General features: G+C 37.0%; 2 pseudogenes; both read left to right on the forward strand.

Annotated features, from left to right (window-relative positions):
* Positions 1 to 25648: 25648 nt before the first annotated feature.
* LOC142181992 (histone-lysine N-methyltransferase, H3 lysine-9 specific SUVH5-like) lies at positions 25649 to 55317 on the forward strand (annotated as a pseudogene).
* A 9088-nt stretch (positions 55318 to 64405) lies between these two features.
* LOC142181485 (histone-lysine N-methyltransferase, H3 lysine-9 specific SUVH6-like) overlaps positions 64406 to 72089 on the forward strand; it is a 13838-nt pseudogene continuing 6154 nt past the window's right edge.

The following is a 72089-nucleotide window of genomic DNA, read 5'->3' on the forward strand; positions in this document are numbered from 1 at the left end:
GACGGCAAGGGAATCGAGTCGGTTGATACTGGTTCCCAAAAGCAATTGGTTGAGTAGGACAATGGGTTGGTTGAATAGGTAAGGATGTTAAGACAACACATGGAGGACATGTATCAGGCTTGGATGACTGGGAAGGCACCACCCTCGTCACCACCTAGCTTCTTAGATGCTATCCTTACCCAAACTCCGGTCATAGTTCCAGATGATCCCCCATACTCTCCAGATCCACCCGCTTATCACAGTTTTCCCAACCACCCTAGTAGCTCCATCACTCGTCCTCCAATTACCTTCCCCAAAATTGCCCTCCTGTCATATCCACTATTCCCAACAATGAACACCCACTCAAAGCTCATGAGGCCCAATATTACCCCTCAGAGGTTGCCCACAAGGTTCCTGACTCATACAATCAGAACCCTCGAAATGAGCCTCATGTTGAAAATGAAATGGTCACAGGAAAAGAAGGGCGAGATAAGATATCCAGGAAGCTGAAAGGTATAGAATAGTCCTTAAGGAGCATGCAAGGGATGGGAAATTAGATTAACATGTCTCACAACGACTTGTGTATGTTCCCTGATGTTCATCTGCCCGTGGGGCTTAAAATGCCAAAGTTTAACTTGTATGATGGGCATGGAGATCCAGTAGCCCATCAGAGGGTTATTGCAGTGAAATGAGAGGTGTTGGCGGGAAAGAGGATTTGTTGATGACATATTTCAGCGAGGGCTTGACTAGGGCAGCCTTGCAATGGTATACTCGCCAAGATGTCGGTAAGTGGCATACATGGGATGACATGGCTCAAGATTTTGTTTGACACTTTCAGTACAATCTAGAAATTATCCCATACCACTCCTCCCTATCTAAGATGGAAAAGAAACCCGAGGAAAGTTTTAGGGAGTTTGGGCTCTGATGGAGGGAACAAGCTGCTCGGGTCAGCCCCACAGTTAGTGAAGAAGAAATGACTGAGCTTTTCCTACAAGCCCAGGGGCCCACCTACTTTAGTCATTTGATCCCGGCCTTGGGTAAACCTTTCAGTGATATGGTAAAAATGGGGGAGGTGGTAGAGGAATTAATCAAGTCAAGAAAAATCATGAGTTATTCTGCATTGAAAGATACTACAAAAGACGTTCAGAACATCTCAGTAAGTTTGGGTGGAAGAAAGAGAAATAGAAAAGATGTTGTTGAGCCCCGCCAACGACAAGATCTAGTGGGCATTCCTGCTCAATGCTTTCAGCCTCAATATCAACCACATGGATATCCCTATGCTCCAGATAATCATCCCCAATGATACTTCTCTCTACAAAATTCCCAAAGTCACACCATACCTTCATAGTACTCCATCCACAATGCACCACCATATTCTCCACATCCACAGGACCTGCGGTGGCCTGCACCATTTTCGCAAATATCCTACCCTCCTCCTCAAGCATATCAACCACCTACTAGCTAAAGGTTCCAACCTAGGCCAGAGTACAAAATGAAAAGGCAATAGAAAAAAGAAAAGACTTTCAATCCTATTGGAGAATCATATGCCAATTTGTTCCAAAAGTTTAGGCAATTGGACATGTTGAAGCTGATTCAGATAAAAATGTCGAACCCTCATCCAAAGAATTTTGATTATTCTCAAAGGTACACATATTGCTCTAATGCCCCGGGTCACAACATAGAAAAGTGTTGGCATCTGAAAAGAGCATTTCAAAAGCTTATTGATGCAGGCGACATTATCGTGCAAAATCCAGATGCAGTAGATGCTAGCCAAAGTCCATCGCCTGTTCATAATGAGGCGCATATGGTGGGTATGATTTGTGTTGAAAATTAATATGAGAATTCTTCTGAGATCCTCAGAGGGCCACTTGCCGCAAAGTTTTCAGCGCTATCAGTCTCGGTTCCAGAAGTTGATCTTAAGAACGAGCCGACAAAAGGGACCCAAAAGAAATTTGCTAAGGTTAATGTGATGGAGACTTGTGAAGGTCCTAGTACTGCTGATACAGAACTCAGTGTATAAGATGTTAAGCTTGGTGATTGGAATATGCTCCTTTCTTGGCTAGCCAGGGAGGAGTCTTGGTGGTTCATTTCATTGTCATTTTTGTTGACCGAGTTATTTCAGGGTTGTAATCTGGATATTGTCTTGTGACTCAAACCCTTCTATCCTTTTATTTTGCCTAGTTTGTTTAGTCGTAGTGACTCGTTTAGTGTTGTCTAGGCTTGTTCCAGGATTGTAACCCCAGTTTGTTTTGCTTGTTTTGTTGTTCAAACCCTTTCGTTGCCTATCCAATGCAATTTTCTATTTTCTGTTATTTCTAGTCATTTTTTGTTCAGTTCTCTTCTCCTTTATAGTTCTTTTCATGCTGGCTCTTGTGATATGACATGCACACATAATTCTAGGCCTGGTCTTAAAATTTAGTTTAATCATGAAGCAATGAAACAATTTTGAGGATGATAGGGACACTTGAGGGAAATAAGTACAGATGTGGGCATTTTGAGATCATTTGAAGCTCGAACCATGTGAAACTGAGGCAGATAGTTTGGAAAGTTTGAAGAGAGTGCGTCCCAACAATTTGAAGCAAGAAACTTTGAGTTCAAGTGCATCTCAAGTTACACAATAAAGTCAAGAAAGTTTTCTCCAAATTGACGGAGGATATCCATTATGAAGAGGGAATCAACCAACGAGGGTTCTGTACTTGACAAGGTGCTAAAGAAAAGTGGAAGGCATATCAATGATATCAATGTCGAAGCCGCAAAAGAAATATTATGCATGATCTTTAATCCTCAAGTTGTATGTGTTGTACTTGGCATTTTCAGGAATTGGGAGGCCCTCTTTCAGCTACCCAAACACTTATATCATTCGATACCCTTTTGAGACTGTACTGATTTGTTTGACCTTCCCTCTTTTGGAATCAAGTTAGAGTCATACAAAAAAAAAGTTCATGTCCCAATAGGTTTATTTTAGAAAGTTCATTCCAAAAGAAAAATTCAAAAAAAAAGAGAAAAATAGAGATAAAGAAAAAAAATAAAAAAGAAAAAGAAAAAGAAAAAGAAAAAAAGAAGGAAGAAGAAAAAGAAAAAGGAAAATAGTAACAAAAATAATCGTGTGAACTACGTTTGACCTGATTCTTATCACCACAAGATACATAAGCAGCCTTAGGGTTCGGTAATACCAAAAAAATATATTTCATAATCCCACAAAGTCGAAAGTGGGGCAGTATTTCTTAGAAATTTCATCTCAAAAAAAAAGAATCAGATTCCCTTTCTTCAGAAACTAGGGCAAAGTTTTTAAAATGGATTCAAAAAGTTGTAAATAAATTAACCCTATTATCTTAGTTGTTTTGAGCTTTTATGATATCTTTTCTTTCTAACCCTGTCCAAAAGCCATATTACGATCCAATAAAGACCTCCCAGATAATCTTTAAGAGTGGCGAGCTAGACATGCCAGGAACACATGATGTTTTTACTATGGGTAATGCCTTGTCATCTATGGAATCAGAGGAAATAAAAAGAAAAGAATAAAATGGGAGAGTCTTATTGGTGAAAACCTGCATAGGCACCATAAGACGATGGTGAGTTGAGAGAAAGAACAAAATAAGAGAGGCTTGATGGTGAAAACCTTTCGGGCATCACAAGTCGAACAAGGATCGTGAATCAGATAGAATAATCGGAGCATTGAAGCCCAGTTTCACGGTGAAGAGGTACAACAAGAGTTGAACATTAGATTTTCTTGGCAGATTAGGCCACTAATCTAAAAAAGTGTGCCATGGTCATTAGAGTTGGTATCCACATTTGATAAGTTTCTACTTTATAGTTTTCTTGCTAGATCTCATGTCTTTCCATTGTCCCTTACTCTGCTCCTTTTGTTGTTCAAGTCCTCTTATGAGTGATGGTCAAAATAAGTGAGAAATGACTTCAAAATATGCTACCAACTTTCTAATTGCACAAAGCGGAGTCTGGCTAGTGCATCAAAGTGGTATAAGACAAGAAAGATCAGTATGCGCACTGAGTTGGTAACAATAAACGTGCTTTGGGGTTCATGTGAAATACAAAGGTTTGGTATATGTCAATTCATGAACAATGCAACAGATAGAGGATTTTGGGTGAACACAACAAAGGTATTTTCTGTGATAAGGTTGACAGAGAAAGTGGTTAACCAATGACAAGCAAGGTCTTCCAAGCAGAAATCAAAGTTATCATGGCGAGTGAAGGAGCAATAAACCTCAAGGCCAAGGCCGGTGGTTTAAGTTAGGAAAGAACAGCATGCACACTAAGTGGATGGCAATTGACGTGCTTTGGGATTCATGTGAAACACAAAGGTTCAGTATATGTCAATACATAAGCACAATGCAACAGATGAATGGTATTGGGTTTGAACGGATCAGAGGTATTTTCCGTGATAAGAGTGACAGAGAAATTGGTCAGTCAATAAACAGGCAAGTTCTTTCGAGTTGAAATCGCAGTTATCATGGGAAGTGAAGGAGAAATCGCCCTCAAAGTCAAGGCCGCAAACCAACCACCATGCTTAAACTCACAAGTTTTCTTTGATTGAAATAGGGGCAGGAAATTTGGTTGTTCTGGAGAAACCCTCTGTGAGGAAAGCAGGTGCTTGATAGGCTCGGCAGTAAGTTTCTAGTACCCTCCTGGATAACAGGATTTAGTAATATTTTGAGACCCTCGCAAGTGACAAGGTCTGATGAGAGTTTTACTTTTGGGTAGTATAATTTAGCATTTAAGTTTTTCACTTTTGAGATGAGACTTGGTTTGAAATTTTCCAGGATAAGGGAATTTGGATTAGAACTTATTTTGATAACAAGACTTGGTTAACACTCATAGATTTTTCCAATATCAAACTAGGGCAGAAAAATTTCTTGTGTTTTGTCTGTTTTATTGCAATCAGGCGCCCACCTAGAGACAAGGGAAGACGACACAAGTTCAAAGGAAAGCGGGTCAAGCTCAGCAATCAGGAGCCCACCTGGAGAAAAAGGAAAATGGTTCAAGCTTCAAGGGAAAATAGTTTCAAGTAACAAAAGGAGATGGGTCAAGTCCAGCAGTCAGGCGCCCACCTGGAAAACAATGGAAAATGATTCGAGTTTCAAGGAAAGCGGTTCAAGTTCAGCAATCAGGTGCCCACTTGGAGAACAAGGGAAAATGGCTCAAGTTCCGAAGGAAGACATGTCAAGTTCAGCAATCAGGTGCCCACCTGGAGAACAAGGGAAAGCAGTTCAAGTTTCAGGGAAAAGCAGTTCGAGTTTCAGCAATCAAGCACCCACCTGGAGAACAAGGGAAGACAGTTCAAGTTTCAAGGGAAAGCAGTTTCGAAGGAAAGCAGCTCAAGTTTCAAGAGGAGTCAGTTCGATGTTCAGGAATCAGGCGCCCACTTGGAGAACAAGGGAAGACAGTTCAAGTTTCAAGGGAAAGCAGTTTCAAAGGAAAGCGGTTTAGGTTCAGCAATCAGGCACCCACTTGGAGAACAAGGGAAAACAACTCAAGTTTCAAAGGAAAGTAGTTTCAAAGGAAAGTGGTTCAGGTTCAACAATTAGGCGCCCACCTAGAGAACAAGGGAAAGTCGCTCAAGTTTCAGGGAAAAGCAGTACGAGCTTCAGCAGTCAGGCGCCCACCTGGAGAACAAGGGAAAATAGCTCAAGTTTCAAAGGAAAAAAGTTCATGTTCAACAATCAGGAGCCCACATGGAGAACAAGGGAAAGCAGCTCAAGTTTCAGGGAAAAGCAGTTCGAGTTTCAGCAATCGGGCGCCTACCTGGAGAATAAGGGAAGGCAGTTCAAGTTTCGAAGGAAGACAGTTTAAGTTTTGGCAATCAGGCACCCACCTTAAAAACAAGGGAATTCACTTCAGAATGCAATTCAAGTCAGCAACAAAAGAAGCTCACGGCAAGAATGCAGGTCAATAGTCCGAGATGACCAACAGAAGTAGTCACAATCCAGAATAAAAAAAAGAGGGGAAAAAGAAAAAAAAAGAAGTGAATCCAAAATACAGAAATAGAGAAAGATGTGAACTTCTCAAGACGTGGTTGAAGTCACAAGCACCACATGTCCGATCTTGATCCGAAAAGCTGAAGAAGAGTGATCTAGCATCTACAGCTAACAAGCATCAAGGTTCAAATCTAGAGTCTGCATAATGAGCCATTCAAGACTCAAGATCAAGCTTCAGAAGACTTATTGATAGGAATCTTGTAACTCATAGTTGACAAGCTTAGCTAGTTTTTTTCATTTATTGATTTTTGATGTAATAACAGGACCGCGGACCGGAACCTCGACGGAAGGGAACTTCGACAGGCTCTCCACCTTAGTATACTCCATCATCTCACTCACTTCTGAACTACACGTGGCCTGATTCCCTTGTAGCCAAGGATGTGTAGGCATCTCAGATACCAGAGCTCAGTCACATTCTCCTTTCTTTTAGCTTTTGGTCTCTCAAAATAAGGGTTGGCAAAAAACCTGTCTAGTCGTTCTTTGTCTGAAAACTCTTCGCGTTCCCAGTCAAAGAGGGGCAGCTGTAGACATGTGATTTTTTTACCCTCCCCAAGATTTTTTATATTTTAGCATGTAAATATTTAGTTTAGGCCTAATATCTTTATTTCAACTAATTTTGACTTTTTTTTACTTTATTTCGTCATAAAAATTACAAAAAATATTTTAGTTTATGTATCTTTCGTAAATTTAAATAAAACAATATACAAAAATAGTACTTTATTTTTATTTTTATATAATCTTGAAAACAAAAAAATATTTTCATGTTTTAATATAGTTTAGTTTAATTAATTGAGATTAGTTTTATATTTTTATATTATAAATTGTATATTTAAAAGGAAGAGTTAGTTTTGGGTTGGTTTATACCATTTTAATCTTGTAGCCTATTTTTTTTAGTCTTTGACCCAATTTTAAGGCCCAATAATATCAAACCCATACCCCCTACCTAAATATAGTCCTAAACCTAAACCTAAAAAAAGGAAGCTAACCTAAAACGCCTAAGATCCCTAGGAGCTGAAAATACACAAAACATACGCCTAAGATCTTAGACATATACACCCTAAGGGGAGCCGTTTTCTGGGTAGAAAAAAAAAGAAAAAACAAAAACCTATATTCTTCTTCTTCATGAAGAATGAAGAAAGAACACATCAGAACCTAACAGGGTGAGAAGTTAGTCGTTTTGGACACAAAAATGAAGAAGCTAACCAAAAGACCTAATGCTCAGCCATTTTTTTTATTTGAAAAAGATCTACAAAAACTCTTGAGCTCCTTCTTCTTCGAAAGTTGCTGCTCCTTCTTCATCGAAAGTTGTTGGTGCTTCTTCATCCCCCATCGTTCTGCTTCTTGTTCAAACAACCGACGAACCAGCCCTCCCAAATCTCCTCTTGAAACAGAGCGACCACTCCACACTTTCAGAGAACGAGCAGCCACTTCGTCACCAACCACCCGCCTGCCAGACTCGTCTGTAGCCACCACTACCAAGGCTCGCCATCGCGGATCTGATCGATTCCCATTTCACGCCTCGACGGAGTTTATTTGAGGTCCGTTCGGTGGTCATTAATTCTGTTTGAATTGACGATGAGTGTGTCGAGGTTTCCGTTGAGGTCTCCGGTCGCCGGCTTTTACTTGTATTTCCAAATAAAAATCGTTAAAGACCATTGACGGTGCATCTATTCGTTCTCCTTAACGTTAGTAGTCTAATTATTTGTAAAGTTTGCTTTATACATTTATGGACCATATCATGTTTGATTTACTTTTTCTTGTTATTTGGGTTTGATTATTCTTGTGTGTTATGATTCCATAATTTGATATATAATTGCCTTGTGGTGACATTACTAGACTGATCATGTAGTTAGTTTGGTTTGAATTATTATTTGTTATCATTATTTTAATTTAAAAAAAAAGAGAAAGAATAAAGAAGAAGAATGAGTTGTTCGAAATGTCATGGATCTTTGATCTTGAAAAATGTTATGTGTGTTGTAGGGCGTTAATTGAAATGTTAGTGATTCAAAGTAGTATTGGGGTCTTGGTATTTGGACTTGATAATTCCAAAGACTTTGAGCTGCTAGATAAACACGAATATTCGTAGCTTGATTTAGGCACGTTTAATATACTATCGTGGTTGTGTACACGTTCGCGTGACCTAATTACGATCTTAAAAAAGTAAAATTGCGGTATGCATTCGCGCAACTTCGACCAAACATTCTTAATAATAATAAAGCGTTATTAATTATGGACACGTTCCCGTGACATGATTTTGATGCGCCAAACAAATGGGTACACGTGCGCGTGACCTGTTTCAAGATAATTTCTTAATAAAAAAAGGGGGCAAATGCACATAGGTTCTAAAATAAGTAATTAGACGATTTGTTTAAGCCAAGTATGATTAAAGCGATCGTGCTAAAACCACAAAACTCGGGAATGCCTAACACCTTCTCCCGGGTTAACATAATTCCTTACTCGGATTTCTGTGTTCGCAGATCGTAAATAAAGTCAAACTCCTCGATTCGGGATTTCAAACCGGTGACTTGGGACACAATAAATTATTCCAAGTGGCGACTCTGATTTTTAAATAAATAATCCCGTTTTGATTGTCACTTAAATGGGAAAAACTCCCTTATACCCCTCTCTGGGGTGGTAAAAAGGAGGTGTGACAATTGAAAATCATAAGTTCTCTGATATCATCAAGCTTTGAGAAAGGATCGAAGAAGGAATCAAGAGCAGGGTGGTAACGAATTTTGAGGCACTACAGGCCACAAATAAGGTATTACAATTAGGCGGCATATCAAAGAACAAAGATGTTGGGGCAGTTATGGTGGCTTAGGGCCCGAAATCTCTACTTACCTATTAAACACCTCCACCTACATATCAAACACCTCCACCCATATATCAGACACCTCCACCCACATACGAAGCACCACCACCCACATATCAACCCTCATCTCCCAGATATTTCCAACTAGCCACTGTCCACCACACCTATAGCTCCCAACTACCCCATTTCCAATCACCTCCAACTTGCCAAAACTTTCCAAGACCAAGACCCAACTTTGACCGCAAGCCACCCAGACAATACACCGCCATTGCTGAGCCCATCGACCAGTTGTATGAAAGGTTGAAAGTTGTGGGTTACGTCACTCTTGTTCCCGTTGTGGAATTAGAAAACCCATCCCAATGGGTTAATCCGAACAAAACTTGTGCGTACCATTCTGGTATGAAGGGGCACACCACTGCTGAGTGTCGAACATTGAAGGATAAGATCCAGACGTTGATTGACAACAAGGTCATACAGGCAAAGGAAGTCGCACCTAATGTCCGTGATAACCCCCTCCCTAATCATAGAGGTGGTGAAGTACATGTGATAGAGATGAACGAAGAGTAGGACCCTAAGGGGTCGATTGGGCTTATTTGAGAAGGTGATGACTTTAAAGTTGCAGTCACACTTACTCCTATCGTGGTATAGACTTAGTCACCAATCGAGGTTGAGGTAACTACATCAGTTCCATTCGAGGTAGAGGTGGTTCCGCCTACGGCCACCCCCGCTCCATTTGAAGTAGAAGTGGTCACACCTTTCACTATGAAAGTATCAAACACACCTCCATTAAACTCAAAAGCAATACCCTGGGATTATGTTGCCGAGGCTCAGCAAAAAGGGAAAGCCAAGGTAGAGAAATTTGATACTGCACAAGGAATGACTAGGACCGGAAGGGTCTATACACCTGAACATTTGGGAGGTTCAAGTAAGGATGCCACTACTAAGCAGTCTATCATTGAGATAGGGCCAAAAGACCTGTGGAGGAAAGTACAAGCAAATGAGTATTCTGTCGTTGACCATCTGAACAAAACCCCAGCTCAGATATTTATCCTGTCATTGTTGCAAAATTTAGAGGCGCATAATTACTCTTTAATGAAAGTGCTGAGCGAAGCTTATGTACCCAAAAACATCACTGGTAGAGAAATGGCCAATATGGTAGAGCAAGTACTGGAAAGTCATAAGATTATCTTCCACGAGATGAGCTACCGCCTGAGGGGTTGAATCACAATCGAGCATTGCTTATTACAGTGCAATTTGAAGACAAGTTCATTACCAGGGTCCTGGTTGACGGAGGTTCAAGCCTAAATATTTGTCCGTTAGACACTCTGAAAAGGTTGGACAAAGATTTCCACAAAATACGAGTAGGAAGCATGAACGTGAAAGCCTTTTATGTGTCTCAAAGGGCCACAATCGGGAAAATCAACCTTTGCTTACAAATGGGGCCAACCTAGTTCGATGTTGAGTTTCAGTTGCTTGACATACTAGCCTCATATAATCATTTGTTGGCCGACCATGGATCCATGCCACTGAGGCCGTGCCTTCCACACTACATCAAGCCGTGAAATTCGAATGGAATTGTCAGGAGGTGATCATTCACGCAGACGGGAGTAATCCCATTTACACTAGTCAAACCATCCCTGCCATTGGACATAGAATAAGGCTTGGAGGGGAAACATATCATCACATTGAATGGGTCAACGCCGTCGAGAAGGATAAATGGTGGAGTGGAAAAATAGAAAGTATACTGGCTTGGTCTGGATATGAACCCGGCAAGGGATTAGGAAAGAACCTTCAAGGTATCACTAAACCGATACAGCTGAAAAATCATGGTACCACATTTGGGCTCGGATACCAGTACACATGGAAAGAGTATAGAAATTGGTCGCCTCCATGGCTTGGACCGTACTACCCTCTCCGACAACCAGTGCCATGCTTGGAACAAGCTTTTCACCAAGCTGATACAATATGGGGGACTGCAGAAGAGGAAGCACTAGCTGGGTTGAAGAATTTGTTCTTGGAGGATGAGGACATGGACTGCAGTGCCATAATTGAAGAGAAGGAGAAAGAAAGCCTCACCATTCAGACCGTAAAGAAGGGAGTTGTTCTCAGGAATTGGACCGCTACACCATTCTAGGTAGCTTGGCAGTTTTTACTTCTATAGCCATTCTAGGCATTTGAGATTTCCCGTAGTTTTGTTTTAAGATTTACTTATTTCAAAATAAATGGTCGTACTTTGTCCAGATGATTTTTCAGTTTTATCAAATACATTTGCTTTTTATTATTCACTACTATCTTCACATTTTTCCTTTCTACAGTGTTATTATTACTTTTCCTGATGAACCAGTGAATGTGACATGTAACGAGGCAACGCAACATGAGAATAGTGATTCAGATGAAGAAGATGAGATACCCGAGGAAATTGTCAGGGAGGTTGAAAAAATTGAGAATAAGCCTAAGTCCAATCTGGACGAAACCGAAGCAGTAAATTTGGGAGATGCCGTGACCGTCAAGGAAACTCACATCAGCATTCACTTGTCACCAACAGAGAAGGAAGAGTACACTCGTTTCCTAAAACAATATGAGGACATTTTCGCATGGTCATACGATGACATGACCGGTTTGAGCATATCCATAGTGGCTCACAAGCTGCCCACTAATCCCATGTGTCCGCTAGTGAAGTAGAAACTCAGAAAGTTCAAACCAGACATGAGCTTGAAAATCAAGGAGAAAGTTACCAAGCAGATCAAGGCCAAAGTTCTCAGGGTGGTTTAGTACCCAACCTGGTTAGCTAACATTGTGTCAGTTCCGAAGAAGGATGGGAAGGTCGGAGTATGTGTTGACTATCGAGATTTAAACAGAGCAAGTGCCAAGGACGTCTTTCCACTGCCAAATATAAATATCCTGATCAATAACTGCGCCAAACATGAACTCCAATCCTTTGTAGATTGCTTCGCGGGCTATCATCAGATCTGGATAGATGAAGAAGATGCAGAGAAAACAACTTTCATCACACCGTGAGGTGTATACTGTTACAAGTTGATGCCATTCGGTTTGAAGAATGCTGGGGCCACTTACATGAGAGCCATGACAACTATCTTCCATGACATGATCCACAAAGAAATAGAGGTCTATGTGGACAATGTCATTATCAAATCCAAGAGGGCCGCAGATCACATAGCGAACCTGAGAAAGTTCTTTGACAGGATAAGGAGGTACAATTTGAAACTAAATCCCGCAAAGTGTGCATTCAGGGTTCCCGCAGGAAAATTATTGGGATTCATTGTTAGACGTAGATGGATCAAGCTAGATCCATCTAAAGTCAAGGCTATTCAGGAGTTACCACCACCTAAGAGCAAAGAGGACGTGATGAGCTTCCTAGGACGTCACAACTACATCAGTCGCTCCATAGCCCAATCCACAGTCATATGTGACCCCATCTTCAAGGTGCTAAAGAAGGATGTCGAAACAAGTTGGACAGAGGATTGTCAGAAAGCTTTTGACAAAATCAAGGAGTACCTGTCCATACCGCCAGTTCTGGTCCCGCAAGAACCAGGATGACCTTTTTTACTTTATCTATCTGTATTAGATGGAGCCTTCAGATGTGTTTTAGGACAACATGACGATACAGGAAGAAAGGAGCAAGTCATATATTACCTGAGTAAGAAGTTCACACCTTATGAAGCCCGGTACTCTCTTCTTGAACGAACGTGTTGTGCTTTGACCTGGACAGCTCAAAAATTGAGGCATTACTTATATGCCTACACTACATACCTCATATCCAGGATGGACCCTCTGAAGTACATATTCCAGAAACCCATGCCGACTGTAAAGTTGGCCAAGTGGCAAATACTGTTAAGTGAGGTCGATATCATCTACGTAACTCAAAAGGTGGTCAAAGGGCAAGCATTGGCAGATAACCTTGCTGAAATCCGGTGGGAGGAGAATACAAACCCTTGAAAACATATTTTCCTGGTGAAGAAGTATCATTCATGGGAGAAGACATTACCGAAGCATACGACGGTTGGAGGATGTTCTTTGATGGAGATGCAAATTTTAAAGAAGTAGGTATTGGAGCAGTCTTGGTATCAAAAACGGGTCAACAATATCCACTATCTGTTAAACTCAGATTTGCCTACAACAACAAAATGGCGGAGTATGAAGCTTGCATACTAGGACTCAACATGGCAGTCGACATGAACATTCAGGGGCTACTGGTGATCGGTGATTCAGATTTGCTTGTGCACCAGGTACAAGGAGAATGGGCCACCAAGAATTCCAAGATATTGCCATATATGCACCATGTGCAGGAATTGAGAAAGAGGTTCACAAAGATAGAATTATGACACGTGCCCATAATTTCAGAATGAGTTTGCCAATGCATTGGCCACCTTGTCATCTAAGATACAACATCCAGATAAGAATTACATTGATCCAATTCTAGTGAGGATCCATAATCAGCCGATATATTGTGCTCATGTTAAAGAAGAAAAAGATGGAAAGCCTTGGTTCCATGACATCAAGGAGTATTTGTCAAAGGGAGAATATCTGGAGCATGCAAACCACACTCACAAACGCATACTCCGGAGATTGTCGAATCACTTCTTACATAGTGGAGGAAATCTATATAGAAGAACTCCTAATTTGGGATTGCTAAGATGTGTCGACATAAAGGAAGCTTCTAAGCTACTTGAGGATGTACATGCCGGGACCTGTGTCCCGCACATGAATGGTTCCGTTTTGGCTAAGAAGATACTCAGGGACGGTTACTTTTGGATGACCATGGAGACAAATTGCATCCAATATGTCCACAAATGCTTTCAATGCTAGGTGCATGCCAATATGATAAAAGTGTAGCCAAACGAGCAGCAACAAGCTCACCTTGGCCATTCACCGCCTAGGGAATGAATATCATTGGTTCGATCGAGCCTACTACTTCAAACGGACACAGGTTTATCTGGTAGCCATTTATTACTTTACAAAATGGGTAGAGGTTGCGTCCTACAAAGTTGTAACCAAGAAAGTCATCGCAGATTTTGTCAAGGATCGAATTGTTTACCGATTCGGTGTTCCCGAATCCATTGTTACTGATAATGCCGCCAACCTCAACAGTGATCTGATGAAAGCCATGTGTGAAACTTTCAAAATCAAGCACAAGAATTCCACAGCCTACAAACCTCAGATGAATGGAGCCGTAGAAGCTGCCAACAAAAACATCAAGAAGATACTAAGGAAAATGGTAGAGAACGACAAACAATGGCATGAGAAGCTACCTTTTGCTTTATTGGGATACAACACTACAATTCGCATATCAACCGGGGCAACCCCCTACATGCTGGTTTATGGTACCGAAGCTGTCATCCCAGCCGAAGTAGAGATTCCTTCTTTGAGAGTCATACAAGAAGCTGAACTCAGCGATGCAAAGTGGATAAGGAGCCGCTATGAACAATTGGCCCTCATCGATGGAAAAAAGATGAACGCAGTGTGTCATGGCCAACTTTATCAGCACAGAATGTCCAGAGCTTTCAACAAAAGGGTCAAACCACGGCAATTCGCACCAGGTCAGTTGGTATTGAAGAATATCTTCCCACATCAAGATGAAGCCAAAGGGAATTCTCTCCCAACTAGCAAGGTCTGTACATGGTTCACAGGGTGCTGACAGGGGGAGCACTCATACTCGCAGAAATGGATGGAGAAATCTGGCCAAAACCAATCAATTGAGACGCAGTCAAGAGATACTATGCTTAGATTATTCACATTCCCTCATCTAATATAATTGAACTACGCATGACCTGATTCCCATTTAAGAGGGGATACGTAGGAAGCCCTGTGTGTTCGGTCATATCATAATAAAATTTTCATTTCCCCCAAGATCAGAATTCTCAAAATTCTGAAGCAAGTCGAGCCAACGCCATCATGCTAGAAAGTTAGAAATTGGTTAAGAAATTGGGGCAGAATTTTGAGAAGGATTCTCAAAATTCTGAAGAAGGTTCGGCAAGACCCATTATCCAAAAACGGTCAAAAGATCATCTACTAAACTGGTGCAGTATTTTGAGGAGGACCCTCACAATTCTAACATGAGAAAGCTTCAATGCCTCTGAAATATGACACAGTCACTAGTTCATCAAAATTACATAACGTATCAATATATTTCTAAATAAGGCTATTTTTATCAACAATTGCATATTTTTCGAAAAATCTATTTCCATAACACTCAGGTGTTACCTATGGGAACTCGGAAGGGCTTTCAGAACGAAGCCTAGCAAGGCCAGTAGACGAAGCACGAACCAACCTCCCCCTCATAAAACTTACAATTTTTCTTTGAACGCAAGCACATCTGACGTAATGATAACATCCGTAAATATAGGCACGCAGCAAGATTACCATCAATCAGGCCATCAAACACCGAATATACATATCCAACTAAGACATATTCTACTCTTACCTACTATTCACTCTCTACATAAGGCTAATCCCTGCCTCCATATCTGTATGAGGCTAGTCCCTGTCTCCATATTTGCATGAGGCTAATCTCTGCCTCCATATTTGTATGAAGCTAATACCTGCCTCCCCATTTGCATGAGGCCAATCCTTGCCTCCACACCTGCATGAGGCTAATATTTGCCTTCATATTTGCATGAGGTTAATCCCTGCCTCCCTATTTGCATGAGGTTAATCCCTGCCTCCACACCTACATGAGGTTAATCCTTGCCTCCATACCTACATGAGGCTAATCCCTGCCTCCCTATTTACATGAGGCTAATCCTTGCCTCCACACGTGCACGAGGCTAATCCTTACCTCCATACCTGCATGAGGCTAATCCCTGCCTCCATATTTGCATAAGGCTAATCCTTGCCTCCTCATTTGCATGAGGCTAATCCTTACCTCCATACTTGCATGAGGCTAATCCCTGCCTCCCTATTTGCATGAGGATAATTATTGCCTCTACACTTGCATTAAGGCTAATCCTTGCCTCCATACCTGCATGAGGCTAATCCTTGTCTCCATATTTGCATGAGGCTAATCCCTACCTCCCTATTTGCATGAGGCTAATCCTTTCCTCCACCCCAGCATGAGGCTAATCCTTGCCTCCATACCTACATGAGACTAATCCTTGCCTCTATATCTGCATGAGGCTAATCTTTGCCTCCCTATCTGCATGAGGCTAATCCCTGCCTCCATATTTGCATGAGGCTAATCCCTGTATCCTTATTTGTATGAGACTAATCCTTGCCTCCACACCTGCATGAGGCTAATCCTTGCCTCCATACCTCCATGAGGCTAATCCTTGCCTCCATACCTCCATGAGGCTAATCCTTGCCTCCATATTTTCATGAGGCTAATCCCTGCCTCCCTATTTGTATGAGGCTAATCCTTGCCTCCACACCTGCATGAGGTTAATCCTTGCCTCCATACCTGCATGAGGCTAATCCTTGCCTCCATATTTGTATGAGGCTAATCCCTACCTCCTTATTTGCATGAGGCTAATCCCTGCCTCCATATTTGCATGAGGCTAATCCTTTCCTCCATATCTGCATGAGGCTTATCCCTGCCTCCATATTTGCATGAGACTAATCCTTGCCTCCCTACCTGCATGAGGCTAATCCCTGTCTCCATATTTGCATGAGGCTAATCCTTGCCTCCATATCTGCATGAGGCTAATCCCTGCCTCCATATTTGCATGAGGCTAATCTTTGCCTCTATACCTGCATGAGGCTAATCCCTGCCTCCATATCTGTTTGAGGCTAATTCCTTCCTCCCTATTTTGCATGAGGCTAATCCTTGCCTCCGTACTTGCATGAGGCTAATCTCTGCCTCCCCACTTGCATGAGGCTAATCCTTGCCTCTATACTTGCATGAGGCTAATCCTTGCCTCCTCATTTGCATGAGACTAAGCGTTGTCCCTCTTCACACAAATATTGCTCTATTTCTAGTACTATCTACTTGCTTTTCAATTGGGCTAAGCTCTACCCTTCATTTCACAAGACTAAGCTTTGTCTTGTTAACATCATTACTGCATATCATGGGCTGAAATATCGCCAATCTATCTGAAGGCATCATAGTCTAAAAGGCATCATCCTCATAGCCGAAAGACACCATGCCATGTCCTGAGGATCCCTCAAATTTGCATATCATTACATTATTTCATAGCCTGCGAATCCCTCACTAAACAATTCATGTCCTGAGACATAATGATCTGAGGATGTCATCTTTTGCCGTCCAAAGACAACCTTCATGGTCCAAAGGGAATCTGCATCATGTTTAAATTTTTGCAAATAAATGTTTATAGCATCTTTTATCTGCAGGTGACCCGTAAGCAACTGCTATCCTAGCAGGAGTAATCTCGCTCTAGTTCCTTCAACTATCTCAAACCTTAATCGCTCACCATAGCCGCTTTCGCATCTCGTGTCCGTTCTTGCAAAGATTTCATTGGCATATTCCGCCGATAAACCCAGAACTACACATGGCCTGATTCCTGTAAAACTAGGGATATGTAGGCAACTTGAAGATCGGAGTCCAGCCTCTGCATTTCGAAACATCCTGCCCGGTCAAAATTGACCATCATTTCTTTACCCGAAAACTCTTTCATCCTTCCCGAGTAAAGAGGGGGCAGCTGTTGATACCCAATTTTTCTCTATATATTTTTTAATACATATATATACTTTCAAAATATCATATATGCATATATAAGAATGCCCAAGCTTATTATAAATTTTCTATAATTTTTAAAGGCTTTAAATTGATTTATTTCTTCCCCTTTTACTTATAAAATTTCCAATAATTATCCTTCAAATTATTGTTGTGGTAATTTAGCCATCTAAATCCTATATTTATGCCAAAATATTTCTTAAATAATTTTTTGTGCATTTTTATAATTGCATTTACATTTTGCTAAGCCAATTTGCATATAATTGCAATACTAGCCCTATTAAGGCACAATTACATTATTAATGCATAAAGGATCTTTTTTATTTTTAAAATATTAAACAATTATTTTTAATCATTTTCAGTACACGAAATATTTTGAGAAATCATTTTGTTATTTTTATAAATTATATAGTACTGAAAGTGGTAATTTAAAACTTAGCCAAATTTATTTCAATTTCAGCCTAAATTCAACCCAATACCCAGCCCAATTTCTAATTAAATTACCCGACCCAGGCCCCAAACAAATTTTACCTGACCCAGGTCCCCTAATCCTGGCCGTTGATCTCTGAGATCAACGACCCGTATTTATTCTTACCATTTTTAATTACAATCGACCCCCCAAAACCTAATTCATTCTACAACCCACCCCACCGCCCTAAAATCCTCTCTACTCTCAAAACACTCTCAACCTAACCCTAATCTTCAAATGCCGACCTCCCATCTTCGGCCATCACCGGTGACCTCTCATCGTCTCTCAAGCATCCAATGGCTTCTCTCATGCCGTTCTTGCCTTCTCTAAGGCCCTCAAGGGCCCAAGACCTTGCCGACTTGCATCTAGGGTCATCTCCTGCGTGTTCATGGCTATTCCAGTGTGATTTCAAGCGAAGTCGTTCTATATTTGCTACGATATATGGGTTTTTAAACAGGTTTCTTCATCTCTGTATGGGTCTCTTTCGAAACCCAAATTTCTTTTCTATACCTCCTAGATCTGTACAAATCTAGGACGGTTTGAGTTTGTTTCATGAGTAATTTACATTATCCTTGAGATTTTTTACGAGAATCATATGATTTCAAGTGTTTCTTCACCTTTTCTAAAACTAGGGTTTTCGGAATTTCTTTTAAAAACTTTGTTTAAATGATTCTTTGTGTTTAAACTTCTATTTCTCACATATTTTGACTGATTCTATGAGTTTACTACAAGCTTAACTCGCCTATGCTGAAAGCCCTAATTTTTTAGGGTTCTTCGTTGGTTTTTGAGTATTAGCATGACTGACCGGTTCTCGTTTTGAGTTTTTGTGATTTCTCGTGACTATCTTGCCTTGATATGCTTCTACTAAGTTTCTTAGTCTAAACTTTTACTAATTCTATGTGTTTGTGTTCATCTTGACTGTTCACATCAACTTGCATCTTTCTCACTGAATCAGTATTGTTTAACTTTCATCTTTTGCTAGAGTTGTGTGTCGATTCCTGACTATCTATGTCTTACTTCATTTATATATTAAACATGCTGACTCTTTTCATGACTTTCTCTTTGATTGAGCTATGTAATATTCTGAATTCCTTATCTCTTGGTTTGATTTGAACACTTTCCTTTAAACCTTCGATTCTTACCTTTCTACTCAATTTGATTGATTTGCTTGCCTTAATTAATTTTTCCGTACCTTGTTTGCATTGTTACTTGATTTTTACTGATTATTTCCTTAACTAGAATTTTCTGAACCTAGCCCTAATTGCATGTTCTATAGTTGCATTGTTTGAAGTCTTTCATTATTTGTTATACTCTAGCTATGTATGGTTTCTTTCCTTATTTGTCACCTGCTTTTTACTGTTTGAATTAATCCCCTTAATTAATGGAAGACTCGAACTGATTTTATTCTGAGTTCTATGATTACTGAACAATTTGATTCTTACCTTATTTACCTAGCTTCCAAACTACTATATATTGCTCTCTTCTACAGTTTTGAAACACAGACATTAGTTCGCATCTCTCTTACACTCAAAGGCGCTTCTGCTTTCTTTATTACTGAATTAGCCAGCTGCAAGCCAAGGCTAATTATTACACTCTCCTGTTCTTTACCTTTCGTTTGCTTTCTTTACTGGTATGTACTGATTTTAAATTCAATCTCTCAAACCAATGTGTTTCATATTGCTTCAGTTGATCATATTCCTAATCTATTTCTATCTATCATTTTGCTGTCAACATGTAATTGACCTATTACTTCACCTAGTTATGTCTTATGACTTCTAGAATCAGCATGTCTTATGAACTAGTAGTCTGTTTAAATTTGACTCTACCTTGTCTTTGAATGCTAGTTTACTTGCTAGTTAGTTTCTAGCATGAACCTTTCTTTGCCAAGTATGGTTCTGAGATTATTACTATGTTGCATCATTAGCTATCCCTAATCCCATGACCCCTTAAAGCATCTCTGATTTTGTCACTATGTTCTAATTAGCACCCCTAAATTCATGTCTTATTGTTTGCATTATTAGCTACCCCCTTAATTGCAAAGAATGTTGTTTACTTGTACTGTCTGTTCCCAGCCCCCAATCACCCTTGTATAAAGGTTTATTATTTGAGTGTTGTTGAACCTGTTTTGGCTTTATGTTTGATTTGTTGTTACATAACTCTTGTCAAAAACTATTTTACTGAACAATTCTCCTACTTATAAACTATTTCAACTGAGTCTTTTCAAATATTTCCTTCTATTAAAACCTTTTCTAAACCATGTCAAGAACTCCCACTCTACTCTAAGGTCCTTAAGTTCTGCCCCTCCAGTGTGTGACTGCCTTAGGATCCCTATGAGATCCCTCTGAACTATGATGCACTGGAGCTGGCTCTTCCATACTGCACTTACTCAATTATGGTTATGAAGTCTGGGTATGAGCACTGCCCGGGGTCCTTTGGGTCCTTAGGGAGCTCTAATACACCCGTACATAATAAAGGCTATGAAACTTTGGCATATGAGGCTATGGACAGTTTGGTATATTTGGGCCTGCTTCAGGCTCCCTATAGTGTAACTTCTTCTTTTTCTTTATCTATTTATGTAATTTATTCAGCTGGTCTGTAATAATTATTTGTAAACGAATATTGGGGATGACTAGTGAAATGGGGAGGGTAGTTATATATTTCTATCAATATCATTGGGGTAGAAAGCATGTTATAGGCTTTACCTTATTTATATATTAGAATCCTTGCTTTAGGACCAATACATTCAAATCGTGTCATGCACTAGATATCATGCTCTTAGGTTTCACGTATACTGCTTCAGCATCTCATTTGACACTAATACATGTTTATCACTTAGAAATCTCGTTCCTAGGTCAATAAATAGCATTAACACAAAAGATGTTACTCCTGCACATCCTGAAATCATGTTTTAACAATTCTGTAACTCTTTTGTGCATTTAGAGAGCATGCTTTAGGAATTCTGTTAATGTAAGTATCATTGTCATAAAAACTATCATTTCTGTGCATTTAGAAATCATGTATTAGGCTCTCTGTTTGCATTTGCTTAGCCACGCCTAGTTAAACTACTAATCATGAAAGGATGTAAAAACAGTCTCACATATGATCATCTTGTTTCAAATAAAACTGGTAACATTCCCTGTATTCTCAGCATGCTCTTGAACTGTTATGATTTTGTAACTATTACGCATGATCCCACGCCTAGGCAAGCCTTAGGTAATCAATCTAATAAAAACTGGAAAACTGTTTTCGTTTGTGTTTACTGCTTAATGAATTATAGGTTTAAAATCAGTAGGCAAACTGATTAGGACCTTACTTCGAGTTTATAAAAAACAAAGTTGCATATTGTTGTTCATTGAGATCCACTTAGATATCCTGTTTAGGTCTTTTCTTTAATAAAAATTGCTCTTGTTTGTGTTTGAGACATGCTGCTTATGTGCATTACTTGTGGAGGTAAACTTGGGCCTCTTAATTGCTTCTTTCTGAATTTATCTATTAAGTCTTATGTGTTCTCTCCTGTCGCCTAGAAATTTTTTCCTTTCCAAACATCTTAGGGGTTGTCTAGAACTTCCCAAATTTAGAGGTCCTAAAATACCTCCAGGGCCATGAGGAAGGGATGGGTAGTGCACGCATAGGACATTGTCAAGGTTACTAGAACGCCTTAGGCTATGACCAAGGGGAAGGATTTGGGTAGAACAGGATATGATGACTACACGCTAATGTCATGTGTAGCCCCTCATTGAGGAGTGTTTACCGGACATTGCGTGGGGTGATCCTGTAGGCTAACCAACCTAGGACCCCTCCTTCCCAAATTCCCTTTACTTTCCATGTGTATACAATTTGTTTAAGTTTTTCCTTTGTCCCATTATTTGAGTTATGTAATGTCCAAAACCTGCTCTTATTTGTAGTTATGTATTTAAAACTATTTATTTGTTAATGGACTAGTTCATAAGTATAAGTCCGGTCGGGACCTACCATTGTGGACCGAGAGGGGTGCCTAACACCTTCCCTTCAAGGTTATTTCGAGCCCTTACCCTAAATCTTCGGTAATGCAAACCAATCCAAGAGTTAATCGCTCTAGGTGCCCTAACGCACCATAATCCGTTAGGTGACGACTCTTCAAATACCCAAATCCCAAAAGGAAACGAGTTATTACCCCCATAAATGTCGAAACCCAGACTTCTCTTCGCGGATGGAAAAAAGGGGGCACGACAATTTCCAAACCCCCTCCCCCTACATCCGTGAAGGGAGTGAGGAGCTTCTTGGGTCATGCAGGTTTCTATCGCCAATTCATCAAGGACTTTTCCAAGGTGGTGAACCCATTGTGCAAACTTTTGGAGAAGGATTCCAAGTTCTATTTCAATAAAGATTGTATGAAGGCATTCGAGTTGCTTAAGTTCAAGTTGACTACTACTCCTATTATCACTGTGCCGGATTGGATCTTGCTTTTTGAGCTCATGTGTGAGGCTAGTGATGTTGTGGTTGGAGCGGTGTTTAGGTAAAGAATCAACAAAATCTTCCATCCATTCTACTATGCTAGCAAGACCATGAATGATGCCCAAGTCAACTACGTAGTGACCAAAAAGGAGCTATTTGATATTGTTTTTGCTATGGAGAAGTTCCGGCCGTATTTGATAGGTACTAAGGTGATTGTTCGCATTGACCATGCAGCGCTTCGGTATTTGATGAGCAAGAAAGATTCTAAGGCAAGGTTAATGCGGTGGGTGCTTCTATTGCAAGAGTTTGATCTAGGGATTCAAGACCGCAAGGGTAGTGAAAATCAAGTGGCGGATCACTTGTCCTGATTGGAGGAGGAGGGGAGGCCACATGATGGCCTTGAGATCAATGATTCATTTCCCGACGAGCAACTCCCCGTTTCAAAGATCGGGATTCCATGGTTTGCCGATTTAGCAAACTATCTTGTGAGCGGCATTGTATCGAATGAGTTCTCTTTAAACCAAAAGAAGAAGCTGAAACAAGATTGCCTCGACTATTATTGGGATGAGTTGTATCTCTTTTGGATATATATCGATGGTGTGATCCGACGATGTGTGCCGGAGGAAGAACAAATAGTCCGATTCTCTATAGTTGAAGTAGGTCTAGGCTAGTTCTGAGCTGCCTCAATCTTCCTAAGATCCACTTTAATGCCCTCGGAAGATACAACATGGCCCAAAAAAGCAATCGAGTCCAACCAAAACTCTCATTTTGAAAACTTGACATATAACAGACTATCCCTCAAGGTCTGAGTACGACCCGAAGATGTTGTTCATGCTCCTCTCGACTACAGGAGTAAACCAAAATATTGTCAATGAATGCGATCACCAAAGAATCAAAATAGGGCTTGAATACCCGGCTCATCAAATCCATAAATGTTGTTGGGCATTAGTCAAACCAAATAACATCACTAAGAACTCGTAGTGACCACACCGAGTCCGAAAAGCTGTCTTAGGGTCATCAGATGCCCTAATATTCAACTAGAGTAGCCAGATCTCAAGTCAATCTTCTAAAATATTTTGACATCCTAAAGCTGATAAAATAATTCATCAATCCTCGGCAAAGGATACTTGTTCTTGATAGTGATGTTGTTCAACTGCCGATAATCTATACACATCCCCATCATTCCATCCTTCTTCTTCACAAACAACATTGATTCACCCCCAAGGCAAGAAACTAGGTCTAATAAATCCATTTTCAACCAAATCTTGCAGTTGTTCCTTCAATTCCTTCAATTCAACTGGGTCCATACAGTATGGTGCGGTAGAAATGGGTTGAGTTCCCAGAACCAGATCAATGCAGAAGTCAATATCTCTATCGAGTGGCATTCCTGACAAAATATATAGGAAACACCTCTGGGAACTCACGCACAACTGGTGCTAAATCCATGGAGGAACCTCCGCACTAGGATCAAGGATATAGGCCAAATATGCGAGACATCCCTTCTTGACCATACGCCGAGCATTCACATAAGAAATAACCCTTCTAGTGGAATGGTCAGGAGTCCCTCTCCCCTCTAATCGAGGAAACCCTGGCAAGGATAATGTCACAGTCTTAGCGTGACAATCCAAAATAGCGTGACAAGGTGACAGCCAATCCATGCCCAAGATAACATCAAATTCCACCATATCAAGAAGTAAGAGATCTACCCTAGTCTCAAAGTTCCCTATAGAAACCACATACAAGTAATAAACACGATCTACCACAATAGAATCTCCCACGAGCATGGACACATAGATAGGAGCACTCAAAGAATCACGAGGCATAACCAGATGTGAAGCAAAATAGGATGACATATATGAATAAGTAGAGTTCGGATCGAATAAAATTGAGCATCTTTATGGCAAATCGGAACAATATGTGATGACAACATTAGATGATTCTTCCTTAAGTCTGGCTAAAAATGCATAAAAATAGGGTTGGGCCCCACCACTCTGACCTTCGCATCTCCGACGGCCTTTAGTTGGCTGGCCTCCACCTCTAATGGCCTTACCTCCACCTCTAATGGCCTGACCTCTACCTCTAGTATCCTAACCCCCACCTCTAACTAGATGAGCGAGCAGTGGAGCAACCGGTGCCAGAACCATGGAACGAGAACCCTATTGTGGCATGTTGCCATGTGACCTAGGGCAAAATCTCATGACGTGCCTCAGATCTCCCCAAGTATAAATAGTCCTCAGTTGCTGTGACTGCTAACCCTGAAACTGACCCTGTCGACCTGCATAACTACCCTGATAACTCTAGATCAGATGTGCACTAATAGGAGTTGAAGATGCGTTGTAGGCTAGCTGCTCAGGATGAGACCCATAAGAACCACGACTACCCAAAGCACCATGGGATACCTGAACCGCTGACTGAATTGACCTGGAAAGATGGCCTCTACCAAATGAACTTCTGCCTCCAAACGAGGCACCACTAAAACTACCAAAGTGATGAGGTCTCTTCTCATATACCACATTCCTACCTGACTATGAATCATCTCGATCCGTCTAGCAATCTTTACTTCCCGCTAGAAAGAATATCATCCCTAGTCTCCTTGGCCATCTGTATCCTGATACCAAAATCAAGACCATCAATGAGTCTCCTCAGTCTCTCCCATTCAGTAGGAAGCAATTCAACTACATGGCAAGCTAAATCTACGAATCTAGTCTCATATTGGGTAACAGTCATGCTACCTAGCTGAAGGCGATCAAATTGCATGTGGTACTCCTTTCTCAGAGTAAAATGAATGAACTTCTCCAAAAATAGCTGCAAAAATTGATCCTAAGTGATTGGCGGTGAACATGCTAGTCTGCCCTGCTCATAATCCTGCCACCACCTCTTGGCAGAACCGGTCATCTGAAATACTACAAAGTCGACTCTATTGAGCTCCACAATACCCATGTTGCACAACACCTCATGGCAACAGTCAATGAAATCATGTTGGTCCTCAGAAGGTGTGCCACCAAAGTGAATAGGAAATAACTTTGTGAACTTGTCTAATCTCATCAATACCTCATAAGACATAGCGGGCCTCTCCTCGATCTATCGCTGAGCCACTCCAACTTGCAGAACTGCCAGAGTTTGATATTTTTGAGCCATCTGCTCTGGTGTGTGAGTAATGGGAGTCTGTGCTTCTCCCCCAGCCTGAGAGATAGTTGGTGCCACCAGAAATGCACTAGTCTGGGCCATGTTCTCTATAAGGCTCACCAAGCAGACTAGAGCATCCTGAAGTACCAGGGTAGTAATAAACCCCTCCAAGACTTGAGCTAGTCCAAATGGCATGGTCTGAACAGGAACCTCCTCCTCCTGCTGGATCTGGGGCTCCAGAAGAGGTGCTACTGCACATGCTCTAGGTTGAGCTTTGCCTCCACCTCTGCCACTGGATCGACCTCGGCCCCAGCCTCTACCCCTAGTAGTGGTAGCAATATGGGACTACGGCTTCTGACCCATCGTGGATACTGTGCATGTCCTCACCATCTGCGAGAGAACAAGAATGGAATGATTCAAACCTAGAATAAAATGGCACGATAGAGAAAAAAAGAAGCAAAATTTTCCTAAAGCTCTATAGCCTCTAGAAGATAAGTACAGACGTCTCCGTATCGATCCTCCAGACTCTACTAAGCTTGCTCATGACTCGTGAGACCTATACAATCTAGTGCTCTGAGACCAACTTTTCACGATGCGGAATTTCCAACCTTGGGACCATGATGACGCCTAACATCTATTTGCTACGCAAGCCGACGTTATTAAATTAATTAACTAGTCTTTAATAATTATTACAAAGTAGATATTAATGATTAATAAACTTAGAAATTAACACAGTGTTAACAGAAATGACGTGATGCTAGCTACTCCCGGAAATTTGGAGCCACAAGCACATGAGCAGTTAGAATACTACATATACGATCTGAAACAAGGTACAACTGTTTGAAACTAAATAAACAGTAAAGTGGCTAAAGAAGGGGACTTCAGGGCTACGGACGTCGTGCAGCTATACCTCAAGTCCCCAATATAGCTGAATCCGAGCATAAACACCACTAGACGCCGCTGGGACCAACACCAGTATCTGTACAAGAAGTGCAAAAGTGTAGAATGAGTACAACTGACCTAGTGTACTCCATAAGTATCGATCCTAACACCGACGACATGGTGACGAGGCTATGACAAGAAACCTATGTAAATCTTGTACAGGTATATACATAAAGTAACAAAATAACAAGTAGGACAATTAAAATATTCACTGGGAGGGGACATGTAGAAAGGGGAGCACGATAAGAATGACAAGTACAAAATCACCGAATAACATTTTTTCAAAAAACAATAATAATGCAACTAATTAAATCATCAAACTGGAAAATCAAGTAAAGCAATGAAATCAATAATGGCACGGTATCACCCTTCGTGCTTTTACTCTCGTCCTCATCATGTAATATCATAAATAAAATGGCACGGCATCACCCTTCGTGCTTTTACTCTCAACCTCATTTAATGTGATAAAGGATAATAAGCAATCAAATGCACGACATCACCCTTCGTGCTTTAATCCTCACAATCTCTCAAATAAATGATATTGTATGCAAATAACGCACGACAACACCCTTCGTGCTCACTCTTCCTCACCAAGCAACAACATAAATCCAAATAGCAAAATAAGGTAGGAAGTTATTTCACTTCAATCTTAGTGTAATGATAATTCATCTCAACTTTCAGAATTCTAAAACTCCAAAATAATCCATAGATATGAAGGCGAACAGTTAAAGAAGTGATAATCTAACTATGATACGGAAAACATAGTCATGGAAATGTTACACCCCATGTTTTCATACGTAAAAGTATGACATAAGCAAATTGATGAAAGCTGGGAAATGAGATATTACATCCTGCATTTTCATACGTTAAAGTTTCGTCGTAAGTTAATCAACGTAAGTTCGGGAATGGGATTATTTTGAGATTATAAGCATTATGCTATTTCAAACAAGTGATGAGTAAATTCGTGAAGTTGAGAGGGTAAGCAAATCGAAGGAAATGAATTTCATTGAAGTTTAACATATTGGGATAAAATACAGCCCGAGCTAAAATAACCGGTATTTATGGACTAGTACCATACAAGGTATCACATGACCATGATAGTAAGGTGTATAAGGTGTGTTAAAAGTGAGTAATATTTTAAGTAATTTGAGATAATTCTTAATTATATGGGTAATTGGTTAATGTGAGATTAATTAGTTAAATAATGAATTAGTGAATAATTAATACTTTTGATAAGGATTAATAAACCCTCCCAAACGTGGCAGCCCAAGAATATTGATTTAAGTGACTCTTTAGTCACATTGCTAGATGACATTCTAAGGGATTTGGGTGGCTAATGTAAGCATTATTAAGTGGGGCCCACACACTATAGAAAAAGGGACATTTCTAAAGAAATTCATTCATGTTTATGAAGTCATACGGATCAGCTATGAAATACTTCAACAAAAAATCATAGTTTTCACTAGTAACGTGAATCACTTCACCAAGAATTCATATGAGACTTCGTAGCGTAGTAGCAACAGGATTTTGTGATTCTAAGGGAGCACAGTATAATCTTTCTCAAGAATATCATATGGATTTTTCCCTACTTCGATCCGCCGCTACGTATTGTCACAATCAATGGGTGTTAAAGGGATTGTCAAGAGATATGATTCAGGTATGTTAAGGCTATCCCTTTTTTATTTTTGGCATGATCTATACCACACAAGCGAAACGAGCAAATCCACAACTTTCATAAATTACTTTATTTGTAGAAATGCTAGAGATGTGTATATTCTTATTCTCCCATGTGTCATATTATTCTATCACCTATTCATGGGTCTCAAAAATACATAAGTTGGTAAAGTTTATTTCATGATATAAATCAGAGGCATAATGGTGTTATAATGTACCAAGAGATTTTATTAACGTATTTTATATGCATTTCATGCATTTATACATGCACATTGACCCATGACCGGATGGCGTTATATAGGCATATATATATATATATATATATATATATGGGATATGGGAAAGGTTATGGCATTATATACGTACCACCACCTGATCAGCTGGTATACATTGATGATTTTGCCCACAGTGGCCGAGATAATATGATAGAGATTCCCTTAGAGGCTTGATGATGTTATGAACACATGTACCTATGCATGACATGGCATTCATACACATATGCATGACACTATAATTATTTCATGAATTACAGAGTTATCCAGACTTACAGGTTGAGTCATTTACTCTATATTTCTTCCATGTCTGTTACATACTTATTTATGTGCCTTTCATACTTGGTACATTATTCGTACTGACGTCTCTTTTGCTTGGGGACGCTGCATTTCATGTCTGCAGGTCCCGATAAATAGGTTGAGATCCCTCCAAGTAGGCTATCAGCTCAGCAAAAGATTTGGTGCGCTCTATTTGCTTCGGAGTTGCTTGTTTGGGCAGTATGACTTAGACGTGTATTGTTTGGTATGGAGGGACTCTATCCCGACCTTTATGAAAATTATGTATTCTTAGAGGCTTGTAAACAGAGTCATGTACGTAAAAGATTGTATGGCCTTGTCAGTCTATGTTTAGTATACTAGTGGTTATTTTGGTCATATAGGCCCGTATGTCTTACGTATAAGTTGGTATCACATGATGTATTCTACTTATCTCACGGTAGCCTTCTGGCTCAATTATCTATGCCAGTATGACATGAAAAGATACATTATGTTGGTACTCGTTTGAGTAAGGTACCGGGTGCCCATCGCGGCCCATCGGTTTGGGTTGTGACAAAAGTGGTATCAAAGCAGTTCTTTCTTAGGGAATCTACAAGCCGTGTCTAGTAGAGTCTTGTTTATAGGTGTGTCGTGCACCACACTTATAAGCAGGAGGCTACAGGGCATTTAGGACTATCACTCTTTTTTCTTACTCTAGATCGTGTGGTAGAGCTCAGTTGTAAGAACTTAATTTTCTAAACTCTATCTTAGACATAATACGATGATGCTTACGTCCAGAAAGACGGTTGGTAAGACATATCTCTATGGAACAGTTGAGTTAGAGGAACTCGATTTTATGTGATGCTTATGATGAGTAAATATACGATCTTCACCAGATCATGTGTGCACTAAGACGTGTAATCTTCTTGATAAGGATCCTTAAGGCATGAGTATCTATCCACCCTTATAAAAGAAAGCAACGAGAAAATCAGAAGGTAGATACATGTTTCAACAAGTGAAAGAAGCAAGGTGAAGAAGGGTACGAGGCGCCCAGTTAATGAAGATTAACAGTATTCACAATTCAAGCAAAGGAATATAAGACTTTTGAGTTACCTTCAACAATAACAGAGGTACGTACAATTGGCCACACCTATCTCATTTATGCCCCATGGGGGCTAACATAAGTAGTATAAGAGAAAGATGGAAATCAGGATCCGGCTGGGATTAGAGTGACCCAAAATGATGGATGGATTGTTAGCGTCAGTTGACATTTCTGAAGAATATTGCAAATGTGCTAATACATCTCCTTGTGAGACTCTAAAATAGTATAGCTAGATATGAGCATTACAAAGATAGGCACTGAAATCCTGGAAAAGGATAAATATTACCTTAGTATTGTTACACCTCCTTTTTTACTACACCCCGAAGAAGGGAGTATAAGGGAGTTTTACCAATTAAAGTGACAATCGAAACGGAATTGTTTAAATTAAGAAATTTAGATTCGCCACTTGGGAGATTTATGGTGTCCCAAATCACCAGTTAAATCCCGAATCGAGGAGAAGATTGACTCTATTTTACAGTCCGCGAACCAAAAATATGGGTAAGGAATTCTGTTAACCCGGGAGAAGGTGTTAGGCATTTTCGAGTTCTGTGGTTCTAGCACGGTCGCTCAACTGCTATAATTGGCGTAATTATATGATTTTAAGACGTTTTGAACCTATGTGCATTTTAACCTTAAAACCGCTTTTATTCATTTTAACAAAAATTTAACGTCATCTAAAACATGTCTTTGGACTACGCCACATGAAATGCACCCGCAATCCGAAACACATTTTATTCAACGTTGTTGAGATTTGGATTTGGGTCACATGAAATGTACACCCTAGTTTAGGAAGGTAATGTTATTAAAATAACGCGCCTAAAATAATTACGCATTTTTAACTTTGCGAGGGCCATGAAAATTTGCTAAATGGCGCACCTCGAATTCTAATGATTAAACAAGATTAATTAAATGAGGGCCACGCATTTTGAGATTTTGTTGTGCGTGGCACACCTCAATTTATTTTTAAAAGGGAATTCAAACTAAATTTCGGAGGGCCATAAACTATTTTTGTTATTTAACATGGCTCACCTCCACTAATTAAATAAGGAAGATTGAAGGATTCTAATTATTTTTTAACCAAAAGGTTCTACCCGGCTAATTTACTAAAGCACATCGTATTAATGAATCAAATGCTAAAAGGGAAACTACTTCAAACATGCAACTGAACAAACCCCTTTAAAAAGTGCCTTTCAGCTTTGGGCTCAAGGTAAGCCCAATTCATAACTTGGATTTGTGGGATTGAGTTGCCTGACTCAAACTTTGGATTCAAAAATATTCAGCATACATTAAAAGGAATCTAGATCTCCTACAACTCTTTTTATATCATGCACTTCGGATCCAATCCGCTCTCATGATGATCCAATAATCAACGGATGAGTTGTTGGGCCCTAAAGACCAGACCAGCCAAACAAATTGTCTTTGCAAATGATTTCAAGTTTCAAAGCTCGATGGGCCCAAAACCTGGAAGGACAAGGCTAAGGACCCGGACTCGACATTGAGTCCTTACTACAACAGACGGCCCTTTTGCATTTAATCATAATCAACAGCCCTTTCTAATACTAACATTAATCAATCCGAAATAACAATTAAATTCATGCCTCAACTTCACTATTCTAATTTGGTAACTAATGAACGTTTTGTGTAATCTAAAATTACCAACACATTGTGGAATACAGAATCAACTACTCTTCTAATAATAATAAAAAACTGAAGAATTAAAACAAATGGGAATCATCAGGCGTTAAATATCATTCCATTTACATTTTGGCATGAGTCTCACTACTCATAGCATAGCTTTATTCTAAGCATGCTAAAATAAGAGAGTGAATCAATGAGTCAAATGGGAAAGTGAACAAAAGAGACATATAATGAAACAGAAATCTTCATTTTCTTCCTCTAAACATCACATGAGTCATCCTTTACATTTTTGAGATCAAAGGCAGGTACCTGATTATGGCAAAATAGAATCAGAAATCGAATTAGAGATCCAGAAGAAACAGCAACAGTAGTAAACAGCAGGAGCATGAATCAGCTCGAACCAACAATAAAATAGTGTTTTCCAAACAATAAACCCAAACCAACTTTTATAATATCTAAAATTCAACTCATTTTTAGCCTAGAATCAGTTTTCAAAACCAGATTAAACTATCCTCAAATCCATGTGAATCAGAGATGCTTCAAAAATTTGAAACCTCAGGAATTATAGAAAGCAATTCAATGGAACAATAGTTTTCTATCCAAAATCTTAGTCGTTTTTGATTTTCAGACTTTTATGCCTTATTTTCTCTTCAAAAGTCCCCCTTAAATGCCAAGTAGATATGCCTTTATAGGCAAGGCATTAGGGCAGCCCTTAGGAACTAGTTTTGCATTTTGCCCCTTTTTTAAATTTTCATATTAGCTCAAATACCCCTAAGTAGTTTTCAGAATTTCAAAACAATCCCCAATCCCACTTCCCAGAAGCTTCCCAAGCAGTTACAAAAAAGATTCCTTACCTACACTTCCCAAATTAACCCCTGAAATTACCCCTGAACCCAAACGGGTCATGGGTCAATTTTGACCCAACTGTTTCAATTCTAATTCTGGGCTAACCCCTTTCCTTTGGACCCAAGTCCATTTCAATAATTCAAATAGAGAAGTCTAGAGGACAGACAAACAGACTAGTATTGAAATCAGATGAACTTTTGTACTAATGCTCCCACTACGACCCAAAATTTAGAAATAAGGAAATTAAGCAACAACTAAACTAATGAATCCAACCAACCTAAAAGGGAAAACAACAATTAACTTCAAAACTGAACTAAGAAAAAACATGGAAAGATGATTTTTGAGAAAACGGAATGAAAGAAAAAAATAAAAGAAGATAACAATACAAACAATGGAAAAGAAAAAGCTGGGAATACCTACAAAATTGAACGAACAACCGACTTGGACCAATCTTTGAGGACTCTTCAAATTTTGGCCAAAATAGACCCTAATTGAGTGTTCTCGACTGAAAACATGCGATTAAGGTCAAATTCGACCTTAAATTCCCAACCGTTTTGTCGGTTTGATTTTCTGGGGTTTTAGGGTTCACTCTCGATCTAATATTCGAGGAGTTCTGGGGGAATTTGAAGACAGCGGAGTGGGGATTTGAGATAGGGGAGTGAGGTGGTTCTGGGGTGTAATTTTGGGGCCGATTGTTGGCCGACCGCCGCCATAGGCGATTTCCGGTGGGTGGCTGGCGGTGGCGATTTAGAGAGACAAAGGGGTCTCTGGGAGTGCAAGGTGAGAGATAAAATGGGGGGTAGGCGTTTGGACATATAAATATTAAAAAGACCTTACTTTCAGACCGTCCAATTAAATAAAATCAACGGTCCAGATCGAGGGGCCTTCAAACGGGGTCGTTTGGTCGATGGGGGGAGTGGACCGGGTATGAAGTGGATTTTGGGCTGGGGCTGGGCGGGTATTTGGGAATTTTAATTGGGCTGGGGGAAAATGAATTGATTTTGGCCCAAAACAGATTTTTCCTCTTCTATTTCCTTTTCAATTCTTTTGTTTTCTTTAATTTCTTTGTAAATTAAAATTAAAAAAAATAAACCTAAATTAATTCCTAATCCAAATTATCTAATCAAATTAATTATTACAAACAATACTTACTACTATTAATTAAAACCAAATTAAAGGAAAACTACCAAAATTCAAGAATTAAAAAGCAAAAATAAACTATTTTTTGTGATTTTTCCAATTCTTATAAAACAACTAATTTACTACTTAATTCGAAAATGCAAAGTTAAATCCTAAATGAAAATGAAACATATTTTATATTTTTCATTAATTAAATAAAATAACATGCACAGACAAATGCAAAAAATACCACAAAAATGCACAAAATTGCAAACAATGGGAAAAATTGTTTTGTTTTGAATTTGTGGGAGTAATTCGTATAGGGCAAAAAATACGTGCTCACAAGTATGACTCTCATCCCTAGTAGAGTGAGGACGTTTAGAAACCCGAAGAGACGATCAATGAAGCAAGGAGAGCTAAAAGCGAAAGAATGTCGTGTTGAAGTTTTCACAAGAAAGGGATAGGCAGTATTAGCAGAGTAATGCGAAGAGAGATACGGAAGAATTATGAGTGAGATGTGATACATGGATGACAACGGTAGAGTGTTACAGAGTCTATAGTCATATGAAGAAAGGGATGAAAGGTGATGGGCCTTAAGACAACAAAAGAGTATAGGCCATACAGTCACATCCTTATTTCGAGAAATAAGTTCATAACTCTAACGTGATTAACAGAAGGAAAAGTTAGACCCTAGAGTAAAAGAAATCAGTATGGACTGGTGAACAAGATAAACTAAAAATGAATTAGGGACTAAGTGATTTGATAATAGCCAGCATCATGAGAATTTCAGATTGCATTCCAACGATAATAGAATAGACAACAGAAGAAGATACATGATGTATTCGGAGAAGGGTTATTTAGGAAGACGCTTCCCTAAAGCAAGGTATGCAAGAAAAGTTAAGCTTAAGGGACTGTATGTGCTAGCTATACTAAGTGTCACCCTCACGAGTAAGGAAAGTTGTTATCCTTGGTACAGAAGGATTACCGCAAGGCATGTAAGGGTCATCGATGATGTGAGAAGACGCCAAAGCTGAATTGGTAAACATCTATAGGTAGATTGTTATAGCGCTAAATCTTAGTACTCCCCTAAGAGGGGGATATGGAGTAATATGGCATTAAGTCATAATTAAGTGATTCTAGCAATTTTGGAATGGTAAAGGAAGAATGCGATAAAAATTAGAAAAGGACGAGATTGCACTTACTCAAATCCTACTGATATGCTACGATTCCGGAACATTATGCAAACATGACATCAAGGAAAGGAATCAAGGGTTCCTGCCTGAAATGTTATTGATAGATAAGGAGCTAACGAGAGATGTAATATAAGACAGAGGAAATAACTCAAGAAAAATCTCGTAGAATATCAATATGAGAATGGGCCAGCAAATAGTTGATAGTTAATTCAGGAAGAGCCTAGTTATGGCTAGACAAGAGGATACAAACAAATCAGCAGATCATGCAAGATAAATATAGTAAAACCCAATATAGTGGATTCAGCCTCGCAGTTATGACAATACTTGAGATATATTCAGATAGGAGTTGGGATAGTTAAAGGTACCGTATGAGTATTACGGAAATAAAGAGAGTCCCACTGGGAAGATAGCCAAAACTTCAGCCTTCGAAGCAACCGTACGAGCTCATAAGTGTGGAGGTAAGTAACTAAGGAATGTGTAAGTACTAATATCAAAGATTCTATTGGGAATACGATATAATAAGCTCGCAGCTTTACAAGAGTCAGGGGGTCTTCCTTAAGTACAACAACGAAAGACTAGCTGAGGAAATAAGGAAAAAGGCTTCAACCTAAGCACAGTGACCTAAAGAGTAAATGGTCTTGTAACAACAGTCTTATTACAACATTGTATGCACCCCATAAGAAAGTGGCACCTATCGTGGCCAATATGTGTGGGCACTAAGATAAACCAAGTATTCATGCAACAAGTGGCAAAACGACTAGGAAAAATAATTGTTTGCATTTAAAGAGAGTTGAGAAGGAATGAGAGGAATTATTCGATCAATGATACTGAGATAATTATATTATGAATGCACCTAAGATTTTGTTGTATTATGCAGCATATATGATTGACAATCATACATCCGCAGAAGACTCTGGTATAAGTTAAAAGAAATAATTAAGTCCAGGTTATAGACAAAGGGTTGAATTATTAGAAGATGGTATCATGGATATTCCATAGCTTCCATGAAAGGCTAAAGTAATAACTAATGTCATGAGCTAAAGATCGGAAGATAGATTAAGCCTACATAAAGGTTGATTAGAGGGAGGAGGAAATTAAAGAGTTACACCAACTAAGTAAATCAGGAGCCTGATTATTGGACCTAGAAAATTATAGACCTCATGATTGAGAACATTACAGGATCACTCTTAAATATCAGCGGTACAAGAGAGATAGTACAGTAGCCATATGCTATAAGGGCATCAGAAGAATACTAGCCTCATAAGAAGTCAGTACGAAGCTCTCACCGGATTATGTATGCACCAGAGGTGCAAGTATGATAATAAAGCTTCAAGTTATGGATGTGAATTATACCTATGTTGAAGGAAGGTCATGAAAGAGATACAAGATGTGATGCAAGATTTTAAGGTAAGTAAGGTAAAGGTGAATAACGTACGCAATACTCAAATGTAGGAGGTTATGAATAGTCCATACTTTGGATAGAAAGCTAGAAGCGCGGGGACTCAGTATCCAGGAATGATAGCGGCATCGTCAGTGGCATATATTCCAGCCTATGGTTTTTAGGTATCAAGACGTCCACTTAAAAAAGTAAAGAAATGTTAGAGACAATGTGATGTCTCGCTTGGTGTTCTAAAATAACATAAGGAAATCTATGGGGCAAGCAAGTTGAATGAAGGTTGCGAATAGTATAAATAGAGATGTATAGGTCGCAAGCTAAAGTATAGTAAAGAGACAAGGTTTTAGGACAGGAGTAAGGATGAGGAAGGGCGAGTGAGAAGGTGACGAGAATGGATAAGGTTCCAACGTATGAGAGGAGATAAGGATTCTATCTTTTAGATCAACAATAATAAGGAAACATTGAAGGACTTGGATCTATACATCTATGACAAGAAGCGAGAGAATAAGCTGGAATTTGGTAGCAGACCTCAGTAAAGATAAATAGAAGTAAGAGCGACGGTATACTAATCTACTTAGATGCAGTAAAGTCATATGAATGGATAAGCGAGACTATGAAATAAGATATAGCAATATTCGTAAGTTCAACAAAGTGTCGAGCAAAGAACTTTAGTATACTTATAGATGCCCAGAGGGACATCATATCAAGCTATGTATATGTTCACAAAGTAAGGCCTAGAGATTGGCTAAACACTGGAGGAAAAAGGAGAGAAGAGTCGCATAGGTGCACTTACAAGGCTAGAATCGTACAGGCTGCATAAAGAAGGTAGCAACAATTACGAGATTGGAAGGATTCCGGCCACAAGACATGGCATGAGAAAGAGGTTTAAAGGGCGGGAATGCCCTGGACTTTGGATTATTCACAGAACAATTGCCTAAATGGTAAGGAGAGTATTAAGGTATTCACAAAGAGCTATAAGTAATGAAAATGATAAGAGCATTAGTCAACATTCGAGGACGAATGTTCCAAAGGGGGGAATGATGTTACACCTCATGTTTTACTTATGCCATAAACAAACTGATGAAAGCTGGGAAATGAGATATTACATCCTACATTTTCATACGTTAAAGTTTCGTCATAAGTTAATCAACGTAAGTTCGGGAATGGAATTATTTTGAGATTATAAGCATTATGCTATTACAAGTGATGAGTAAATTCGTGAAGTTGAGAGGGTAAGCAAATCGAAGGAAATAAATTTCGTCAATGTTTAATATTGGGATAAAATATGGCCCGAGCTAAAATAACCAGTATTTATGAACTAGTACCATACAGGGCACCACATGACCATGATAGTAAGGTGTATAAGGTGTGTTAAAAGTGAGTAGTATTTTAAGTAATTTGAGATAATTCTTAATTATATGGATAATCGGTTAATGGGAGATTAATTAGTTAAATAATGAATTAGTGAATAATTAATACTTTTGATAAGGATTAATAAACCCTCCCAAATGTGGCATCCCAAGAATATTGATTTAAGTGACTCTTTAGTCACATTGCTAGATGGCATTTTATGGGATTTGGGTGGCTAAGGTAAGCATTATTAAGTGGGGCCCACACACTATAAAAAAGGGACATTTCTAAAGAAATTCATTCATGTTTAGGAAGTCATACGGATAAGCTATGAAATACTTCAACAAAAAAACCATAGTTTTCACTAGTAACGTGAATCACTTCACCAAGAATTCATACGAGACTTCGTAGCGTAGTAGCAACCGGATTTTGCGATCACTACAGGAAAAACAGCTTTAGCGACAAGAAAAACGGTCCCTAAAAATTAAAATCTGGTCCCTAAAGATTAATAGCGACTAGGTTCACCTAGTCGCGATCCGTCGTTGTAGGCTTTGCCGCTAAAGGTCAATAGCGACGGGTTTTTTACACTGGTCCCTAAAGGGTTCCAACGACCAGCTCATTTCTGGTCTCTAAAAGATTTTTGAGGACCAAATTTCCGGTCCATAATAAAACAAAAATAACACCTTAAATCAATCATTATCTGGTCCTTAATTGATTTAGAGACTACTTTTCTTGTCCCTAATGATAAACTAACTGGACATTAAACTTGTCAAAATTAATATTTCAGGGGCAATCACTCTGGTCCATAAAAATATTATTGTTGGTCCCTAAAAATTTGTATCAATAAATCTCAATATTAATCAAATTCTCTAAAAACCATTGGCACAAAAAATAATATAAAGATAAATCTTTCTATTAAAATTGAGTAAGCCATGGCAAGATATATAGCCATGATGTAAGTCACGATAACTTTTACAATATCCTATAGCAAAAATACCTAATTAATATCCCTAAATTAGAAATATAATAACATATTTTGCAATAATATCCTAGCAAAATGATAGTCATCTTCTAAGATAATAGTCTTTAAAAGTTGCATCTTGACTTGTAAGTTATACTCTCCAAAACCTAGAAAAAGGATGCAAACAATTATTGTTAAGAAAAAAATATAAAGAAACTAGAAAATCAATTAATTTATTGGAATAGAAACTAGAAAATCAATTAATCTAGAATAAATAATCTATGTAGATGCAGTGCAACAAAAGTCTAGTCAGGGACACCCAGAAACACTAGATACAATAATCTATGGAGATGCAATTCTAAGGGAGCACGGTATAATCTTTCTCAAGAATATCATATGGATTTTTCCCAACTTTGATCTGCCGTATGTATTGTCGCAATTAACGGGTGTTAAAGGGATTGTCAAGAGAATTGGTTCAGGTATATTAAGGCTATCCCTTCTTTCTTTTTGGCATGATCTATACGACACAAGCGAAACGAGCAAATTCACAACTTCCATAAATTATTCTATTCGTAGAAATGCTAGAGATGTGTATATTCTTATTCTCCCATGTGTCATATAATTCTATCATTTGTTCATGGGGCTCAAAAATACGTAAGTTGGTAAAGTTTATTTCATGATATAAATCAGAGGCATAATGGTCTTATGACATACCGAGAGATTTTATTAACGTATTTCATATGCATTCCATGCATTTATATACGCACATTGACCTATGATCGGATGACATTATATACGCGTATATATATGTATATATATATGTATATGGGATATGGGAAAGGTTATGGCGTTATATACGCACCACCACCTGATTAGCTAGTATACGTTGATGATTTTGCCCACAGTGGCCGAGATAATATGATGGGATTCCCTCAGAGGCTTAATGATATTATGAACACATGTACATATGCATGGCATGACATTCATATGCATATGCATGATACTATAATTATTTCATGAATTACAGAGTTACCTAGACTTACAAGTTGAGTCATTTACTCTATACTTCTTACATGTCTGTTACATACTTATTTATGTGCCTTATATACTCGGTACCTTATTCGTACCGACATCCCTTTTGACTGGGGACGCTGCGTTTCATGCCCGCATGTCCCGATAGACAGGTCGAGAGCCCTCCAAGTAGGCTATCAGCTCAGCGAAAGATATTGGTGCGCTCCATTTGCTTCAGAGTTGCTTGTTTGGTTAGTATTACTTAGACGTGTATTGTTTGGTATGGAGGGACTCTGTCCCGACCTTTATGAAAATTATGTATTCTTAGAGGCTTGTGGACAGATGTCATGTACGTAAAAGATTGTATGGCCTTGTCGGCCTATGTTCAGTATACGAGGGGTTATTTTGGTCATATAGGCATGTATGTCTTGTGTATAAGTTGGTATCACATGATGTATTCTACTTATCTCTTGGTAGCCTTCCGACTCAGTTATCTATGATAATATGACATGAAAAGATATGTTATGTTGATACTCGGCTGAATAAGGTACCGGGTGCCTATCGCAGCCCATCGGTTTGGGTCGTGATAGGAAACAATATAATATAATAAAATAATTTCCACCTGCATGCTTTAACCCAATGACAACATGTATATACTCGTCACCTTATATATATGCCATCCCCACACATAATTCACGTAGCAAATAGACCAACAAGTCTGTCACACCCTAAAATCTCTCTTTAGGAGTCGTGATGGCACCTAGTCCCTAGGACTAGGTAAGCCTAACACATAAGGAGTTATTAACAGATTTAAACCAATTAACCATTAAATATGAACCAGTAGTCCCCGTACATAACCAACAACCATCAACAAATATACAACATCCCAAAACCGGTAGTACAAGTCATAAGCCTCTCTAAGAGTAACTAAGAATATCAAATACATCACTGTTCGAAATAAAAGTAAACAGTAACAAAGTAAAGCTCCAGAAGGTGGCTCCAAGGCCTGCGAGCGTAGTGGAAGCTATACCTTGAAGACTCCGTAGCAAATCTTCAACAACTAGCTAACAACCGGCATGCTCAGAGGTACCTGGATATGCACAAAATATGCAGAAACGTAGCATGAGTACACCTTAGCGGTACCCAGTAAGTATCAAAACTAACCTCGGTGGAGTAGTGATGAGGTACAGTCAAGACACCTACTAGACATAATAACATGCGCAAGTACTAATATAAACTAACAGAGGAACGAATATCAATATAAGGCTAAACAAGGAAAGAATAACAATATAACACTAGCAAATGGAAAGTAGGAGCAACACATAGCAAAAAGGAGTAAACAGGTGATAACGCCACAAAGTAATCAGAACGTAGCTAAAGTACCAGTGAACCCAACTAAGGAAAATCAAAAGACAACCAAATGATCAACCGTTCTTTCATAGATCACCCTCAGGTACTACATCTCATAATCACAAGTCATGGGTCCCAAATTACGAATCATAATCACATGGCATCTCGTGCCCATATTATCAATTATAACCATATGAAAAACTCACGTGTTAATACCATTGTTACATCGGATCTGCACGAACAACTCACGTGCCAATGACAACAATACCTCATAACCGCATGGACAACTCACGTGCCCATAGTAATATTATCTCATATCCGCCCGGATAACTCACATGCCACAGTCCAATCCACGCACATAAGGCATGTATACAAGAACCCATGCACATGATCATTAAACATTAAGATTCATACTCCTGAACTGATATAGGTGACATGTTATGGTATATGCTTGTGCAAGTGTACTATCACAGTTCAATTCAACAGGTAAAATGAGAGACACTGAGTAGCACATTGGAACCAACACCACAAAACCTGTAATATGCATGACACACACAAAAAGGTCACACCATACACAAATATCATCAATAATAATGCCCCCAAGGCCATCAAAAATTATCCCCAACATAGCCCAGCTTGTCCTGTCACGCACTCAACAATAAGGTAAATGCTCGCCTTGTCTTGCCACACACACATAATAATCATCCCACATATATATATATATATATATATCCCTCATTGTCATGCCGTATGTGCAAATATTAATAATAACAATAGCAAGGGCAACTCACGTGTACCCCGAGAATTCTCTCAACAATCTCACATATGCCGAAATATAACAACACAATATAAAAACTCGCACCACATGTGACCATATGCCACAATCACACATAGCTCACGGCTCAACAACACTAGGTAGAACAGCAACAATAATAACACGGGAGTACGACAAATAAATCAACACAAAAATTATAATAACGCAATGAAACGTAAGCATAAGCTCAACAATGAAAGACATAATAAGTAATAATGAATTCAAATAAAAATAAATCAACAATGGGAGAGGTAATAGGTAACAACGACTTCAAATAAGGATAACTCAACTATGAAAGAGATAACATGGCAAATAAAGAGGCAACAACTTCAATTAAAGCATGTAAGAGTATAATTGACAATAAGAGATAGAACATGAACTAACAACTTCAAATAAAGCATGTAAGGGTAGATTTAACAATGGAAGATATAACATGATAGGGCAACCTCAATTTAATGTACATAAGAAACCTAAGAGTCTAAACCGGTCAAATTTCCACATATAAGGCCATATATACACTCGCCACCTCGTATACACGTCTTCCACGTAATTCAAATAGTGCAATCAAACAAATCCCTACGGGGTAGTTCCCCCATACAAAATTAGGCAAGATACTTACCTCAACTAGGCCAAATCAACACTAAAAAAAATAGCTTTTCCTTTATAATTCACCTCCTCTCGGCTCAAATCTAACCAAAATCGACTTAATAACATCAAATAATGCAAGAGAAACCAATTCCAATAAGTAAAGTTATGATCTTTATACAATTCCTCAAAAGTCAACAAAAGTCAACCCGGACCAGCCCGGTCAAAACCTGGGTCCAAGGGTAGATCTTGACTACCCATAACCCCACGAGTTTGTTATAAAATCTGATTCCAATTCGACTCTTAAATTCCAAATTTTCATTTTTCAAACTTACACAAAAATCCCCAAAGTTTCTCATTGATTCTCATAAATTTCGATGTTAAATCTCATATATAATCGTGAAATATAATTGAAAATTGATTAAAATCATTTACCCAAAAGTTTGGTATGAAAATCTCTCCACAAAATCATCTCCCATCGAGTCTAGGGCTCAAAGTATGTTAAAATAAGACTAAGTCCTGAAATACAAAACATAACCAGCCTTTGTGTCACGACCCAAACCGATGGGCCGGGATGGGTACCTGGTACCTTACTCAACTGAGTACCAACGTAACGTATTTTTCTTAATAGATCATCATATACACATGCATACGGGCCTAATAGGCCAACATGATCCTTTATAAACTCAAAACATAGGCCGACAAGGCCGTACAATCTTTTATGTACACGACATATGTCTACAAGCCTCTAAGAATACATAAATGTCATAAGGGTCGGGACAGAGTCCCGTCATACCAAACAATACACGTCTAAATCATACTAACCAAACGAGCAACTCCGAAGCAAATGGAGCGCACCAACATCTTCCGCTGAGCTGATAGCCTACTTGGAGGGCTCTCGACCTGTCTATCGGGACCTGCGGGCATGAAACGCAGCGTTCCCAGTCAAAAGGGACGTCAGTACGAATAATGTACTGAGTATGTAAGGCACATAAATAAATACATGAGAGATATGGAAGACATATAGAGTACATGACTCAACCTGTAAGTCTAAATAACTTTGTAAATCATAAATTACTTTTAACGTCATGCATATGCGTATGAATGTCATGTCGTGCATAGGTACATGTTTCATAACATCATCAGCCTCTGAGGGCATCTCATCATATCATATCGGCCACTGTGGGCAAAATCATCATCGTATACCAGCTGATCAGGTGGTGGTGCGTATATAACGCCAAAACCTTTCACATATCCCATATAACGCCGTTTGAATACATATATATATGCGTATATAACGCCATTTGAATACATACCCATATATGCATATATAACGCCGTTTGAATCATATTTCAGCCACTGTAGGCAACATCATCATCATATACCAGCTGATCAGGTGGTGGTGCGTATATAACGCCGTAACCTTTTCCCATATCCCATATACATATATTTACATATATACACGTATATAACGCCATTTGGTCATGGGTCAATGCACATGAATACAATGCATGAAAAGTACGTCAATAAAATCATTCGGAAGGTCATAAGACCACTTTGCCTCTTGAGCAATATCATAAAGTAACATCTTTTCAACTTTCGTATTTTTCTGAGACCCATGAACAGATGATAAAATATTATGACATATGGGAATTAAAGAACATAGATATTTCTATTACTTCTATGAGAAGAGTCACTTGTAGAATTTGTGCATTTGCACGTTTCGTTCATATCGTATGGATCGTGCCAAAAGAAAGAAGGGATAACCTTAACATACCTGGAGTAGGAAAAATTCCGTATAATATTTCGTTGGAAAACATTCGTTGATTGAACGAAATTGGCCCCTGCTCCTTAGAAATTCACGGACAAAAATTGTTTCTGGTTTCCGAAAATTTTTGGAACGAAATCACGTTTTTGGTTTTCCTTGAAATCGTGAGAGGAACGTTTCTGAAGTTTGGTTGAATTTGAAATTTGTTCTACTTCAAATGTTCTTGATTATATTGCCAAAGCAATGAAAATGAAGCCAAGACACTTAAATGAGGCTAAGGACAGGTTCTCGATGAGATTTTACTAAAGAAAGACTTAGTCTGTTAAGTCATTATTAAATTAGTCCTAGATAGCCACCTAGATGTATAACTGCTTAGTTATTCCTAAGATTTGTGGCTTCTTGCCACATTTGGGGGTTAGTTATTAATTTGTTTATCCACTTATTAGTTAACCGGGTAATGTTCTATTACTCGGTAATTAATCAATTACTCGCATAATTTAAAAATTACCACAAATTACTTAAAGTTCTATTTATTTTTAAAATATTTCATATATTTTTTTTATATATATATATTACCGTGGTCATATGGTACCTTGCATGGTACTAGTTCATAATTATCGGGCATTATCGCTCGACCCGTATTTTATTCCAAATTGACTACTTTCAACGAAACTCATTTTCTTTAATCCGTGTACCCTCTTATTCTTCATAACACTTATTTATTGCTTGCTATAAATAGCGTAAGTACGTTAACGTCAAGATGATCTCATCCCCGAGTCTTACATCGGTTAACTGAAAATAAAATTTTAACGTACAATACTTCAGGGTGCAATATCGTTGTAACTTAATACTGCGAAATGTAACATCACCGTAATGTAATACTATGGGACGTGACATCTCATTTCCAGGTTCTCATTAAATTATTTATGGCGTATTTTCATGTGCGAAAATATGGGGTTTTACACTTTGATGTCGCATTTGCGACCTGGGTTCGCAAATGCGATCGTCGCAAAAGAAAAACCTGACCCAGGCCTGCTTTTATCGCAAGTGCAATAATAAGTCCGCGAATGTAAACCCAGCAGGCTTGCAAATGCGAGATATCCATCGCAAAAACGACCTGCTACAGTTCCAGCTCCCCTTCGCAATTACGCTCAAATGTTCGCAGGTGCGAACCCAGAACCCATCGCAAATGCGATATAAGTTCCGAAAATGCGAAAGTTGTTCCCCTAGCCCAACATCGCAAAAGCGAGAAGGATCTTGCAAATGCGACCAATTCCTTGCAAGTGCGAGGATTGGACGCCAGCAAAATTTCAAACTCTCTCAAACACTCCGAAACATGTCTGAAACTCACCCGAGCCCTCTAGGCTCCACACTAAAAAATCAACACAAGTCTAAAAATATCATAGGAACTCGCTCGCGCAATCAAAACACCAAAATAATATCTAGAACCACAAATTTGATACCAAAATGCATGAATTTATATTAAAACTCAAGAACTTCTAAAAACACAAATCGCGCGTCTGATTCCCATCAAATCAATTCAGAATGACGTCAAACTTTGCAGACAAGTTCCAAATAGCAAAACGGACCTATTCCAAGTTCCAAAGTAGAAATCCAAATAAAATAGCTATGAAGTCAACTTACGGCCAAACTTCGCAAGAATTCTAAATCTTTAAAATTGCCAACTTTCGCCAAAACAAACCAAATCAATATAGGAACCTCCAAATCCAATTCTGGGCATATGCCCAAGTCCAAGATCACGATATGAACCTATCGGAGTCATGAAAACACCGATTTGGTGTCGTTTTTATAAAAGTTAAACCTCGGTCAATATTTCCAACTTAAGCTTCTAAAATGAGAACTACTCATCCAAATTAATCCCGATAACATCCAAAAATTAAATTTGACTATACACACAAGTCGTAATACACAATATGAAGCCACTTAAGACCTCGAACCACTGAACGGAACGTTAAAGCTCAAAATAATCGGTCGGGCCGTTATAAAGTCCTAATCCCCAAGTCAAGGTTAACCACGATACTTACCTCACTCTGCAACTAATTAAATCAACCAACCACGACCTTACCTTTTGAACAAGCCTCCAAACCAACCAAATCTAACCAATTATCGATCAAACAATTCAAAATAAGCTTTAGAAACTACTCATGAGTGAAAAAGATTCAATCTTTAATGAATTTGAAAAAAGTCAACAAAAGTCAATCACGGGCCCGCTAGGTCAAATCTCGAGATTCGGACCAAAACTCAGTTATCCATTCATCCCCGAGCCTGGTTCTATGATTTATTTCGAAATCCGATCTTAATTTGAGGTCTAAATCTCAATTTTATAAAATTTCCAATTCTACCAAAATCTCTAATTTCTATCATGAAAAATCCTAGATTAAAGGTTAGGATCAATGGATGTTTATGAAAATATAACAAAACACATTAAAATTTACTAACCAATAAAGTTGGGATGAAAACCCTCTTCAAATCACCTCTAGTCCAAGCTCTAACTTCAAAATGGTGAAAAATAGTTCAAATCCTGACTTTCAGCTATTTTAATACTTGGGCGTTAGGTGTTCTTCGCATTCGTGAATAACCTGATGCGTTCCCGAAGAGCAGTGGCCAAATAGCCTTTGCGTTCATGAAGGCTTAATTGTCTTCTCGTTCGCGAACCAAAATCCGCATTCGCGAAGTGGAACAACCCGACCTTCCCCCAGATCCCACAAAACTTCGCGTTCGAGAGGGGTAAGCCCCCCTCTACTTCGCGTTCGCGACCAGCTCCTCGCGTTCGCGAAGAATAACCATCCCCCAACACAAATTTCCTTTGACGCAATTGCGAGAGATGTTTTGCGTTCGCTAAGCACAACACACCAGACACCAGAAACAGTTGAAAACCAGCAATTTCTTAAGTCTAAAATGGTCTGAAGCCTATCTGAAACATACCCGAGCCCTCGGGCTCCAAACCAAACAATACGAACTCGCTCGCATGATCAAACTACCAAAATAACACCTAGAACTACGAATCGGATGTCAAAACGCATGAAATTTCAAAGTAAACTCAAGAACCTGTAAAATCACAACCAAGCTTCTGAATCCTATCAAACCAACTCCGATTTGCACCAAATTTTGTAGACAAGTTTCAAATAGCATAACAGATCTATACAAGTCCCAAATTCAAAATCCGAACTCAATAGTCATGAAGTTAACCTACGGTCAAAACTAGGAAGTTTCCAAACTTTTAAATTGCCAACTTTCAACAAAACAAGTCAAATCAATCTAGGGCCCTCCAAATTCAATTTCGAGCATACGACCAAGTTTAAAATCACAATACGGACCTGTCAGAATCGTCAAAATATTGATCCGGGATCGTTTATACAAAATATTTACCGTGGTCAATTTAGGTTGTTTTTAAAGAAAAAACCCATATTTTCTTCAACTTTTTACATAAAAACATTCCGGAAGAAGACACGGGCTGTGCACACGAATCAAGACACATCAAATGAAGTTAATAGATGTCTCAAAATATGAAAATAAGGGTTAGTACTTAAAACGACTTATCGGGTCGTCACAACCAACGAGACAAGAAAATAAATTAATTTTACCAATATAAATAGACAGAATTTCGTGAAAGTACATCCGACGCAATCTCAATAAAATTTGGCTCATATTTTATTTTCTTACCCGGTTTAACCCATTATATATATATATATATATATATATATATATATATATATATATATTATTGATAGTTATTTTCATCGTCACGTCATATAAAAGGAGGAAACACCACATTTTCTCACAATCTTAAATTTGGGAATGTAAGGGAGAAAATGATTCACTGTTGAAAAGTCATATGAGCTGGGCTATATTAGACCCACCGTTGAGAAGGTTTGGTGTGAAAAATAATTCTCATAGTCAAAGGTGTTTAAAGGGAATTTGGGTACAAACTCAGGGGTAATTTCAGGGACGGCCCTTCCATAAAACAAGTAAAGCACTGCTTTTGTGGGGCTCCATTTTTTGTTACGCCTAATAGGCTATATATAAATTTAAAAAAAAATTATATGAAGTGAAAATTTGATTTCTTAATGAGTATAGAGAAGAAGTATTTGCAACTGCTATGATTTCTGTGAAGAAAATTGCACTTGAAATGAAAATAGAACCCCAATTTCGTAAGAAACATATGATATATAGGAAGTAACAATTTGATGAGAATGTTGATAATAAAATATTAAAATCTTTCGAAGAGTCCTTTGGAGTTGATTAATTTATACATAGTAGACAAAGCTATTTTTTTCACTTCAAAATAGATTTGAACAATTCGAAGCATATGAAAATATTTTTGGTTTTCTATTTAACGGTAAAAATTAAGATCACTACATGATGAAAATTTAAAAAAATATTGCTTTAATCTTGAATGTTCCTCAAAGCATAATAATCAATTCGATATTGATGGTTTAGATTTATTTTCACAATTAAAAGTATTAAGGAAAATAGTGCAATTAGAAGATAGTAGTTTAATTGATACACTCGGTCAAAAAAAAAAGATTTGATTCTTTTTCCAATGCCTATATTGCCTATGGAATAATATTAATAACTCTTGTTACCGTCGCTTCAGCGAAAAGAAGTTTTCAAAATTAAAATTGATAAAATCTTACCTAAGATCATCAACGTCTCAAGAAAGATTAAATAGATTAGCTATATACGATTAAGAAAGACTTATTAGGAGTTATTGATTATAAGAAAATTATTAATAACTTTGTGTATAAGAAACGCTAGAAAAATAGACTTCAAATAAATAAATATTTTAAAAAAAAAAAAAAAGTTAAGACCCCTCATAAAGTTTGGTTTTAGGTCACAAAACTTGTTGGGCCGCCCCTGGGTAATATATGTATTAAGCCCCTACTATAACCATAAAAGCGAAATAGAAGTTTAGCAGAATAGTACCATGATATAGTTGGAAAAATTTGTTCCCACTTGATATCTATATTTATATTATATTAAAAGGAGAGTAGTATGCATTTATTATTATATTTAAAGGAGAGTAGTATGCATTGTGATTAAGCCAAGTGGCAAGCTAAATGAAAGCCACTTGGCAATTTTAGGACAACATTAATAATTAGAAATTATATATAGAAACATAATTAATGGAAGTAGTTTAATGAATCTTATACATAATCTAACTAGATCTTAGACAAATTTAATCTATATATCTATAATTAAATTTATATGTATATTTGTATCTATATCTATATCTATATCTATATATATATCTATATTTATATATTGATCTACTCATAGATTGTTTTCTATATTAGCTAGAAATATGGAGGTAAAAAATTAATTAAAAATTATAATAAAAAAAATATAAAGACGTAAATTGAGATAACCTATAACTATTTATACTTTGGAGTAAGTTAAAATATAGAATAAAACTAAAATTTACTTAAGATATTAAGGATTTATTGAGTTTAAAAATTAAATAATTTCAAGCAACAAAATAAGATCTTACATAAAGTATACAAATTATTTATAAGATAAAAGAAAAATTAAATAATCAACAAAAGATATTTTAATAACAAGAATAATAAATTCATATTAATACTGATAAATTGTGCAATCGAATATTTTATACGTAAATATTACTACAACATTTAGATATAATGTGTTCGAACAATTAAGAAAAATATTTTTCTATGATTATATTTGAATTAAGTTCAGTTAATTTAAATTAGAAAGCATAACATAATTTTTTTAAAAATATGGTCCAATTAAAAAAATAAAATGATAAAAATTATTTGAATTGGAGATGAGAAAGTTTTTAAATTTTTATCTATATTATATTAGAATGAGTGTAGCAAAAATAAATACTAAATTCAAACAGGCTAATAAAAATTCATATGACAATGTAATATTATTAGGTATTGAATAATATAAAATCAAAAATAACGAATAAATAGAGAAAAAATAAAAATTCAGATTTTTTATCATAGGAAAAAGGGTCAAACTTATTTAAATTTCAGATGAGAAAGTTTTTTATATTATACTAAGAAAAGGCATAATATAAGTCCACATAACTCAAGTCTAATAGTTAAAATCAAAAACTAAAAAAATTGAACAATAAAAATAAATTAGAGATAATGTAAGGACATTTATAAATCATAAGTTTAGAAAATAAAATAAAATAAATATGAAATACTTAAAAATATTATTAAATTTTAAATAATTTAAAATTTTCGAGCAATGTTTTTAAAACAAAATAAATATTTATTTCATTTATAACAAAATTATATATTTATCTTATATTATTAAATAAAAGTAGTTGATAATGATATTAAATAAATTTACAAGTTAATGAAAAGCGACATAAAATGTAATAAGACTATATATTAGATTAAAAAAATAGCAAAATTATGTTAAATTATTAGAAATTTACTATTAGAAATTAAAAGAAAAGGCTATTTGAATTTGAGATTAGAAAGTTCTTAAAACTATGATGCGAATGTTCAAATTATGGATAATACCAGGAAATTGAAGTCTTACTTATGAAAAATAAAACAATAATAAAAAATAAAATTTTTAAATGACAAAATAAATTTCTAATATAGGTAATTTTACAAAAATTAAATTTGTATCTTAAAACTAAAAAAGAAAGAAAATTTATGTAAAGAAATAAAATAACAGTTAAAATATTATTACAACATTTAGATATGTTCAAACAATTACAAAATATTTTTCTATGATTAATATCTAAATCGAGTGAAGTTAGTTTGAGTTTGAATGCATAGCACAATTTTGTAAAAGTGCGGTCCATTTTAGAAAATAGAATGATGAGAATTATTTGAATTTGAGATGAGATTATTTTTTTGTTTTTTAAAATATTATGTAAAGAACTAAAATAACAGTAAAAATATTACTACAATATTTAGAAATAATATGTTCAAACAATTAAAAAATTTATTCTATGATTAAATAAAATTTTAAAAATACAAAATAAATTTCTAATATTGGTAATCTTACTAATGAAAATTAAAAATTAAATTGTATCTTATAGCTAAAAAAGGAAGAAAATTTAACTGCATCTAATACAAAATTAATTATAAGAGAACTCAACACATTTGGAACATGAGAATCAAATAACTTATGTATTAATATTTTAGACTAATTAAAAGATACAATTTAAAACAAAATATGACATTATTTTGGCTCTAGGTAAAACATTAATATAAAAACTAATTAACATTTGTAGTAGGAAGGGAATGTACATAAAAAAAATAGAGGTAGTGCGAGGATACTTATACTTTAAATTAATTTTAAAATAGATAAAATAAAATAATTAAATTATATTTAAAAATATTATTGATAAATTTAAATGATTAAAATATTATGAATAAGAGGATAAAAGCATAAAAATATACCAAATTTCAAGAATAAAATATTTATTTTTATTAAATACTATTAAAAAGATAAAAAGTAAGACATTAATTTATTTGTAAGCTAATAAACAAATTATATGATAGTATAATAATATTAAACATTAAATAATATAATAACTATAAGAAAAGAACAAAAAAAAAAAGAATTTATGTAAAAGTGAAGTGATGAATAAGATATATTTGACTTCCAGATAAAAATAAAGTGATAATAAGAATTTTGTTAAGATAATATGATCTAATGTGCTCGAACAAGATAGATCACAATATGACATGTTTAGTATTCTTTAATATCAACAGCGGAACGAAATACAAGTACCAAAATCAAGGGGTTAGGTTGCTACAAATATATACGAAAAAGATTGGTTGTTCACAACGAGATTTGAGCAATAATTTCATATCATGTTTCATAATTAAATTCTCATGTTATATAATTTTTATCTGAGAGGTTTATATTTTAAGGTTATTTTACATGATTCAAACAACTTACATCGCAATTTGAAATAATTTGTCTGTGCATCGCGCGGGTACTGATACTAGTATATATATTAAAGCAAGAAAGTTACCATATATAATTGACATTATGGTTAAGCCAAGTGGCGAGCCAATAAATATCAATAGTATATGGTCACTTTATTCTATATTTGACTATTTTAGTAAAATATATATATTTAAGTGAAAAGATAATTTTGAATTTATATATAAAGTTCTAAAATTCGAATTTAAATTAAAAATAAAATTTATCTTTTTTTATCATGTTAGGAACTTTTGTTATTTTTTCTAATTATTTAAATACTACTTCGCCTCTAGCAAAAAAAAAACTACTCCATATAACTATAAAACCCTTTCACATTTAAAATCCTATAAGTATAGTTCTTTGAAACACTGTAGCTAGATTTGAATAAAACGAAATTATTTTAAAATAAATTTAATATATAAGGTACATGTCTATGTTTATCTAAATAACAAAAAAGAGTTTACAAAATCAAATAAAAACTTACTTACATATATAATAAAGTAAACATACATGCTGGAGAAAGAAACATCACAAAATCAGTCAACATTAAAAAAAAAAGTTATTTCTTTTTTCTTCTTGAAGAATATTTGTTTGAAGAGTCAATTTGCATAAATGGACATCAAAGAAATAACAAAACTTTGGATATACAATTGCTATCATTAATTTCAATTTAGCACATTCAAGGAATTGAAGGGTAGAATTGAAACCCCTTAATTTAGCTGTAGTCAGGCCAATAATGCAAGGATATAATATTTTTTTCGTTGAATAATATTAGTTTTGAATCATTAGATTATGTGAAAGGTTTTTTTTTTTCAAGCTCAACAAGAGAGAAATTTGTTTCTAATTGATAGTTTCTATAACGACTTTTAAGTGTAACAAAGAGTATATATAAAGAAAAAATTGGTATGACGTGATTTTTTTTAAAATGTAAACAAATTATTTCGAACAAACTCTTTACTTTTTTTAATTGAAAGATAATAAAAAGATAAGATATTTTTGAACATTAGTAGAGAGTTTTATAATTATTTATAATAGAAGTTATATCATGGATAAACTTAAAAAACCGAAATCTTATGGAATATTTACATAATATCCGGCCATATTTATTGTTTACTTTTTATAGCTAATATAAATAGTTATATACCGATAACACACGATATGTACATATTATATATGGATTATATATAAATTACATCATTCAATTTTTTAATTTAAGTGGTCGGGTGAGCACCTATTTAAGCTGATTAGATAAAGCCAAAAGAAAGATATGAAAGAATTTCAACCAAAGAGTAAAAATATAATTAAAGTTTATATGTTGACAATATTTTATTAAAACTCATCCTTTTATAGTGAAATAAATTAATTTTTTGTAACAAAAAATATAATGACATAAAAATAAGATAAAAGAAAATAAATATTGAAAAAAAATGTTCGAAAGATCTAAAAAGGGGAAATAAAAGATGACAACAAATTTCTTCTTATGTTTCATCTTTGTTGAATATAAAAAATTTGAAATTAATCTCATTGATTTCAAATATTTGTTTTTCCCAACTCAAATACATAGATTATAAGATAAGGATATCTTAGAATATTTTCTTAATTTACATTATATATCGTTTTTAAAAATCACTATTACTAACAAACTGATATGATATTTGAATTTGAATTGGAATGCAATTTGAGTAGTTTGCATTGAGGTTAAGCCAAGTATGGTATCGAAAAATAAACTACTTGACAATTTTAAGACAATATATGCAATATTTTATAATAATAATCAACTAATTTAACATTTAATGATTCAGAGAACAAAATTTTTGTATATATAGGGTTTTAAAAATTCAAATTCTGGGGCTAGAGATATCGATAAACCTAAAGTGGAGTTATACTGAAATAAATCCGGTCAAAGAATCATTTAAATTTTAGATAGCTTATTAAAGTAAATTTTAAACTAATGATAGCATCTTCACTTGCATCATTATAAAGATAATCATTATTATAATATATATAAAGTTTTAGAAATTGAAATTTCAAAATAGAAATATTTTTTGAAAGATAAAATCATACCAAATAAGAGTTCAAATCGTAGTATAAGAGTCATGTCGTAATCAAAGAATCGTTTATATCGTGTCAACCTTTGTGCTTTGCCATAAATATAAGTTATTATTTCACTTTGTGGTTATTTTTAGGTTCCAATAATACCTATGAGAATAGTGCAAAAATAAAATTATTATTACGAGAATTGAGAAAATGTTAGTCTTTTTTCATGTAGTGTTTCTTAATTAATATCTGACGATTATCTATAATTATTTAGAAGGTTTAAATGCTAAGGTTATTTACATATAATTCAAATAACTTAGATATTTAACATGGTTAATGTCAAATATCAAAATGGAGTAAAAAAAATTCACTAGCTAAAGAATTTTTTATGTTTTTAGATAACCAACTAAAATGAGTTTTGAATTAAGAATAATATTTTCAATTACATTATTATAAAAATAATTATTATTGAAAAATAATGTTTTAGTAACAGAAATTTTAAGAAAGAAATTGTGACGACCCGGCCAGTCGTCTCATGAGTCACCGCTTCGTTTTCCCCATTTCTGCTTCTTTATGCTTGTTATCCGTGTTTTATGTGGTCGAGTTGATTGGTTTGCGTTTGGTGTGATTTTGGTAAGAAATGAGACACTTAGTCTCTTTTAAGAAGGCTTAAGTTGGAAAAGTCAACCGAAAATTGGAAAATTAGTGTTTCTTAATTAATATCTGACGATTATCTATAATTACTTATGAGTTTGTTGTGGACTATGATATCTCGCAAGGAAAGGAGAAGATACCGATCCCTGCTGTCAATGCAATAGATGACGAGAGACCCCCACCGTTCACTTACATTACCAGAATGCAATATCCAGATTGGTATTATATTTCTATGCCACAAGGTTGCAGTTGCACAAATGGATGCTCGGATTCTTAGCAATGCTCTTGTGCTTCTAAGAATGGAGGTGAGATTCCATTTAACTCAAGAGGGGCTATTACTAGAGCAAAGCCACTTGTTTACGAGTGTGGTCCGTCTTGCAAGTGCCCCCCTTCTTGCAAAAACAGAGTTAGCCAACGTGGTCCTCGGTACCATTTGGAGGTTTTCAAGACCGAATCAAGAGGATGGGGTTTGAGGTCTCGGGATTATGTATCATCTGGAAGTTTTAGATGTGAATATGTTGGAGAGTTGCTTGATGAAAAGGAAGCCGAAAAAAGAATAGATCATGATGAGTACTTGTTTGATATCGGCAACTATGATGAAGAAATCCCCAAAAGGAATAATAAGTTCGACGTAGAGTCAAATTGTTTTCAGAGGGAGGATGAAGATGGCTTTACCCTTGATGCAGCAAGATATGGGAATGTTGGAAGATTTATCAACCATAGCTGCTCGCCGAACCTTTACGCTCAAAATGTCATGTATGACCATGGTGATAGGAGAGTACCTCACATAATGTTTTTCGCTTCCAAAAGTATTGCTCCATTAGAGGAGCTTACTTATCACTACAACTACAAGATTGATCATGCTTATGATGCAAATGGGAATCTGAAGAAAAAGAATTGTAGATGTGGTTCTCCTAAGTGTTCGGGGAGAATGTACTAAGAAGTAGTCGTGTAAACTATTCCTTTGTACTTTGAAATTTCAAGCATACTTCCATGTTATTACAATCTGACGTGCATTTAGATACAGTTGTCTCAGGTTTTCTTGAAATATCATTTGTTGATATTGCAATTGTTGTAAAATGAGTTTTATTTTTGTTGTTTTGACAAATTGATGATTGTGATTTATTCTTTATGATATTTGAAACTTATTAATTAAATTTAAGCTCATTTGACGTAAATTTGGGTGTTGAACAGTATTTTTGAAAGAGAACACGTTATAGTTAATTTTTATTTTGTAATAACTTCAACACTATTGCATTATTTATATTTATAAAAAATTCTAGATATTTTATTTTCTATGAGTTTTTTTAATTCTTTAACTCTTAATGTACTTTATATATATATATATATATATATATATATATATATATATTTTCTATGAGTTTTTTAATTCTTTAACTCTTAATGTACTTTATATATATATATATATATATATATATATATACACTTTTAATGTATTTTAATTTATTAATTAAAAATTTGAAGATCGGAGAGCTTACGTTCCATGTCTCGAAGCTTACGCCTAGCCTTACATTAAGTAAAATGCCCCTCTCACACATCCACCTTTTAAAACACTGGTGTTTGAACGGTGTGTTGAATTGTTGGAATTCGAATAATGAATTATTGTTTCTGGGCATAAATTTATTCACTTGAACTTCTTGTGAAATGTCTGTAGTGAAGCCATAAATGTACCTGAATTTCATGCCAAAATATTTAAAGTGCAGCCATTATATGTCCGTAGTTTGGCCTTGCTAAAGTCACAACTTCCATAAAGAAAAATGCCCAAAGTTTGATCTTGCCATCGCCACAACTTCTCTCAAAATATGTCCGAAGTTGACCTTGGTAAGCCAAGGCACACTTCCGACAAAAAGTCCAAGTTTGACTTGACATGGCCATACTTCATGCAAAAGATGTTCAAAGTTTGCCAAACTTCGTACATGATTTTTTCGCTACTTGAGACTCATATGTCTAAAGTGTATTTGAAGTGGATAAATTTATAATTGTTTTGTATATTAGGTATGACTTCAATGATAGCCCTAAAATCGGGTATATATATATACTTACCCTTCGAATGTCATATTTGTGCAAATCTCCCTGTATAGAATGACGGCCCACAAAACATTAACCATTATGGTATTAACTAGTTGGCCTATAGAGCGTCAACACAGGGGCGACTGGAACATGAAGCAACTAAGGCAGTTGCTTTAGCCCCCAAATTTAGGGAGGCCCATTTTTCAGAAATAATAGTCTCTCTCTCTCTCTCTCTCTCTCTCTCTCTCTCTCTCTCTCTCTCTGGCGGCTGGAACGTGAAGCAACTAAGGCAGTTGCTTTAGCCCCCAAATTTGGGGAGGCCCATTTTTCAAGTTTTTAGCTCTCTAAAGTGACCCTTTAACTTAAAAAAATTAGATGAATCATTACTCTCTTTTACCCTTTTTAATTAGAAAAATGTGAAGCTTTATACTCTCTTTCTTGGTTTGTGAATCACAATCTTTCATTTTACCTCTCTCGTTAACTTACATACATTGGGGGCAGGGGGGGTCAATTTACATACTTTGTCTTCTATTTTTTCTGACTTTCTTCGAGAGTTTATGTTACGACCCAATTGGTCGTTTTGAGCTCTAGCATGTCGTTCCGAGGTTTAAGATCTTGAGTAACTTCACTTCATGTTTTATGACTTGTACATATGGTCGGAATTGAATTTTGGGAGGTTCGGAGTTGATTCGGATGAACTTGGGCGTATGTTCGGGTTGAGTATCGGGTGGTCCGAGAGTATTTCGACGCTTATTGTGGAAAGTTGGCAATTCGAAGGTTTTAGAATTTTCTAAGTGTGGTTTGAAGTGCACTTTGGTGTTATCGATATCCGTTTGAGGTTCTGAGCCTTGAAATAGGTTTATATTGTGATTTATGACTTGTACGTAAAGTTTGGCGTCATTTCGGAATGTTAAGTGTAACGCGGACGTGTTCGTCAAAGTTTGAATGTTTGAAAGTTAAGAGAAGGATTTTATCATCGATTCGTGGTTTTGATATTGTTTTGTGTAATTTGAGGCCTCGAATAGGTTCATATTATGTTTTGGGACTGGTTTGTGTAATTTGACGGGGTCCCAGGGGCTTCGGGTGTGTTTCGCATGTATTTGGGTTATATCATGCTCTTATTCGATGTTTCAACGTCATTTATTTGGACATAAAAGGGTACCCTATTGAGCAAACGACCTTTAATTTGTGATTGGATTGAACCATTAGATCCATATGTAATTAGGGAACCATAGCAACAAGAATCATCGATTCCGAGGTCGTATGAGTGGGTAATGCTCATTTTCGTGTCGTGAATAAATACTAGTTTCTGGTGCGGACTTTGTTTTTCGCAAACGCGAGGGAGGTCCCGCGAACGTGAAGAATGAAATTTGGGTTGACCGGTCAACACAAAAAAATTGCTTTTCGCGAATGCGAAGGTGTCTCACTAAGGCGAAGAACAAAAATCGCCTGGATAGTGGTTTAAATGGACAGACCGGGCAATTTATTATTTTAAGCATATCTTGAGTTCTATAGCTCCGTTTGAGGTGATTTTCGCGGAGTTATTCTCGTATCAACAAGGGGGTAAATATCTGACCTTTATTTTGATATTTTTCCATGATTATATTTATTGTAGAAATTGGGGTTTTGAGCCCCAAAGTTATGAGATGGTAAATCCTTGATTTGAGGTTCATCTCAAGGGCAAAATTGGATGATTTTCGAAATTTATACTATATAAGTTATGGGTAATAATTATTTTTGATAATTTTCTGAATCCGGACGCGTGGGCATAGAGATTGACTTTGTTGACTTTTCTTAAGGAGTTGAGAATTATTTCTAATTGTTAAATTACGAGCATTGGAGTATATTTTGATTGATTTGCACATTGTTTGATTAGTTTCGGACCGTCTGGCGTCGGTTTGAGTTGTTAGAAAGGCGTTGAAGCCGGTTATTAGATTTCGGAGCGAGGTAAGTCTCATGTCTAACCTTGTGAGGGGAAAATTACCCCGTAGGTATTATATTTGTTATGTGCTATATGTTGTGGGACCTACGCACGTATGAGGTGACGAGTGTCCATGCGTATGCTAGAATTTCTGATGCAGACTTAGACTCACGCCATGCTTTCATTGTATTATTTATGTTATTCTTGCCTATTCAATTGCTTTAATTTGCCTTATGACCTGAGACTAGAATAGCGTAACGTAATGGACTCGCTATTTTAGATACTTGACACGCTACTTTTCAGCCATATAAATTGTACTTCCCTTAGTGATTTCTCCCGCGTTATGCATATCCATCGGAAAGTTTTCTTCAATTTCATAACTCACATATATATTCATGAGTGGAATCAAAGACCCGTAACATCTTCATATTCTAATTGGATCGGGCCGTTCGCCTCTGCATTATCATGTAACACTCTTATGGGATTGGACCGTTCGCATTGGCAGTATCATGTAACACTCTTATGGGACCGAGTCGTTCGCATCAGCAGTATTATGTAACAATCTTATGGGATCGAGTCATTCGCCTCAGCAATATTATGTAACACACTCTTATGGGATCGAGCCATTCGCCTCGGCAGTATCATGTATCATACTCCTATGAGATCGGATCATTCGCCTCGACAACTTCATGAAATACTCTTATGGGATCGGACCATTCGTTTCGGCAGAATCATGCGTAATATTTGACAAGAAACCAGTGTATCCGTGAGTTTTTCTGACTTGAGTTGTGATGACCTATCTTGTGGGGACCACATTATATACTCTATTTGAGGAGGTAATCGATATTTGAGGACTTGTGTTTACTGTTCAGATGAGGATCGTATCATGTACCTATATTTGCTTTCACTGTTCAAATATCGTGCTTCATACTTGTTTACTTTCTACTGTACTTGATTTATTGGACCACTAGTAAGTATCGATGTTGACCCCTCGTCACTACTTCTCCGGGGTTAGGCTAGATACTTACTGTGTACGCATTAATGTATGTACTCATACTACACTTCTGCACTTATTGTGCAGGTATATATATTTCTAGTGGTCTTTTAGGTGCAAAGGCACAGCTATTGCGGGGACTTTACGGTGAGCTGCATCCCATGTTATAATCCGCATCATACGGAGTCTCCATCATAATTATTTACATTATCCTATTTATCTTGTATTCCAAACAGATGTTGTATTATTATTGTACTTCCTAGTAGATGCTCATGCACTTGTGACACCGGATTTTGGGGTGTTCTAGGATTTGTTTATGATTTTGCTTAACATTGAGACACTTTTACTTTATATTTTACTTAATGGAAAAGGGCTAAAAATATCCCTCTACTATGCGAAAAGGATCATTTATACCCTCCGTTATACTATTTGTCCGCAATTGCCCCTAACGTTATAGAATTAGTACAAAAATACTCTTCCGCCGTTGGGGACCTCCGTCATGGCCAATAGCATCCCACATGGCCTGATATTTTGCTAAGGTGGAAGCCACATGAGATGCCACCTCATCTCACCAACCCAATTTTACCCCCTTCCCCCAATTTTTCCTCCAGCACCACCTACCCCTTCACCTAACTGGATATATCAAATTTGGGGCAAAATTTGAGAATAGAATGCATACTCATTTGGTTTACAAGCTTGAGTTTCCAGCAGAGAATGAGAAAAATGAACCCCCAAGAGGAGTTGAACATAAAGCAATAATGGTCATTTCTGATTCAGATCAAGAACTTGGATAAAAATGGAAGTGGGTCGTAGTTTAGGCAAACTTCAGAATACGACATTTCTAACACATACAAGGTGCTCAGTTGATACACCGTACTGCAGACCTTTCGATGATCGATGAACATATAACTATATAAGAAGGATTTCATCTTTGAACTACCCCATTAAGGCATTAAATACAAATGGAATATATACAAATCCTTTTCTTTGGATGAACACAGAGTAAGTATATTCGTAAATAACTTCGTGGAATCATCATAAAAAGTTTGATCTATTTTCATCAAACTGAAAGACTAAAAAGTAAAATAGCAGATGGGTATCAATCAAAGTATGTTATGCTTCAAAGCATAGTCAATTTGAATTAAGTAATTTGACTAGAGGCCAATAGTAAGTAGCCAACCATAAACCCTTTAGTAAGCCATTTTTTCTCATTACAGCTCGCCTTTTTAACATAGTATCAAGAGAAGTGAAAATTTAAACAAAATAACAATGAAAAACCAAAAGACTACAATATATTAACAAGAAGAAGCAATATGGTTCCTAAGACTAATACGTACAACAAAATAAGAATCAATTTCCAATTATATTTCACTGCCAAAATGCTTCAAAATGCAATCTCAAAAAATAAGCAAAATAATTCCAGTGTAAAGAATGGTTAGCTGAACGAAGAAGTGGTATTGGAGGGAATATTGGGGGATGGGGTAAAATTTGGTTGGTGCGCTGAGGTGGATCCCATGTGGCTTCCACCTTAGCAAAATGTTATGCCATGTGAGACGGTATTGGCCATGGTGGAGGGCTCTAACGGCAGAGGGGTACTTTTGTACTAATTCTATAACATTAGGGGCAATTATAGACAGATAGTATGACATAGGATATAAATGATCCTTTTTGCATAGTATAGGGGTATTTTTGACCCTTCTCCGTTTACTTAAATCATACGTATCTACGATTTTTGATGCATCAATCTCTCTACCTAATAATATTCTTGATTTCGAAAATAATAAAATAGACAATTAAGTTGGTAGTTCACCGTTGGCTTGCCTAATGGCAATGTTGGGCACCATCATGACCTATAGTAGGTTTTGGGTAGTGACTGCTTAATATCAAAGCTCTAGGTTCACTTGGGTCTCACAAGTCATGAGCGAGTCAAGTAGTCTTATAGATCGGTACAGAGATGTTTGCACTTATTTTCGAGAAGCTACATGGCTGTTAGGAGAACTTCCCTTCTTGATTCCTCGTCATGCAATTTGATTCCACTAAAGCTTATGCTTTCATTTCTTTCCTACTCATTCTTATACAATGTTGAGCGCTTGTTATCAATTGGGCATCGAAGAGTTGTAGTGGTACTGCAAGTATGGTGTATGATATTTCTCCCTGCGTATTCGAGCATGCTATTATTGGTACCTTGTGGAAGGTATTCAGACGTGTCAGCCCAATATTAGAATTGCCTATAGTTTTGAGGCTATGCACGGATTATTATGATGTTCATGTGTTATTATCGCGTAGTGTTGGTGTAATGGTATGGTACTTATTTACATGTCGAGGCAGTGAATGACTCGAAAGGAGTATTTTTCGGTGCATGGTTTAGAGGTTCGGCATTTAATTCTAGAGGAGGAAAAGCAATTGGACTATGGGTGTTCAGACCTTGATTGATGGAGTATTCGAGCTTTGTACCAACTATTTGGACCCTTCGGGGATTGTTATCACTGTTTCTTCACTATTTAACATATTACTTGATCTCAGTCCTATTGTTTAATACTGTTTTACAAACTCAGCCACTTTTACTCAGATTTGAAACTTAAATAATATTTCTAATGACTTTTTGGGCTGAGGACTACTATTTTATTATTGCCCGAGGGGCTTATGTGATTTCTGGACTAAGAATGGGATCGGGCTGCGCGCCGCAACAGTATTATATCGATATTGAGGCCGAGGGCCTAGTTCATGCCACGAGATGGCTTGTTATTGCGTTTGGGCCGTATGGGGCCCCTCCCAGAGTCTGCACACCCCCAGTGAGCGCCGTCGACGATAAATAAATAGATCGGGCTGCACACCACAGCGGGTACTAGAGAGTATCGTTTTATGTGTTGCATTTCCTTATTTATCTGTCATTTATCTGCTTATCCGTTGTAGTATTTCTATATTTCGATTTCATTGGTTTATCGCTTTCATTCTACTTGTCTTAAACTGCCTAATTATAGATTAACCTGTGCTTTTCTATGATTTCTTATTCTCAGCCATTATTTATGTTTGTTACTCATTGGGTCGGAGTACTCACATTACTCCCTGCACCTTACGTGCAGATCCAGGTGCATCTGAGGCTGAGTGAGGATTATTTCAGTTGAGCAACGCATATCCGAGAGCATCGAGGTAGCTGCATGGCGTCCGCAACCCTGATCTCTCCCTTCTATCCTTGTTTTTAATTAGTATTCCCTAGATGGACATGTATTAGGTTGATAAACCTGTATTAGAGGCTCAGACTTGCGACACCGGATCTTTTTGGGCTATGTTGTAGGATTATTATTGAGATTCCGCATGTTTTAGCTCTTATTTCAGATTTCAAGTATTATGACTTGGTAAATTATCTGTGTTAATTAATCACGAACTGTGTGAGAAATGGGTTAAGGTTATTATATGGTCGGGCTTTCCTAGCAGTGTGTTGGGCGCCATCACGACCGGGGTTGGGGTCGTGACAGAAATATTTTTTAAGAGATATCAACACACCAAATAAGGGTTCAAGTAGTAATAAAAGAGTTAAGTCTTATCCAAAGAGTCATTCATTGTCTAAACATTTGATTGTTTAACCATAAATATGGGTTATTATTTTGCTTCCTGACTATTTTTAGGATCCAATGACACCGGCAAGAATGATATCAAAAAAGAAAAATAGAAGAAATGGTTAATTTTTTTATATAGTTAATATCCAATAATTATCTATATTTACTGAAAAAGTGTAAATTTTAAAATTACTAAAATACAATCCAAATAACTTAAATATTTGACATGATTAATGTCCGCACATCCGCGCGGGTACTAATTCTAGTTTGCATTTAATGACTATGTTTTGCCTATGAACTTTAATCACTTATGTATTCAGTTATTACTCTTTAAATTAAATTAAATTGTCTGACTTGTTAAACACATTTAACTTATACTTTCCATCTATAAATTGGAGAGAACGGGAAAATATGATGTTACCCACATTGCGCTTGTAAAGCTTGGAGATCAAGTTATTTGGGGAACCCAAGATTTCATAGGAGAGGATTTTGCCAATTCGAATTCAAAAGGGAAAATAAAAGAGAAAAAAGAGCAAAAGGAAGACTTCATAGTTTTACCTAAAATTAGGATTGTAATTATGGCAATTTTGTATAAGACTTCGGCGTAAACCTAAGAGACCCTATTTGAATAGGAATCGAATGCCAAGGGGTTTTTTACATGTATAAATAGCAGCTTGGTATCGGCATACCGCATACCCTTATTCGTCTTCTTCTTGCAGCAAATAATTTTTGTACAAGGGTTTTAGGTTTTAAAAGTATTTGGATCTTTTGAAGCCAACACTTGATATCTTACTTCAGGTATGTTATTGCTTTTCTTGATGTTTCCTTTAGTTACCTGACATAATTTTCTCTCTCTGTACGGTGCATTAGGCAGTTCAATATATAATAACGAGATGAGTATATGTAGGCATAGCTTTTAACCATTGATTCTATATTTGTGTAATGTAGTGCTTTTCTTTCTATTTGGCTTCAACTCATTTCATCTGTTTTTACGGTAGATGACTTGTTTGGTCGAAACATTATAAGTTAGTTTAAACATCTTTCGTTGGATTTAATTTCGTCTGAGTCCTCATTCAGGGTGAGGTGCTTGAAGAACGCCTTGAAGCACTTGTCTCGTGAAGTTTACACTCCATGCCTTAAGTGCGTTCATCGCCCTACTCGTAGTACCTGTCCAATAGTTTCTGCGCAAATCTAGGGGTGTTCAAGAAAAACCAAAAAAAATCGAATCAAATAAAAAATCGAACATTACGACCGACAAATCTTTAGTTTGGTTTGGTTTGGTTCGGTTTTCAATTTCAAAATACCGATATATATTTGGTTTATTTTGTATTTAAGAAAAATTTAGATCCCACATATTTTAAACATGGATTTCCTTATATGGTCTTCGAACATTCTCATCTTCTTTAGGCCTTTAGTTAGGCCTAAAGGTTTATTTTTTAACATGCTATCAGAGCTCAAGTTCATCCACAAATTTCTTTGTTTACTCATGTTGGGCCTCCATGTTATTTTGTCCCTGCTTTAAATATTTAGTCCTAGCTGTGCGAGAGGTTTAAGATCCCATATCCATGGATATTTAAAAATGGATCTCTTTATAGAGTTTTGTACAATTCTCATCTCATAAGCTATGACACAGATCCATCACTCACTTTCTTCTAATCAAGCCCTTGATCAAATCACTCCTTTTGTCCAGTCGAAACCTACTATTGTTGTTCAACCTTAATAATGCCTTGTCTTGTTAGATGTATATAAGCATATTCTTCGATTTCTTGTAATGTATTTTGCTTCATCATCGTGTAGATGTCTGTGTTAATGGAAACAAGTCCCTCAATGATGCGTGGGAAGAGATTACATCAGAGCGTATACGATGAATATCCAAGATGTCCGTCCGCGTTTAAGCGCCTAAAAATTGATGCTTCCCGGAATTTTCCCGAAAATTGTGGTCCATTTATTTCTCAAACGAATGGAAGCGGTATTCAATTCTATGGTGATGCTGAGATCGTCCCGAAGTTTCCATCCAATACTAAGCGTGAAAAAGTTGGTGCTACGCGAAATTTTCCTCAGAATTGTAGCACGCGCGTTACCCAAGTGGATGGAATCGATACTCAATGCTCTGCTGAAGCTGAGATCAAAAGTAGTTCTAGTGTTGCTTTGGAAATGTCTAAGTCGGGCAAGCCTTTAGGAGTTTTTGTGCCAAAAAATTTGAGTGGTAACCCTGCAATTCGACCAAAAGATGTGCAAATGGATTTGCCATTAACTCCCGGGAAGGCTAAAAAGGATGAGTTGGTTCAAACTAGTGCACCTCTAAAAGAGGTTGGTGATTCAAGTAATTTGAGAACCTTATGTGAGCAACTCCCACCTACTAATGGAAATCAACCTTTGAAGATGAAAGAAATTGAAGGTCAAAATGAACCTAATAATGAAACAAGCAACAGAATTCATCACGAAAAAGTATTTGGTGATGAATCCGAGACTATCGTAGATGATGATAAAATTTGCATTTTATCACGCTTCGAGTGGAGCTCTTTAAAATCAAGTCTCAAGTCTCGAAGTACTTGTAAGAAGGACAACAAGTGTGATATCGTGCATACACAAAAAGTTAAGTGTCTAGAACCGCTAGGCAAGTGCATGATTAATTTTGAAGATGCAGTTAATTTTGAGCCATCGCCTAAGACCGTACGTTCTAAGCAACACAACAAACTATACATAGGTGAGGATTTTGTCTCCAAAGATTGGGATCAAAATGACTTTGTGGTCATGAAGAAGCAAATAGTTCCCAGAGTTTCTCAAAAAGATTTAAGGAATTTTACTTTCTTGTGTGATGTTTATGGTCAAGGATTGTTAACTGAATATGAAGATTTTCAGAAAGCGAACGAAGTTAGAGAGGCTCTGAAACTTTTCGATGACCTGTACACTAAACTTTTGCAAGAAGTTAAAGCAAAGAAATGTGAAGGACAGTCTAAAAGAAGTATTCATAGAGAGGCAGCAATGAGTTTGAAGAATCAGAAAAGGTGGGTAAATTATGGGTGGACTTTTGGACATGTTCCTGGAGTTGAAATTGGAGATCAATTCCGGTTTAGGGCAGAACTTGTTATGGTCGGACTACATCGCCAATTTATTAGAGGTATCGATTATGTGAATATTAACAGAAAAGATGTTGCAATTAGTATCGTGGATTCTGGTCGGTACGCCAACGAAGCCGTATCTTCTCAAACATTCATTTACGTAGGTCAAGGTGGGAATCCAAAAATTTCTGGTACGAGAGTGGAAGATCAAAAGCTTGAAGGGGGTAATCTTGCCTTGAAAAACTCCATGGACTTAGGATATCCGGTGAGGGTTATTCGTAGTCGACATAGAGTGAAAGATGAAAAGAGTGATATAAGATACATTTACGATGGGCTGTACACCGTGACGAAGTATTGGCAAGAAAGAGGTCCAACTGGAAAATTTGTTTTCAAGTTTGAACTGAAAAGAAATTTTGGCCAGCCTAAACTTACTCGTGAGCTAGTGTCACAGCCAGCTAATTTAGCCAAGGTAAATCACTATCATCCAAACATTAACAAGGAAATGCAATCAGTTACGGAGCAGAAGTTTGTTGTGGACTATGATATCTCGCAAGGAAAGGAGAAGATACCGATCCCTGCTGTCAATGCAATAGATGACGAGAGACCCCCACCGTTCACTTACATTACCAGAATGCAATATCCAGATTGGTATTATATTTCTATGCCACAAGGTTGCAGTTGCACAAATGGATGCTCGGATTCTTAGCAATGCTCTTGTGCTTCTAAGAATGGAGGTGAGATTCCATTTAACTCAAGAGGGGCTATTACTAGAGCAAAGCCACTTGTTTACGAGTGTGGTTCGTCTTGCAAGTGCCCCCCTTCTTGCAAAAACAGAGTTTGCCAACGTGGTCCTCGGTACCATTTGGAGGTTGTATTGGGAAAAAACTGAATTTACATTGAAGGTGACGTGACATGACACGTGGATTGGTCAAATGGGCAAAACATGATGATCAGTTAAGACAACAGATACGGGGAAAGGAAAGCTAAATAGGCACGAGAGACAATTTGAATAATACACGCTTCGTACCTGTTTAGGTCATTTAAAGCCAAGAGATCAGAAGGCATTGAAAAAATGGATATGATGACGAAAAGGAGTTCAATTTCAATATTAAATACCCAATACGTTAGAGAATTGGTATTAAATAGGAATGATTATGTAACGTCTTATTTAATGTCATTTATTGCTCATAATTGTCTCATTTAGACAAATGCATAACACCTTCTCCTAGAATCAAATATAAAAGGAGAAGGACTCAACATCTGTAAGGACACGAAATACGATTGAGATCTTACTGAAATACAAAACTATTTACTGCTTTACCATCATTCTCAAAAATATTTTATTTTCGTCTCCTGATTATCAGTAACCCGAATTTCTTTATAGCTTTGACTAAAGACTCAGATTTTTGGTTAAACAAATTGGTTCCGTTACCGGGAATCTGATAATCTTTCTTTTAAGCTACATCTTGTCCATTGTTATCACCATGTCAAACACCAACACCAACAATAACAATGAAAACATTTTGGGAAACCCTGGAAATCAAATCCATCAAAATCAAGGAGATTTACATAACATTGAAGTGGTTCCCTCCCCTCAAAATTCACCACGTCAATCTCGTGAAGGCACTACTGAATCTCGTGCTGATCAACAAGAACAATCTGAACACTTTGAAGGTGGTACAAATGAAGTTTTACAAAAGCTAATTGATGCACAGGTCGGCAAAGCTCTTCAGACTCTAGTTAGTCGATTGCCTGTTGCACCACCCACTCCAACTCCTAATAATAATACATTGGAGAATCCCCGTTCTGGTCTTGTTAATTCTGGAAATGGAGGAACCACCAGTGAACCATAGGAAGGGGAACCAGGTAATTCAAATAATTCCTATTTGCAAAATTTAGTACTAACCTTGCAGAAACAGATTAAGGAACAAAATGAACGTATTGAGCAAATCCCTGGAGTTCCGCCTGTAATAAAAGGAGTTGACATGGACAAATACTCACAACAACCTTGGAAGCTAAGTGCTGCTCCCCTTCCAATTCCGAAAAAGTTCAAAATGCCTGACATCCCAAAATATGATGGTACTATAGACCCATGTGACCACGTGACTGCATTTACAACAGGCATAAAAGGCAACGACTTGACCAAACAAGAAATTGAATCAGTACTGGTTAAGAAATTTGGAGAAACACTCACCAAGGGTGCATTAACCTGGTATTTTCTTTTATCTGAAAATTCTATAAATTCTTTTGCTGAGCTTGCAGATTCTTTTATTAAAGCACATTCGGGAGCACAAAAGGTTGAGAAAAGAATGGAAGATATTTTCAAAATCAAACAAGGAGATTCAGAGTTGCTCAGAGACTTTGTTGATAGATTCCAGCGGGAAGGAATGACTCTACCCCGTGTGCCTGACAACTGGGCTACAATAGCTTTTGCAAGTAATTTAAATGACAAAAGTTCTGAAGCCACGAGAAGACTCAAAGAAAGCCTTCGAGAATTCCCTGCAACCACGTGGAATGATGTTTACAACAGGTATAGTACGAAGCTGCGAATTAAGGAAGATACCGTACCTAAGTTTCATCATGAAGAAAGGGGTGGTTCCAGAAGATCAGAAACGAAAAAAGATCATGTAAAAATAGGTACGATCCATATATGGGACCTGTAGAAAAAGACCCACGGTCAAAACAAGATAGCCAGCAATATAATCAAAAATCGAGGAATAGGGACTCTGGTTCTTCATCGAAATTCAGAAATGATCGGAACAGACAAGAGTCACGAGATGATGACAGAAGTTTAAAGGCACGATTCGGCAGATATAACTTTAATGTCACTACCTCCGAGCTCGTGGCTGTTTTGAGAAGTATGGGAGATAAGGTGCGGTGGCCAAACGAGATGCGGTCAAATCCAAATAGACGCAATCCAGATCATTGGTGCGAATTCCACAATGATCACGGGCACAAAACTTTAGAATGTAGATTCTTGCAGAGTGAAGTGGACCATCTATTGAAGCAAGGGTACCTCACTGAGTTATTTAGTGAAAAAGGTAAACAGGCCTATATGAAAAATAGGCAAGAGCCACCAAAGCCTCATTCACCCAAGAGAATAGTGAATGTGATAAGTGGGGGAGAAGATATTCACGGCATAATCTACACAGCCTCCAACAAAGTTTCTAAAGTAACAATTACACACGGGAAATGGGTACGACAAATTTTAGAAAATGAAAGTATTTCATTCGATGATGCAGATATCGAAGGAGTGATAACTTCATATAATGACGCACTGGTAATATCTTTACTTGTACATGATACTAATGTAAAACGAGTTTGATTGATCCAGGGAGTTCCGTAAATATTATACTACTAAGGGTATTACGTGAAATGCAAGCTGAAGACAAAATGATACCCAAGGCGCATACCTTGTCAGGATTCGACAATTCAAGTGTGATAACAAAAGGAGAGGTAATTCTAACAACCTTTCCTGCAGGTGTTGTTAAAGAAACTAAATTTCAGGTGGTAGATATGGAAATGGCTTACAATATGATCATGGGGAGACCGTGGATACATGATATGGATGCTATCCCGTCAACTCTACATCAAGTTATTAAATTCCTATCACCATGGGGAATTTGCCAAATTCGTGGGGATCAGCAGATAGCTAGGAGTATCAACGGTGTAACAGGTACGAGCACTGTAAATAAAGAAAAATAGCAATTACAGGAAACAGTTGAAGGATTCAAGAATCAAACCTCAATTGAACAAGAAAAGACGGATTTAGACTCGAGACCTGATACAATTCAAGAACCTGAAGAGAATGAAAATATCAAAACAACAATTGAAGAACTCGAAGCTGTGATATTATTCGAACAATGGCCTGAACGGAAGGTTTACATTGGAGCCAATTTAAGCTCAGATATGCGAGGTATGTTGATTAAATTTTTAAAAGCTAACGTTGACTATTTTGCTTGGTCCCATGCTGACATGACAGGGATACCACCGGATGAGATGACTCACAAATTAAACGAAGATCCATCCTTTACACCAATAAAGCAAAAGAAAAGAAAGCAAGGAGCTTTCAAAAACCAGATGATTCAAGATGAGGTCCAAAAGCTATTAAAAATTGGGTCAATCTGCGAGGTAAAGTACCCTAATTGGTTAGCCAACACAGTTGTTGTACCTAATAATAATGGTAAGTGGCGAGTCTGTGTAGATTATACAGATCTTAATAAAGCTTGTCCAAAAGATTCTTTTCCTTTACCACATATAGATCAACTAATCGATGCAACTGCAGGACATGAACTTCTAAGTTTTTTAGATGCATATTCAGGGTACAACCAAATTAAGATGGACCCTAGTGATGAAGAAAAAACTTCTTTCATTACAGACAGGGGGACTTACTGTTATAAAGTAATGCCTTTTGGTCTCAAAAATGCTGGGGCAACCTATCAAAGGTTGGTTACCAAAATATTCCAAGAATATTTAGGAAAAACAATGGAGGTATATATAGACGATATGCTCGTCAAAACCCTGCAGTCTCATGATCATATTTCTCATATATCTGTTACATTTGAAATTTTGCGAAAATTTAATATGAAACTCAACCCAGAAAAATGCGCATTTGGAGTTGCATCAGGTAAGTTTTTGGGTTTTCTTGTTTCTAACAAGCACTTATTGGCAAAACCACCGTTAAATTTCAACAAGCCCTTAGAAATTTGAAAGCTTATTTGTCAAAACCACCGTTATTGGCAAAACCAAAGGTGGGAGAAAAGCTTCTCATCTATCTGGCTGTATATGAAGTTGCGGTAAGTGCTGTTTTAGTTCGTGAGGACTGAGGTAAACAATCTCCCATTTATTTTGTAAGTAAGTCATTATTAGATGTTGAGACACGATACCCACAGCTAGAAAAGTTAGCATTATCTTTGATCATGGCATCTAGAAAATTAATACCTTATTTTCAATGTCATCCCATTAATGTAGTTACTGCTTTTCCGCTTCGAAATATTTTGCATAAACATGAACTGTCAGGAAGATTAGCAAAATGGGCTATAGAACTAAGTGAATACGAAATCATTTATCAACCCAGGACCGCTATAAAATCTCAATTACTAGTTGATTTCGTGGCTGATTTTAGTCAGGGGATGCATTTAGAAGCAGAAAAAGAATCACAAGTTTTTAATGGTGCAAACCCGGGGACTTGGGTTTTATTCACTGATGGTTTATCTAATATAAAAGGAGCAGGTCTGGGTATAGTTCTCATACCACCTACGAGTGAAATTATTAGGCAAGCTATAAAATGTCATTCTATAACTAACAATGAAGCAGAGTATGAAGCTGTAATTGCAGGTTTGGAATTGGAAAGAGAACTCGGCATAACACAAATTATAATCAAGAGTGATTCTCAACTCGTGGTCAATCAAATGCCGGGGACTTATACAGCCAGGGAAACTCGAATGCAAGAATATCTCGAAAAGGTACGGGAACTAATTAAGCAATTCCAAACTTGGAAGGTAATGCAGATCCCAAGAGATGAGAAAGTAGAGGCAGATGCTTTAGCTAATCTCGCATCTGCAGCTGACGTAGCAAACGACGCAAATGCTTCAGTCATACATTTATTTCATCCCGTTCTCGAACTTGATAAGAATGAGGTAAATTTTAATCATCTAACATGGGATTGGAGAAACGAAATTATTGCTTTTTTATAGCACGGAACCGTGCCTATTGACAAAGGGAAGGCTCACGCACTTCGCAAAAAAGCCGCTCGATATTGTTTGTATCAAGGAAATCTTTATCGAAAGATGTTCGGTGGACCACTAGCACAGTGTCTCGGACCCTCTCAAACAGAATATGTGATGAGGGAAGTGCACGAAGGACATTGTGGAAATCACGCAGGGGGAAGGTCGCTGGTAAGAACATTGATTCGAGCAGGATATTATTGGCCTAAGATGGAAGAAGAGGCAAACAGTTTCGTGTCCAAATGTGATAAATGTCAAAGATACGACAATAATATGCACAGACCAGCTGAGTTACTACACCCTGTTATAGCCCCGTGGCCCTTTATAAAATGGGGAATGGATATCGTAGGTCCACTTCCACAAGCAAAAGGTCAGGTAAAGTTTCTACTTGTACTCACAGATTATTTCACTAAATGGGTAG

Source organism: Nicotiana tabacum, chromosome 6, assembly GCF_000715075.1.
Source record: "Nicotiana tabacum cultivar K326 chromosome 6, ASM71507v2, whole genome shotgun sequence".
NCBI lineage: Eukaryota > Viridiplantae > Streptophyta > Magnoliopsida > Solanales > Solanaceae > Nicotiana > Nicotiana tabacum.